This window comes from Falco biarmicus, chromosome 2 (assembly GCF_023638135.1).
Source record: "Falco biarmicus isolate bFalBia1 chromosome 2, bFalBia1.pri, whole genome shotgun sequence".
NCBI classification, from domain to species: domain Eukaryota; kingdom Metazoa; phylum Chordata; class Aves; order Falconiformes; family Falconidae; genus Falco; species Falco biarmicus.
The window spans coordinates 113,649,861-113,720,874 of NC_079289.1; the positions used below are offsets into that span (position 1 = coordinate 113,649,861).

The following is a 71,014-nucleotide window of genomic DNA, read 5'->3' on the forward strand; positions in this document are numbered from 1 at the left end:
GCAAACAGCCTGTAGCATGGATGGCCACAGAGGTGGTTCTGCTCTGCTGTAGGTTGCTATCATGGAAGGATTTAACTGCCAGCTACTTCTAAAAAAAAAGGAAAAGAGAAAAAGGCCAGTTCCCACATATATGAGTCACACAGGTGGTATAAAAAGCAGAAAAAACACAGAGTTGCAGAGACATCTACGTGCAAACAGATGAATTTTCTTAGTATTTATTAGGCTGTGAGTAGCGGCTAATTTCTGCAACACAACTTTGGCCTTTTGACAGGCTTCTGTCAGTAGAGACGGGCAGAAAGAGAATCTTTCCAGTAAAATACAAATCGATTTGCTAATTACCTGGACTTTCCAACTGGAGGAAGTTGTCTTCATTTGTCTTGTTCCTCTATCACCATGGATCTCTGGCACGAGTTCCTAAGACATCTTTGGAGTTGTTCCCTGGTAACAACTATTGCTTACTCCTAGTATGTAGCATTCCTGCTAATGGTATGCATCACCCAAACCGGTTTCATTACATCATCAAAGCACAGAAGAGTTTAGGTTGGAAGGGACTTCTGGAGGTCATCTGGTCCAGTGCCCCATACAAAACCAGCCCAACTTAGATCAGGTTGCTCAGGGCTCCATCCAGGTAAGTAACTTCAGGGACAGATATTGCACAGCCTCTCTGGGCGCCTGTTCTAGTATCTGACAGCCCCCAAGATGAAAAGCCGTCCTTATTCCTGTCTAATTGGAATTTCACTTGCTGCAGCCTGCGTCTGTTGCCTCTCAAACTATCACTGTTATCTTCCAAGAAGAGTCTGGCTCTCTGTTCTCCACACAATCCAGTTAGGCAGTTGAAGACATCAAGATGATCTTCCCTCTACTTTCTCTTCCCAAGACTGAGCAAACCCAGCTCTCTCAGCCTCCTCAAATGTTACGTGCTGCAAAACCTAAACCACCTCAGTGGAACAGCTCCAACGTGACAAGTACTTGGGGAGCTCAAAACTGGAGACAGTATGCACATGTGGTCGCACAAGTTCCAAAGAGAGGGGAGCAATCCCTTCCACTGACCTGCAGGCAACACTCTGATATCACCTACTTTCAGTTGACCCTGTTGACCTTCTTCACCGCAAAGGGACACCACTGATGGGTCCAACTGGGGCACTGAGCACTGTCTGGTAACACTGCCCTCCCGTCAGCCTGTCTAGATACATGTCTAGATACATTGTGCATGGTCTAGATACAGATATTATTTTTTTTTTCCCCCAACTTTTCTTTGTCAAACTTTATGAGGTTCCTGTCAGCCTATTTCTCCAGCCTGCTGAGGTCCCTCTAACTAGCAACCCTAACCACTAGCCTGTTGACTGTGCCCCCTTGATTTGGTATCATCTTGTTGAGGATGTACTCTGTCACAGCATCTGTATCATAAAGACATTAAACAGTATCAACCAATTTTCTGCATCATCTAGCGGTCTGCTTATCCAGTATATATGTCACCAAATGGGCTACACTGACCGTACTATGCGCACAAAGTCATCGCAAAAGTTAAGGTGAACAGCACCCACTGCTCTGCTTTTCAGAGAGCCAGTCCACTCACCGCGTAAAGTTACCAGGTTCACCAGGTATCATAAAAATCGGTAAATCCATACTGCCTGACCCCAAACACTTTCCTGTCCTTGGCAGATGTACCTTGACACAGCTTCTAGGAGGATCTGCTCCAAAACCTCCAGAGGACAAAGGTCAGCAATCTGGTACCAGTCCCCAGCATCAAGTACACTCTTTAAGCAGCTGGCCTCAAATTCTCTGGGGAAGTAACACAGCACCCTGGAGACACGGACGGGAAATTCTGCTCCAGTTGTCACAAATTCATTGAGAAATCATTTGAATCAAACTACTGCAGTTACTTCCACAGCCTGTCATTTCTACACCAAACTTAATTTATTTCCTTTCTCACACAATGCCACATTTTTATACTGATAACATCTCATGTCATTGTTAAAGCCATCAGAGTGGGAGACAAAGTTTTAGTCAGGCAGCAAATTGAGGCTTTATGGTCATTTCAGGATTCCTGTAAGAATCACAAGCATGCTGTCTCCACTCCTCTGTTTTGTTCCACACAGACTAGGCGGTATTAAATTAGCTCACCTGCAAGCGATTACCTGATGGCACATTTGCATTGTCAGCAGATGTATGCCTGAATATTCCATGCTTTTGTTAGACCTCATAACATGCAAGCGTCTCTTACCCAAGTCCCACATATAACGATATACCGAACTGGAATAGCTCTGTTAGCTCCCCTTCATAACAGAACCAGAGTGTTTAATTAGGAGTCAGAGGCAAACACGGAGAGGTCCAAGAACTTCACCGGTAACTTTGAAAGGACACAGAAATAAAGCAAGTGCACCGTTTTGTATGAAAATGGAGACACAGAGATACTGACCCCAGCAAGAGGAAAAAAAAAAGTTTGTAAGTGCAGACAAGGAAGGGTCTTCCTAGTTCCTTTACAGTCCTTGCTATCCACCCTCCAGTGCAAATCCTGCGCTCGTTAACAGTGACACACCAGGTACAATGTCTTTCCCCAAAACTTATTTTTGTTTAGCTAAAGGAATCAAGAACAGGAAAGCCTGGTTAGGACAATGAGGTCCTTCCTTGATCCCACCTGCTCAGCCATCTGCACAGGCTGCCCAGAGAAGCTCTAGTCTCCATCCTTGGAGGTATTCAGAAGGCTGAGAGAGCTGGGACTGTTCAGCCTGGAGAAACAGAAACTCAGGGAGAACTTAAAAGTGTATAAAAATATCTAAAGGGAGGGTGCAAAGGAGGAGCCAGGCTCTTCTCAGCGGTGCCCAGCGACAGGGCACGGACAAACACAGGAGGCTCCATCTGAACATAAGGACACTTTTTTGCTATGACAGTGACTGAGCATTGCGCAGAGGTAAGGGAGCCTCCCTCCTTGGAGATACTCAAAAGCTGTCTGGGCTTGGTCCTGGGAACTGGCTCTAGGTGGCCCTGCTTGAGCTAGGATGTTGGACTACTTGATCTCCATAGGCCCCTTCCAACCTCGACCATTCCGCAATTCTGCGAAATCCCATTTTGTCACTTAACTTTCCTACAGTGTTCCAGTATTTTTGTGCTGCCATTATTCTTCCTCTGTAAGACTTAACTCTGGTCTTAAACCCTCACCTCAATTTTCACTATATTATCACAGGCTGACAACTTCTTTCTTCCAGTTCTGCGTCTCGCTTAACTTCATTTGAGATAGGGAGACAAGAAAAGCAAGGAAGGAGAGAGAAAAGGGATTGGTTCCTTCTCCCTAGTCTTGACAACTACCTTCAGCTTCACACAGCTGGATTTCCTGGGAATCAAGACCCCCAAGAATCCTGAAGCAAACTGTCTCACTATGTATTTAGAGGGAATATATCTAGGTAAGCTTACTGGGTTTATTCACACACAGCCTTTCCATCCGGTCTGGCAGAGATGACTTCTATTCTCCAGCCCCGAGAATGTAAAGTGACCAAAAAGCCCCAAAAGACCTACGGATTCTACCTGCGCATTGAGAAAGACACAGCAGGGCATCTCATCCGGAACGTGGAGAAGAACAGTCCAGCTGAAAAGGCTGGTTTGAAGGATGGAGACAGAGTCCTCAGGGTTAACGGTGTGTTTGTAGACAAGGAGGAACATGCACAGGTATGTCTGTCTAATCTGGGGCCCACACCACTCCCTCACCACTATGTGAAGTTTTCTCTTCCAGTTTTTATGGCATCTTCAGCTAGGAAATCCAAGAGCTGAGTCAACTGCTCTGAGTAACTCCCTGCATCATTCATTACCCACCATGGGCACAAAATGTCTTTGAGGTGCCTCCACCCACAATACATACATAAGTGGAGGGATGAGACAACAGAAACAGCAGCCAGTGCAACCCTTGCTGGGGCGAGCTCTTAGTTCAATCACTCCAGCCTCTGCTTGCCATTTTCCTTTGTCCACTACAGGTGGTGGAGATTGTCAAAAATAGCGGGAATTCTGTTGTACTGCTTGTTCTGGATGATGTATCCTATCACAAGGCAGAAAAGGAGGGAGTGAACCTGGAAGAGCTGGGTCAAAAGGTGTCAACAGGACAGCAGCAGGAGCAGCAGTCCCCCCTGCCCACGGCCAACGGAGCAATCGCTGCAGTTCCACAGCCCCGGCTCTGCTACCTCGTGAAGGAGGAGAAAGGCTACGGCTTCTCTCTGAAAAGTACAGGAGGTGAGAGCCTGGGGAAGAGCCGTGGTGCGTAGACACACACGTGCCTGCACACACACACACGGCAGCAGGGACAGAGGCAACCACGGTTAACACACGGGGGCCAGTGGAGACACACAAACTGCTCTTACTGATGGAAAGAAAACCAAGAAGCAGAAAGAGGAATTCAGATGCATCTCTAGTCCATTTCTGTTCAGCGTACACAGTGCATGGTTCTCTGAGGACAATTCCTATGAGGACAATTCCTATAGGGTAGAGAAAAGCTGAAAAAAATATCTAAAAAGAATAAGCTATTTTCTGCTTGTTATTTAAGCCTCCTTACCAAAACCAAATTCATAGTCCCTGCTGAAATACCAGATACACCCTCACGATGCCACATTAAGTCCTGTTCCATTCCTCCAAATCACCTCAGGAATCAGCACACAAGGTTCTAGACAGCTGTAATAAACACTTTCCCTGATTTGTAAGTTATTTTATTTAGAAAGTAAGGGATTTTGAACCTCTTTCCACATACGCCTGTCTTCCAAGGCCAGTCAACAGAATAGGGAAGTCTTCTGGAAAGCATCACCTCTAAAGAGGGTATTTTGGAACGCAATATAATTGAACGACCAAACATGGAAGCCTTCCAAACCAGGAAACTATGAAATTTATAAAACAATAAAAGCGGCTCCTCACTTCAAACTGCGGTGGGGGTACACGTGTGTCAGAAACCAAAGCCCTTTCAGCCATCTTAACCAGCCCCTTTGGCACTCCTGGTAAAGAAATACACGATTGCTTGAGTTGCACATGGTGAACAAATTCCTCCCACCCCCACAGAAGTGATTCTTCCAGGAGAGAATTAAGTGAGAGCGGTGTGTCTGTGTGGAAGGTTTGTAATGCCACTGTAATATCACATCAGCAGAGTCCAAGAATCTTTAAGGACGTCAGTGCTGAGTTTCCTTAACCATGAAATCCAGGTCTAATTCAGTGACTTACCCCGTGTAATAAGTTTTCATTCATTTTAGGACAGAAAGGGTTGTTCATAGTAGACCTTGCACCACAAGGAGCAGCCGCAAAGGCCGGTGTCCAAAACAACGATCGCCTGATTGAAATCAATGGAAAAAATGTGGAAAATGACACCCATAAGGAAGCGGTGGAAAAGGTATTTGTTTGTATACTGATTCATCTTCTGTCCTGGCCCACTTTCACAGCAACCCACCAGGGTTACTGAGGAGGCAGGTCTGGCTGATTTGAATGCTTCACAGTAAATCTTGGAAGCTACTGTCCGTGTATCCTCACCACGGCAGAGCACCCCTCTGCTTTGTCAAGCAGCCTCTTGAACTGACTCTGAATGAGTACTACCATCAAGACAGGCCAAAGAATTTTAAATAACAGAAGTATACTGCTGCCAGGAACCCTATTAAATAAATCATGCTCTGTTCCTAGAAGACCTGGAAATACTCCTAATGGTAAGAGGACAAGTGATCAAATGTGGTTTTCAGGGTAGGAAGAGGGGTAACTCTCTGATGACACAGCACAGAAGAGGGGAAAAATCATGATTTTAGACAGTAGTTCCTTTCTCCCGTTAAGAAGCCCAAAACTAATGAAAATTGCTGTGCAAGTGATTTACCTGGCCTCAGCTGCAAAGAACGTTGCTAATGAGGCTTCCAGCTTTCCACTATTGGCACTGCTAAAATGCAGCTGGAGCAGAAGAGACTTTAGAGAGCCAAGAGACAGGCACTACATGCTCTGCAGTCCAGCATCACAATTCAGTGCACACTAACTACAGAGCCACGCAACACCTGTGTTTTGTTAAGCTACTAGAACAGCAGCAGCAGCGTGATGCTGGTTAAGATGAGTAAAAAAGCGCATCCATTAGACAAGAAATGAATAAGAGAAGGGTGGACTTAGAGAGGCTGAACAGGAAAACAAACCCCAACCCTCAGAATCAGCAATAGCGATGGAAGAGCACCAAGGGAGACAGAAACTTGACTCTTGTCACTGAAATCTAAAATAGTGGTACTGATGGCACGGTATGTCTATACTGTAGAGGTTCACATCCAGATAAGCCAAGCGCTATCTACTGAGGCTCACTGGATTCTACTGGAACTCTATGCCACCCTCATGGCACCCTACAGCTAATGAAATCTAGAAAACTTCCTCATACGTATGCTGCATCTTACATGCCTGAGATCTTGTCATGGTCCAAATTTCTGACAGGAGAGGGGGAAAAAAAAAAGAAAAAAAAAATCAACTTACAGTAGCATGGCCTACACCTTATGACTCATTCCTCAACAGCACCCACACACCACTATCAAAGTATCTACAATTCCCACATGTTGTTGAAGGGGTGACATCTGAGACTAATGTACTATCACAGGTGAGGAAGTCTGAAAATCATGTTATGTTTCTACTTTCAAATGAAGAAACGGACCACTATTACACAAGCCAGAAGATGGTACTGAGCAAAGAGAGTGCCAGCCTACGATTGCTTCCCCTCAAACCACGACTTATTGAGATCCAGAAAGGAAAAAACGGTTATGGCTTTTATCTACGGATGGAACAAAATACTGGTGGTAAGAACCAAGTTCACACACAGACCATGACATTTGCAATAGTTTCTTCCTGTATAAGGTCTGCAGACCTCATTCTCTTTGGCTTCTTACTGGTCATCTAGGAGACGTCCTCTATAGACGTGTTGCAAACAGGGAAATGGTCTCAATCTGAAGTGCAGTTCTGACAATTAGCCTTTCCCGTGCATTCTAATGTCTTTAAACTAGCAAGCGTATGCCTTCACATCAGTCTTTTTCCCCTTCTGATCTCAGATCATGTCATCAAGGATGTTGATTCTGGAAGCCCAGCAGCCAAGGCGGGTCTCAAAGACAATGATATCTTGATAGCTGTCAATGGCGAGCAAGTGGATGGTGTGGACCATGAAAGCGTGGTGAGAAAAATTAAGCAGCCTGAGGCAATCACCACACTGTTGGTAGTGGATAAGGAGACTGATGCCATGTATAAACTGGTAAGAAAATGCAAACTACTGCTAATTGGTAATTTGTCATTACGAAGAGACATACGCAGCAATGGAACAGCCAGTCTGCTCTGATGGACACTGCTTCAACTTGCAGGAAATGTCCAAGATACAGCCACATTTCAGCAGCTCTCCTTGCACTTGTACAACAAGTCACTGAACACCCAAATTTTTGGCCTTTTCCAGATTTTTATAGGCACTAGTGGAACAATTCTAAATTTAAACATGCCACAACAAATGTTCTAAGTTTAAGACAGCAAATTCAGAGCTACACAGCTGTGTAACCATTTATGAACATTTCAAAGTTCCCTTCTCACATAGATCAACGCTGCGCTTTTCTACTCGGCCAGAAATTAATAGCAAATAGTTGTTCACTGCAGCTCAAGTCTGAGCCATTAAAAAGATTTCAGACTATGCTGAGCATGAAAGCCTAATACAGATTTCACAACCGAAGCGTTTCTGTTAAAGTTCTATTTGTCACTCTTTTCAGGCTCAAATTTCCCCCTTCTCATACTACTACAAAGTACAAGATCCAACGCCAGCTAAAACGGAGGACAGAGCGGAGCTGCGCACAGAGCAGAGTGTGAACCACAAGCCAAGGATCTGCAAGATGGTGAAAGGGCCTTGTGGGTTTGGCTTCAGTTTAAACATGATCAAGAACAAACCTGGACTGTTCATCAGTGAGGTACTAACGTAGAATGAGGCACAAGGAAAAGCTCAAGCAGTCTGTTGGCCAGTTTCCTCCCTTCTGCCCTGCGAATACATTCCAGAAAAGCCACAAAAGCCAAGTTTCCTCTCCAGTGCTCTCAGATAAGACCTGTGCTTGATAAAGTCAGACTGACGTTGTAGGACCAAGATAAAAAATAAGCACCAGAAAACATTCCTTATTCTGTTAAGATACCTAGAGGGAAGGGGAATCCAGCTTTTGCATCATTATTTTATTCGTAAGGCTGGCATGCTAACATTTGTAATTTTCTTTTTCCCCCCCATTTACTGCAGAACATCCTAAATCTAAGAGACACCTTCACCCCCCTCTACCCACCTCCTCCGAATTCTACAGCTGGCAGAAGTCAAACCTTGACTGTCTCAAATTCTGTCTGTATCTTCAGCTTTCTCAAGCGGAGGGGTTCCACTCATTACTAAGAAATCCAGGAAATGTAGTAGTTAACTTTATGGGCAGGGACCTGCAAATAATAAGGAAATCTGTTTTCTACCCGTCTTCACGATTCTGCCGTGCCACATTTCTACAGTGAAAGCCTACCAAAGCCAAGACGCATTTTAGATCTCAAACTGATGGGTTCCATGTTTATTACGTCTAGGCCTATTGCCTCTCCCAATTCATTTCTGTCCCAGAAATCTCCCCCTCCCCATGCTTATCTGGCTGCCTTGTAAGGAAAGCAGTCCCACACTAGTCTGGCTAACCATCAGCTGCTAACGCATCTTTCCAAGTTTTATGCTAATATCCCAGTTCAAACTTCCCTTTGCAGGTACAGAACCGCGGGCCAGCTGACACAGCAGGTGTAGAAAATAGTGACTTTCTGGTGGAAGTGAACGGGGTGAATGTGATCAGTGAATCCTACGACAAAGTGGTGGCAAGAATCCAAGACAGCGGTGACAGACTAACACTACTGGTGTGCAGCAAAGACGCTTACAATTACTTCCAGGGCCAGAACATTCCCATCACAGCCTCCATGGCGGATCCCATCCACGACACTGCTTATACAGAAAACCGTCTGTCAGAGCCAGAGGCAAACTCACCTGAACAGAGGGAAAGGGTGAGTAATACTGCATTAAATAGGCGTTGAGGGATCACCTAGGCGATAGGCACGTAACTTTTTGCAGCTAGTACATATTCCTGAGCTAGGATTTTTAACTTGAGCCCGGTTTTTACAAGTCAGTCTATGTTATTAAAAGGGAAGTTGCAGTCTGATTATCATAAACAACTCTTCCTTTCCCCACATGTAATACAGGTATCTTTAATGCGAGATTAAATCACAGAAAGGATGCACATACAAGAGATTTTACGGAACAAGAGAATCCAAATATGGTAATCCTTAATGCAGACGGGAAACAGGCAATACAATCCTGAAAGTACAGGGCAAAGTGCTTAAATACACCGAAAAGCGTAAACCACTTTGGGGAAATCGGGTGAAATATTTCAAAACAGATCGTTTTGTAGAACAATGAACAACTGACAGGTTATGATGACATTTTCTAGGAAATGTGCAGACTTGAAATTATTTTACTTCATGCCACCAGAAAGAACCCGAAGCGTGACAGAAGTCAGAAAAGCGGGAAGGTGTTTCTTCTTGAAACAGTAGTCATTTTGAATCCTCTGTGTAGTCAGCCTTAAAATATTTAAATGTTTCTGTTCTGATCATGCAAGAGACAGACAAGGAAGAATAAGACCAATCCTGTCTCCTATTCGTCACTAGCCTTGTCTGCAAATGTGCTGCTGCAAGTTTTTTCAAAAGTTTCTTAGTCACCAAGCTGCATTTTGCAGATCTGAAGTTAGCACCACTTTTGTGTGCAAATTCAGCTGGTATGGGAATTAAACAACAGGAAACATCTATTGAACAAATTTCTCTCTAAATGTATTTAACCAAAAAGCGCTTCAACAACAAAAATCACATTGGTTGGCTCATTCTGCCATCCAAACAAGTACATTAGTGCAGATGAAAACAGGAGTCCTTCATAACACTGCAGACTACCAAGCATGTTTACGAACTGAAAATAACCAGGATGTATTTGCTACTCTTCTGCAGGCAAGCTCATCCTCCTCTTCACAATCAGCTGCCTCTACAAAGGCAGACAGTGACAACAACGATGACACAAAGTTGTGAGGAGACAAACTGCGCCAAGAAAAGAAAAAGAAACCTTCCAAATCCTCTTTCTTCAATCATTCTTTGCTACTACGCCTCCCAGAACGTGACTATTCCTAGGAGTGCCATACCTGTAAAAGGACTGCAATCTCTTGCTGAAATGCAGCTGCATGAAATAACACCGCAGTGTAACTTGCATCCATTTAATACACTGCAATTGTACTTCACTGGCTTTCTGCCTCGTAAAGTGGGTAGTTAGTCACTTCTCTGAAGGCTTAAATAACTAGAAGTATATAACTCAGTATAGTGCAGCAGAAGGTGGAAACACTTTATAGATTTGTAAGCATCTTAAGACTTTTAAGGATAAACTCTTAATGAAGAGCAACTGATTTCTCCCATCCCCCAGAAGTCAGTTCTCCCCCTAATCCAGGTCCATCAATCTCTGCGGCGACTCTTCCATGCTACACACACAGCAGTACAACCGCTGTGAAACGGCACAAGCCAATGTATTCCGCATTACGCTCCTTTCTCCTGCTAACACTGCAGAAATTTCTTTCAAACATTAAGTTAACTTCATAATTCATAACTCAAGACATTTAAGCACTGTTCTCTCTTCTCTTCATACAGTTGAGGATGATGGTAGCTAGAATAGCACACATAATTCAGTCATGCAGGTTTGTCTAAATGCAAGTTAACACCACATCGTCTTGAATGCAACATAAATGGCTCTTGTAATACTGCTGCTGTATACTTTGCCTCCTTGCTGTACACTGAAGACAACGCAGAAATAAATTGTTTAGAGTGGCTACTTTGCCCCTGCCCAGGTCTTACTCTTACCACCTATGATTTATGTTCCAGAACAATTTTGAAAACAAAGCCTAGAAGAGTGGCTATGGAAAGCTACAAGTTTAAGTCATATGAATAAAATTTACTTTTATGCCTTGAATGACATCAAGAAGGGGAAATGGGCTACTGTAGAAGAATACACATGGTGTAGGGAACACCAAATTTACAGCATATAAGGTAAACAAATTTATAACATATAACGTAAACAAGGCATGTCTGTGATCTTTGACTTCCCACTGAACTCTAGCAAAGAGGAATCCAAAACCTCGGTTCCATTCATGCAGGGAGAGAAAACAAAGCTGAGACTCAGCAACAGAAAGCCGATCTCCCAGCTCTTAATGACACTAGGTACTAGTGAAACACACCAGCATACACTCCAATACAGAAATGGAGTGAAATTCTCTTCACTTCTGCCAGGCAGCAAATCTTTGCCACTTCCTAGCTCACTTCCAACCAAATCTTTGGGGCTGACAAAAAAAACCAAACCTGTGATGCTTGCATGAGGTATTATGAAAGCTTATTTAATTCCAGATTCAAACATACAGCTCCAGAATTGCCATCCTCTGAATCCCAATTATGAGTTGATTTTCAGAAGAAAAAATCACATTTCCTTGGTGCCTTCCCTGAAGATGATGTTCTAACAGTAAGAGGTCTCACCTCAGACAACCCTGTATGCAAGTCCTGATGCCCCTAGATACCGGTGTACCAGGAGTGTCCTTATTCCTTGGCAATGAGCCATCTCATGTGCATCCCCTTCCCTTCAAGCTGTGGCACCTTAACAAAATGAGCCACAGAGCTTGATGATGACATGTGGAAGTTCAAAGAGTCAGTTACACTGCTAAAACACACAGAGTAGTCCTGGCTCTCCAGGTTTTGCAGTACACAGGAGTTGCAGCAGTGCAGTTGAAAGGGCAGAGAGCAGTGTACGACTGCAGTTCTCACTTAGAGGGCCATATGCTTTTCTGGGGCTTGTTTGTGTGCTAAATAGAGAAAGAGGATACTGGACAGTGCACTAACTAGGAATATCACATCAAACCAACGATGATAAAAATTGAACTGGAGCTCTCCCAGGACTTCCGTAATAATAGTGCGATACTCTAGAGGCATGCTCATCCGGATCAGGAGCACTGATGACACAAAGTACATACCCTGTAAATTAAAAAAGAGAAAGTAGTTATTGTTTCCCAATGGGCTGTGTGGCTAACATGGGTCAGCATACAAGGATTGTGTTACATGTGTATGTACACACACACAAATATGTATGCATGCGTAAAGGTATATAAAGGTATAAAGGTGTGCCCATGGTTTCACATACCATTATCTGTGCTAAAAGCAGAACAATAACATTGGAGGACTTGCTGCTGGAAATGGCATAGAAGAACTAGACACAAAAAAAAAAAAAAAAGTAATGAAAATAAGCAGGCAGGTAAGTGTGCCTTAGGACAGCATGAAAGGTATATATGATTCAATACTTTTTCATTTTAAGAAAAAACAATTAAAAGCATACTTTCTGGAGGGGTGCCTGTACCCTACGTTCAGAAACCTGCAGTCTTAAACATGAATATCCCCAAGCCAGTGGTGTCCTGTGGTAGAAGTCATGGAACAATATGTATTGAAGTTTAAGCTTAGATACCAAAAGCCAGGTCAAGACAGTGAGTCACACGTCTTTCCAGTCCTACCAGCAGCTCAAATTAAACAATCTAAATTCTTTTAATCACCAACTCATCAACCTTACTAATAAGCTGTGCTACAGCATCATTTTGAACCCTTGCTTACATTTAACATCTCCTTTAACATCTGCATCTCTTCCCAACAGTAATAGTAACAGAGACTGAGTGGGGAAATACATTGCAGAAAGCATTTTTCCTCCCTTCTTCCCTCTGGAAGTATTTATATTGAGATATTTAAAATATAAACTTTCAATACGTATTTATACAGCACCTACAAATAAGGATCTGATAACAGCCTTCCTAGTCCAGAGTCATGGCTCTTACCTTTGTAAGTGTGATTAACAATCCTCTGATAGAGGTAACAATGATTATTCCAACAAGAATAAAGGAAATGTGCTGAGACCAGAATTTTACCTGTATCAACAAGAAGAATACACTTAAATCTCTAACGCCAACCCTGTTTACACCACATTGTATAGCTGCCAGTTCTTCAGGGTCTTTGTATTTCCTAATTGCACAGATATCCGTTGTAGACAGGTTTGTATAACAGACATTTTCACAAATATACGAGCAATTGTTTACTCCAAACACACAAGAAAAACCCTGTATTCACAGGGATATATTTAAAAACCTGTAAATGACAGAACACCTACGTGCAAAAGCAGCCATAATTACTTTGTAGTTAAATTATTAATCTAAGAAAGTTGACTAACATGTTTCCATTTGCCCCAAACAAACAAGCAAATCACTGCCTCTCTGGCAAAAAGACCACATTACCATCCCAGCATAAAATCAGCATGAAAGCAAAGTTCATGGTACATTTTCCCTTCCTCCTCAATAAGTCAGAAGTCAAAGACAAATTGTCAGGGCTCTATCACCCTCTCCCTATTTTATTTAGATAAGATAGGAACTGCTGAAAAGGCTATACAAACTAATGAAGTCTCACATCAAATTGGATTCCCAGGTAATTTACAGTGATCTCAATTCCTCTTGTGACTGGATCAGTCTTCCCCACACGGTCAAATACAATATTGATGGTTGCCTGCAAGAGAGAGTTTGGTTTACATTAAAAGAAGAAAACAAAAGCATACCTCACTGTTACACATGAGATGCACGCATGACTCTTACTTTGTGTCACCAAGGAAAGGGGCAGGGGGCAGTCGGATCATCTAAGAAGGTGCAAAATGCACACATGTAAGAATTGCTTGTCTCATGTTCTATACAAAATGATAGATCCAGAGCTTTACTTCAACCAAAGGCCAGTTTCTTTCAGAATTTCCAGAGGCAAGATTTTAAGGAAACTGGAGGATTACTTGATGAACTGCATGTATAGCATAATCTATGCAGGGTGCAACATTTCCATATGTCCACATAAACCACAACAAAATATTTACATACCATGAAGATTTTCCAGACACAATAGATGGAGAAAAAATAACCCAAAAAATTGAAGTATTTTCCCTGAAAAGTTTTGGAGTATTCTATTCTCTCCTGGAAATACAAAAGGAGGGAGGGGGAACAGAACACAAAAAAAATAGTAATTTATCACTTCCATAATCACCCACAACACAAAATTTTAACGGAGCATCCATAGTAGCAAACACAGCTTTATCCTTCTATACCTCTTAACTCAGATGTTCCTAAAACATCTTTTTCTAATTTGAAAGTTTCAGAATGGATTTAGGGACATGGGGCATACTCCAGTATGTGTCTGAACTGGAAGGAAACTGCCATCTAGACCCCAAATTAAAGAAAGAGGACCTCACTCCACTGCATCACAACATTTCAACATTTACCTACTGAACACTTTTCAACTTCTTGTAAAATACGTTCTCTTTCAAACTACTCTGGCCTCCCAACACCCATCTGGGTATGTATGTACCTTTGTTGCATGCAAGTCAGCAGTTTCCAGAAAAAGCTGCCGACTCAGCTCTTCTAGGGCATCCACTTCTTGCTGGATAAGGGACAGATCTAGCAAACCAGCACAGTCAAGGCTAGAATACGTCACAAATTCTTAACTAAAACCAAAACACTCCCTACCTTCAGCCCAAGGGCCACATCTAAGGATTTAACCACTTTTTTGATCTACATCAGGTTTTTGATTCAGTCTTGATGGTCCTTGTTGATACCGCACCCAAAGAAATCTCAAGGATACCTATATTGCACACTACTCCTTTTCAAGAAGGTAGGAAGTATACACAGTGTTTAAACAGTCATGCAACAAGCTCTTTATTCCTCTGCCTGGGGAACACATCGTAGAATAGAATCAGAGCTCTCCTCTCCAAGATTGCTGCTCTACCTTGATCAGTGGCCCTTGTCACTGAAGTGCATCTCACAAAACTGCTGAGTAACCGCTCCAAGAGATTTGCGATTATTACAAAAAGCCTTTTCAAACAGCCAAATTCTGATTTTAACAGCTAGTGGGAAAGGAGAGGAAGAAGGGTCCTCAGTCTTAAATATGCAAACTGCACACTTTAGGTAGTCTGGCAGAAATTATTGGTAGGCAACCGTAGTTAGAGAAATACAGATCCTTGCAATTCCCAACAGGTTCCCTCTACCGCTTTCACACAGGCAGAACAACTTCTGCTCACGTTTCTGCTGCTATAGCACCAGTGGCCAACCTGTATCATGAGAACAATTTATTTGGTCCACAAGTTGCTTCCTGCCCTTCTTTTTCTCACAGCTGTCCAACATGGCCAGAAAGCCAACTACAGGCTAGGTAAATTGTTCCAGCACGTCAGCAAACCCCAGTGTTTTGCTCAAGTACGTCACAGGTTCTCCATCCTGGAAGAGCATACGTCAAGTTATGAGAAGACATGAAGGTCAATCACATGAGCAGAGGATACATCAGATCAGAAATTTGCCTCCCACATCAGTGCCTCTGCAATGTGACACCACAAAGACGATCAGAGGGCTGGAGCACCTCCCCTAGAAAGACAGGCTGAGAGAGTTGGGTTGTTCAGTCTGGAGAAGAGAAGGCACCAGGGAGATATCAGAGCAGCCTTCCAGTATTTAAAGGAGGCCTACAAGAAATCTGGAGAGGGATCTTTTACAAGGGCAGGTAGTGACAGGACAAGAGATAACAGCTTTGAATTTAAAGAGGATAGATTTAGATTAGATATAAGGAAGAAGCTCTTCACAGTGAGGTCGGTGAGGCACTGGAACACACTGCCCCGAAAGGCTGTGGACACCCCATCCCTGGAAATGTTCAAAGTGAGGTTGGATGGAGCTTTGAGCAACCCGGTCTAGTGGAAGGTGTCCCTGCCCATGGCAGGGGAGTTGGAACTAGATGATCTTTAAGGTCCCTTCCAACCCAAACCATAAGCGTGCCCATCTGTCTTGCAATCTGCTGTACACCTCACCCATGGTGATGCAGCAGCACGTTTACAGGGCAGGACAGCAGGAGCACACAACTCCCGACTGTGTCACAGTAAAACTATGCGTCCAACCCCTGGGAAAAAGGTCAGACAGGACAGTGCTAGAAAGCAAACTTCCCAGGAGGCATTAAGCCTTTTGTTCTGACTGCCGAAACACGTTGAAACATGAATGCTTTGTAACTGGCCCAACTAACACTCTTCTCTTCAAAACAGAAGAAAGCTGGAGCCACCTCCTGATGCAGGTGCCAGCATGCAGATGAAGGATACTTTCACTGCCTGCAACAGATGTTGTAACACTTTTTATCATTCCCCAGAAGCCAGTGGGTTTGTTATGCACTTCTCCTCTCTGGAACATTGTCCTATGAGCCACTGCTATCCTGAAAGAACAGAAAACACAAGTCCTTAGGAATAAAGTATTTTTATAAAAAATCCAAACAAAAATCCTCAAAAAAAACCCAAAGCCCAGTTCCTTAGAAGACACCATTAAACTAAATTAACTGCAAACAGATGCCCCCCCTTGTTTTTTTCCTCTAAGCACCAATCTTGCTTCCTAACATTATCTTGATTAGCTCTGGAGTAGAGCCCAGACCTAATCAAGTGAGATTCAGTAAGACACTTCCCAAGACTTCCATTCAGGATCCTGCTTCAACCCTTAAAGGGATTTAAACCCAATTAAAAATAAAAATTTAAATGGATTTTTCAGGCATACAATTAGTCGCTTTCCTTTCCTCAAACATGTGACTGTTCATGTGCTATCTCAAGTTCAGGACTCGGAAGATTTCTCATGCTCCCCTTCTCCCCTTGAACACCTTCTTCCTTATCACTGCACATCCGCCTCCTCCACAGAACTGTGAGTGCTGGATGGTATGCAGCAGCACTCTCTGATATGCTGTCACTCACTACTGGGCTGCATGACAAGCTGTTATGAAGCTGAAACACATAAATCCATTATTGGACTGAACTACTGGATGCTTCAGGCAATCTGAACGTGACTCCTAAAGCTAATTCCAACACTACAGCAGCAGCTGCATATTGTCGCTCACACTCCCACGTGCACCACAATATAATCCCCATGAGCAGTGCTGGCTTCTGGCCTCATTCCCTCACATTTCTCCCCATTGAAATTTGCAAGCCAGTTATCCACTCCTAAGCTGAAAACTATTCATAAGATTGTCAAGGTGATCCATGATTTGACAGTGTTTAGGCCCTTTCTTGGGGGGCTGCAGCCAGCATTGCTACATGTGGCACGGAGCTCTCTTCGAGGTTGTTGATAAGCAGTGTAACGGCGGGGGGGAGAAGAAAATAAAAAATCACTCCTTTGTATCCAGCAAATGAAATACCCTCGGGGCACCCCACATAACATATAAAACTACATATGGTCACAAACTACAAATAACAGGTATCTTGGAATGATTCAATTCATCCTGATAGCTGTCAATACAAGAACTGCATTTCTAATCCTTGCTTTCTTCCCAGTACCTGATTCACATGTTCCATCCCAAACGATCCAGAGCACTGCAGCAAAAATGCAGCTATATCAAGGTGAAGTGCAAAGCTATAAGTATGCAAAGGCAAATCTTTTTTGAGAGGTGACAGGGATCTCTGTACCCACTGAGTAGTCAGGAGCAATGGAGACCTCACAGAAAGGATCCACAGGCAAAACCCACACACTCTGCCTGTGTAGATATGTGATACATCTACATCAAGATAAGCTACTTTGACTCTAACATGAAGCAAAATGAAGCAACGGTGCAACAGAATCTAGGCATTTCAGATCTGAGGATTAGTCAACGTCATACCTGCAAGGATGAGTATAAAGAACCTGCCAACTTTAGAGGCAAGTTGCCACAAGGCTTCAACTGATTACACTCAGTAATTCCTGTGCAAAAAGCATCAGGGAAAACAACTTGCAACAACTCTCTCCTACTGACAAGGAAGGCAGTATGATAAGGGTTGGTATGAGAAGATATGTCAAGATCAGCGAAGAAAACAAAAAACCTTTATGTTCTATTGCCTTATAACCCTTGTATGCATTGGTAAGTTCTGAGATATCAGCAGTACGTACGGAAAAGGTAGCCAGCAAGTAACTGACAATTTATGGACTACATTTACCATACACTGTAAAACACTGCTATTCCCGCTTGTTCTGCCAAATAGTTTGGATTGATTTGTATCCATCTAAATGCAAACTTTTTAAGCTCTGCTTTATACGAGCAAATAGTCCAATTATGCAAGCCACTACTCCCTGTCAAAGCAAAAAAAGAATAAAAACTCCAGAATGCAAGCTCCTGCTATTTCTTGCACATTTCTGAGACTACATAGTTTTGGAGTGGTTTTGGTTTGTTGGGGTTTTTTTGTTGTTGTTGTTTTTTAAACACCAATACAGGAACTTCAGTATAATTCCCCAGGGATTAACACACTTTACCTGGCACTTCATAATGCTTAGAAAGTTGCCATATTCAGAAGATCTCCTGGTTATAGGAAGGTAAGAAAGTGCTTCTCAGTTGCAAGTCCCAGAAATTATTAATTTTACCTCAACATCACTCTCCCTGGACCAGAGGTCCAAAAACGTACAAAAAGAACACAGATGCAGAACTACACAGTATCTTTTAGCTTCCAAAGTACTGGCTCCTTAATTGACTGCTCCTAGTCGATTAAATCAATTAAAACTGAGTAATTAAATTCTCTCACTACTAGCCATCTCACACAAACACAAAGACTGAGTTAAAATTTGTTCACCACTTAACATTTAAAAAGCGGAAGAAAAAAGTTATGCTTTAACTACTCTTTCATATGCTAATACTGATCAGCAGATACACACACTGGTGACTAATTCAGCAAGGTTAGACTACCTAAAAGCTCCCTTGTCATACATTAAAAGCTTCCATTAAAACATCAGTGCACCAAAAGTAAAGTCTGTGGGCCTCTTGTGATAATTCAGTGTCAGACAGTCAAACCTTGAAGTGACTATAGTAATTGTATTTATTCCGCTCAATTAGTAAGGCATGCAATATGTAATTTCTAAGAGCAGACAAAAATCTGTTCGGTGTAAATGAAATTACATTGTTTCCAAAAGTAGCTTTTTTCACTTGTGGTACATGGAATAAGTTAAACCAACAAAAGCTGAGTTTTGACAGCAAGCTTGTGCACTAAACTATAAGTCACATTAGCGAGGTTTTGCAATTTTGCAAAACTAATGTCAACCTTGTCATTTGCAAGAACAGAGCTGTGTCCACACCAACTCACTAGCCCGCTTCAGCTTTGACCAGGAAACACCAGATCCACAAAGCAGGAGCACGCTCAGTATGTACGAACCAATTTCTGTACTGAAACTGCCAGAAAGAGAGCCAGCTGCAGTGGCTGAAGGATCACTTATCAGGAGGGCAAGGTGACCATCTTACAGACTAGTCAAGCTCCCATCAGAGAGTTACAACTTGTCTTGGAAGCCTAACCTGTGCCGCTGCAGCAAGAAAGGGTACTATTTAGTGCATGTCTGGGAAAAATACCAAAGTTGTGTATCAGGCCAGAATGAAACACCACAAAGCTCAACACAATTCAGGCACCTGTTTCACAATCACATAGCCCTGAAAGGACTAATAATTTTGGTAATTTCAAGAACCATCTTAAACCATAATCATCAAAAATCCTTGAAATAAATCATTCCATGCCACTGCTGCCTTCTTACCTTTTTTTCTTGCTAACAATCATGTCCATAGTCTGAAGGAGTCGTCGCTCCAAAGCCAGAATATCTGCATCTGTCACATTCCTACAAAATGAAGGTACGCAGTTAGGCCTACTATACCATTTCAGAGGAAATATGCACATGCTCATAAAACAAAGAAGAGAGAAGCCTGTGTAAGGAGAATATGCTTCAGCAATGGAAATGGTTCTACCATGTAGTCATGGCAATAGCTAGATTCAGAAAAGTTACAAAAAACCTTGAATCAATGCTGCAGGAAAAGCAGAAGAATAATCTCAAAAAGGTGGACAAAATATTTCACAAGGCTGCAGTTACCTGAGAAAGTAGGACATGTAAGTGTATGGACAGTTGACAGCCCCAAATCCTGACAGCAACGCCATCAGTGTCACCCCAATCACACCCACACGGCTGATGAGCTGTTCTATAGACAGGATTCCTGAGAGAGAAAAACCACAGCATTAGTAACCTCGGTCTCTTCACTCTGCTCTGCACTTGGTGCCTTCAAAATATAACACACATACAGAGCTGCTTAATGAATCTGACTGCCTTCCCACCGTTAATGGCCAGAGATCATATGAAATACAGACAGGGAAAATGAAGAGAGGGGTAAAAAGTCTCCCTCAGAAAGCACGTTACCATGCTTAGAAACAGAGATGGGAAACTCTAGCTGTGAAAAAGCTCAAGACAGATCTGCAGAGGACAAACAGTCAATATTTTGGTTCTAAATACATAAAACATTAGTGATTGCACTTTGCTGAGGTGGGAACACAGATCATCCACCAGACACTGTAACGGAGGCATCTTCCACAAAGCCAATTCTGCAATAACCAGGATCAGTTACCCAACCAGTTAGTCCTGGCAAACTGTCCAAAAAATGTCTGACCCACAAACAGGAAGCCCTGTCCTGTCAACTGGCATTAGAAGGGACCCCTCCAGATCAGACACAATTTGTGCTGGTAGGACAGTGGAGTTATGACACTATGGGAAGCTTATGCTGCTCCTTGCTCTTCAGTATTCACCTTGTGGACACCAACACATTGCTGAGGTGACCACCAACAAGGCATTCCACCTGAGCACCAAACGGACTCCAAAACATACTACATAATACAGCATGAGCATCAAGTCTGTGCTGTAACCAACACCAAGCACCGAAGTTGCATTTATTCTTCGCAGCCATTAAACACAGATCTCAACCTGTCTTCTCAGAGTAGAGTGCCATGTGCTACTAAACACTTTTTAGGGAGCTAGTTATAGAGCAGCTGCCACACACAGCACATTTGGAGCTTACATGATTGCAAAGCTGAGATGGCCAAGCGCCAAGCCACATTTCATGCTTCAGAGAAGGGGAATAAATGTTGAAAACAAGGCAAAAAGACTTCACAAAGGGAGACTGAGACACCCAGTCATGTGCAGCTGCACAGAGATTTACACGAGCTACAGAACGTGCTACAATACACTGGCCTTTTGCCCCACACACTGTCAGACAGCAGCAGTTAAAACGGATCTGCCTTCAAAATGACATGACATTCCACCGGTTAAAGCAGTGCTTCGCCGTAACACTCAGAGCAACCCTACTCTTGTGATCAGGTCAGATAAAACGAATGTTTTATCAACTCAGACAAAGGTAAGACTTTTATTAGAATACAAGTGTGTGACTGAGTAAGGCTTCCTTCTACTATGAGCTCCTAAATTCAGGTCTATAAAAGAAGCTGCAGACTAAGCAGGGCTCCTGACTCGGAGCCCTTGACGGAATGGCGCATTTCCCAGCTGCAGCACACTGCCATCACCATCCCCAGGCGAGGCACTCCCTGGCACAGGATGCCAGCGCAGGTACTGGAAAGGGCCACACTGGTCAGCACAATTCCCCAGCTGCAGCACAGCACCGTGCAGGCAGGTGAGCAGGGTGGGGGCACACTGACAAAGACACTAAAGGTAATGTACTGCAGTATGAGGGGCTCATTAAGTATGGCCTCCTGTCACATCTCCCTCCACAATATGATCCCTCCTGTTTGAATTGGGCCACCGCCACATGATAAAGCCCTGCAGCAGCCTTGTCCATATATGCAGGGCAGTAGCACCGCAGCAGTACAGCAGGGAAAAAAAAACCTTAGAATCCTTTGCTCTAACCTTACACCTACACCTGGTAGGATAAGGCACTGTACAAATGTTAAGTGGAGTATCATCCTGTTAAAAATCAGGAGTTAAAAATAGAAAACACCCCATTACCAGTTCTGGAAATCTGCAGTTGTTACACAGCTTCACAGAACCTTTCCAGTGATCTGAAGAGGATTAATTAAACCCCATGGCCAAGTTCCCATTAAGTTATTATATTCTGCCAACTCGAGCACATTCTGCAACCCGAAGTGGATACCTGGTTTTCTTGGCAATAAAACACTGAGCAGAGGGATCTGCGGTGTATATTAGCTGCTGTATTTCAGTGGCAAAAGACACAGTTACAAAACACAGATACACACTTTCTCTTAGGAAGGTTTCAGGCTCAGATGAAAGCATAAGCAGACCCTACAGCAGCTGGTATCTGTCAATTTTTCTCTTACAGATTAGTACAGAGTAAAATAGCTCCCTGGCGAACAGAAAGATTAAGCCGACCATTATCTATGCAGACAGACATATTCACCACTTTGAGTGAAACTGACTGAATTTCATCTGTTTGAGAACAAGATACAAACAGTTTTCCAGTGCAGGGGATAAGGGCAACACAAGTTACACAGGAAACCCAGGTCACAAAGAGTCTGGTTCTACAGTGTTAGAATCCTTTGGCTCAGTAGTTAGGCACACGCTAACCAGCTCTCTTGGACCCAAACTAGCCCAACTGCACCCAGTATCTTCACACTATAAATACTCTTGGTTTCATGACTGCAACGCAGAGATACCCAAGCTAATTCTGCACAGAAATAGCTCTGGCATCCAGCAGGACTTACCAACTCACACTCTGGTACCACGCAACTGTACTGCCTCTGGGCTCAGCTGTGTACAAAGCTGTACCGAAGCTAGCATGCGCTGCCAGACATGTTGCTGGCTACAGTCTATACAGGTCTGGTGTTCAGGCATCCTGCCATGTTTTGTCAACTGGACAGCCACTTATGCTAAACTGGTCTGATTTCAGTGACAAGAAACAATATTCTGACTGAAAAAGGTCAGATTAAGGCTTGGTTGTCAATTCTTTTCCTAAATAAATTAGCTTTAGCTGCCACAAAAAACATAAACAAATGAACAAAAAATTGTGATCAGCTTTTTGTGGAGATGCAGTTTTTGTGTTCTCAGAAAGAATACTGTGTTCTTACATAGTCTAGGTTCAGTTAGCACTCATTCACTTTGGTAAAATTTTCCTGTGATACTGGAAGAAAACTAATACAAGTAATTCAGATGTATCCACCCATTTCTGTTAGTCTGACAACCCTCAGATGGCAAATTTCAAAGCTGAGCAGACCCTCAGTTGCAAGAACTGCTTTCTACAGTCCCAAACGTATAGCTGAGATATTAATAGCTCCAAGACAGAAGTGAGATAATAAAGCCTATTTTCAGGAGGGAAGGAATCAGCAAAAATATGAAACTCACCATGTTTTGGGCTGAGGATAGGAAATGGATCCCCCAACTTCCAGAAGAAATACATGAATGTCAACCACAGAACACACGCAAAAAGCAGTTTCTGTCTGTGCACTAGTGGAGAGGAAAAAAACCCAGTATTTTAAAGACATTCTTTCTTTAGGGCTTCTTCTAGCTTGCATGATCGCTATATTGGTCCAAAGGTTGTTCTGAGCACAGGTGGCCAAGAGATGCTACAGCTAGCCGTACGCACCACTTCACTTCTTACCAGCCGTTTGAGACAACCATTGGCAAGAGCTAATGCCGCAACGCACCACTTTGGCTTTTCCCCATGGATGGATGAAGAGGGCTGCACTATGAACAGGGGATCACTTAGCTGTGGTCTCTCTCACGTGACTCTGAACATGAAACTGGAAAACTTCATCTTTGTGCCAAAACTACATGTTTAATACTCCCAGCCTACATGCCTAAGCCTAATACAAAAGAGCGATGAATGTCAACAGCTCAAGGGTAAGTGTCCATTAGTGCATGGAAGAGCCCTCATCCAGCCAATGGTAAGCAAAAAAAAGCAGAAGTAACTTATTGAGCTTTCATGCCTCAAGAGTGACGTATTGAGCTTCTCTGCCTCATTTTGTTTACCCTCTAGCAGAACAACACAGCCTTGCCAAGGGTTCCAGGGTTGGGCTGCAAGCTTAAAATTGTAAAGGCACTAATTTCAGTAACATTACTCTAAAGTGCTCAACTTTGTCGAAACCCATAAAGAAAAGCTACATTTACTGGGGTCAGGTAAAGTATCTCCTAACTGCTCAATAAAGAGTTCCTGCTAAAGCATTAAGTTCCAAACAGAAGTTATCTAGCCAGGACAAAGCCAGAGGAAGGAGGGAGCTACAGCGATAGTGTCCAACACATCTGTCTCTCAGAAAAGTTATTTCTCATTTGTATGCATAGTCTCAAGTTAGCAGCCCCACTGCCATAAACCAAGTACTCACATAATCTGATATTGCTCACAACAAAGTAACCGATGTAGAAGGGTACCATGAAGACTAGGATGAGCAAAATGACACACAGGTTCAGCTTCCAGTGAAAATATCGAGAGCTAAAATAAAGCCAAAATACTGTTAGCACACTATCACAATACAACAAATTTCTCAAAGACAATCGCACTTCAGTGTAATCCTTTCAACCACATCAAGCATTAGATAATATTGGCTTAGCACATAGAATATTCTGGATTTTGTTTGTTGTTTGGGTTGGGGAGGGGGTTGGTTTGTTTGGGGGGGGGGGGGGTGGGGGGGGGTGTGTTTTGTTTTTTAATACAGAGCTCAAGAATGTGTATTTCAAAATTAACAACTACCCAGAAAAACACACTGGGCTATTTTATCAAATCCTGCATTTTCTATGGTGACTAATGCCGGTTGCAGCATGATTCATTTGATTACTGCTCATCCAGTTGAACAGTAAATCAAAACTAAGTATAAGCAGTAATTAATTTTGTAATGAGTGGCTGAGTCAAGAAAGAGTTAATTCCAATTGAAAAGATTAAAACCATTTAATGGTCATAATTCAACATGTATTACCTCAAAGTCAGTTGTCTCATCTGCAAGACACTGCAAAGCAAGAATTTAGAAATACACATATATCTCAAAATGATCAATACTCCTCTGACCAAAGGAGATTAGTCAAATGCAGATGAGAGTCATCTTGGCTGAACTGATTTTTCACTTAGCTTGAATAGAAAAGTATATGTCCTGTTCCCAATATTAACTCATATCCTCTTTATGACTTGGGGAAGGAGAAATTTGAGGATCCTTGTCACTTTTTCCTAGCTAATTCAGAGGTCAACATTTTGATCTATATGGACATCCAGCCCTTTACTGAAGCTTATCAAAGCTTTCCCCTCAGTGATCTCTCTGGCTGCAAGCTCTACAGATTAATAACATACACTCAGAACTAACGTTACCTTTCATCAGTTTTGTACTTCTTGCCTTTCAACTCCTTCGGCTGGTCTCTTATACTAGTATGATGAGAGAGACTAAATATGAAACTCAGCTAACCTCTACATGCTACTGTTCTGTCTTCTCTTTCCTACTGACTTCTGAACTAGATGGTTTTTAACATCCCCTTTATGCAGAAGTCCCCATCCTATGTCAAAGGAGGACGCACCTTTGATTCACAAATACCGTATTGTTACAAAAATAGTTTTCACTTCACATCTTATTCACTGCCCTGACCACCACAGAAAACCTAGTGCTTCTATTTTCCATAGTTCTTAACATCTGAAAAGCGCTCTTCAGCATGATCCGAAACTTTAAAATACTCCCATTATAAAAAAAGGTTTCTTTTAACTTCACAAATGGAGAAAGTCAAAGATAAGCCCTTGCCCTAAGGACCTAGGCCACACTAATAGCAATTACATGGCAAGTCAGAAGCTTATGGCTTCTACTCTCATGTTCTCTCAAATAAACAAATGTTGCTGCTCAAACATCTTCATTGAGTTCTTGATTATTTTCTCACAAGATTTCCCCAGTCCGAGACTAATCCATAAATTTAGAAGTCAGACTCAAGATGCAACAGAACACAAGGCAAGGCTGGTCCTCCAGTGAGCTCCCACACTTACCTGCTGTTCAGCACTCCCAAAATCTCAAAGATGATGAGTTCAAACATGGTACAAGAGAAGGCAAAAGTCACAGAGAAGATCACCTGGACCACATACTGTCGTACCTGCAATGGAGAAAGCAAGCCAGACATCAGGCATTTACATTCCTAGAATGGTATCCTGATACCCCTCCACTAAGAAAAACAAATTATAAACTATGATGGCTGGGTCTCTTGCTTCAGGGCACTTTGCCCTTTATCTAAACAGGAAGAAATCAACAGCCGGTTAGAAACCACAGGGAAAACTCCTAAGTTCTCAGCATTACACCGATTGCAGCTATCGGCATATTTAATGCAGATGCCTTGCACAGAAGGGATGTCAAGCATGCAGTGTTCTATGTCAACTTGACTAACGATAGACCCTTGCTAACAGAGCTCTTGGATCTTAACCTTAGCTTTAAAACTAAGACCTACTCAGAAAAACTTCTGGGGTCTGAATTTGGCTCGCACTTAAGCCACCTCTGACCTAGACTATATTCTCTCATACCCCTCTAAGTATAAGAGAATGCGGCAGTTTTACCCCATGCAATCCTCACAAACAACTCAGCCACAATGAACACACCTCACTGCGTCTGAAGTTAACCGCTGAATTTTGTCTCAAAAATTACATAAGGCAGGCTTGCTCAAGTGAAGGGGAAAACTATTACCACTGCACCTCCTCCCTATTTTTTTATTATTATATAACAATAGCCAATTTGGAAACTTTCACTGGTCCCAGAAGAACCCATTTCCTCAGATATCTAGGATACTTTCAAATAGAAGCACAAGAGGAAATTAAAAAGAAAGTAACTGTAGAGGTAATTTAAAATAAGGTGCGAGGGCTTAAAGAGAAGAAAAAGGCCAACTGCAGTTTTAAAAACATTTCTATAACTGGGAGTAATTTTTAACATACAGACTCGTAGTGAAAGGTCCCTTCTCACCTCATAATCCTTGAAGAGCTTACGCATGAAGAACAGCCACCCAAATCCAAAGAACAGCACCTGCAAAAGAGATGAAGCACTTAACATTTGTATCCAGCAGCTTGCAAAATATGAAGCTGCTTCACTACTGACTGTAGATGAAACAAATGGAAGCAAAAGAGCTAGGCCAAAGCACCTAAGATCCACAGAAGGTTAAAACTTGCCATGGTACCATGGAGAGAAGACTATTTTAAATATTCAAGTGTAGCAGCCACAGAAGGCTATGACCTTACAGAAGATCCAGTCAAGACAGCCCAGTTCTGTGTTCCCAAGTTCTCAAAATTCCTCAGTTCCTGGCCTGCCCGAATCCTTTGCACTGTTGTTTCTTGTTTCACTCTCCTAACCTACAGGTTTAAAGCTTATCCTTTTTACAGGAATCATAGTAACGAAGGCAAAGTAAACACCTGAATGTCCACAACATATACATCTTCTAGGGATGAGTAAATTTTATAAAAATATCTGCCGTTTCTTTAAGACTAGAAGGGCATTTGATTTTTATGGAGAGGTCTTTACACTAAATCTGGTTACACACAGACACAATGTGGGTGAAAGGTGTTAAAAACACCTCTAAGGTAGGGAAAAGGTAGTGTTGAATGCCTCAAGCCACAAGCTGGAGTTGTAGAAAGCCACACGGACAAGGTAGGTGAAGCAGGACGAGTCAAAAATGCTTTGCATTTCAATAGTTCTCAAGAGCACTGTACAAAATTTAGTTAAGTTTCAACACAAATCTGAAGAGACAAACTTAGTATCACACCTATTTTGCTGGTGACTTAAATGAAATAAATACAAATTAAGCAATGTAGTCAAAACTGTAATTACCCATCTTCAGACAGTAAAAGGAGGCTGTGTTGTCAGGCCTTCCACGGGTAGCCCTCTCTATTCCTCAGAAGACTGAAAATGAATACAATGATTTAAAAGAACCCAAGCAAAAAAAGAGCTCAGAGGATATTAAATACATTTTATAACGTTAGCTTTGACCAATGCAAAGACAAAAATCAGTATATGCCAGAATGCATAGGACAAAGACAGTATTTCTTCTCATTGCACATGGAAAAAGTCAGAGCATTCTGTCCCTCTGTGGAGAGAGGAAACTTTCAAAGACAAAAATGCAGGAACCATTGTGGAAGATTCCACTGTGCATCAGGAGTAACTGGATCCCAACAGTGGCAAAGGTAACAGACTAACATGATTTACAGATGAGGAATACCTGGAATGCTGGGCAAGGAAGATCAAACATACTTGTCTTGAAAGAAGAACTGAAATAAGAATGAGGTCTAGTGATCGGTAACAACCGGCAAAACTTGTTTGAGAAGGACTTCAGACTTTAAAGTAACTGACAGCAAAAAGAAAAAGGTAAGATATTCCATAAGCCTCCTATCTACAGGTCGTAAGTTAAAATAGTATGATAAGCAAGTGGTATTTACATAAAGTAACTCCACATTTAACAGCAGGAAGGATGAAAATGGTACCAAGACAAATGTTTCAAAAAAAATAAGAAAGTAAGAGAGAAGGACATAAGCAAACCCGATAATAACAGAGGAAATTATATATGAAGATTAGATTTCCCTTGTGTTAGGGACTATACAAAAGCACAGAAAGACATTATCTTAACAGTTGACACTCTAAAATACTGCAGGTGAATGTGACATGTTAAGTCAGAAGGTTCTTGAGCCTTTGACAATTACATGCTGCAATTTAAATAGCTAACAATGCTTTTGAAGATGATGAGAAGACGAAAAGCTGCCAGCAGCCAAAGAAAAGCAATTAAGACAAGTTAGATCTTAGAATGCAAAGCAAATAATGGGAAAGTTTTTGTTCTGGGTGAATTGTTAACAGTATCAAAGCTACAGTCAAGCAGCTGACAGTGAAAAAGCAAGTTAGACACAAAAATCAAAGCATTATCAAGTAGGAGGAGATCATACTTCTGAGAAACAGCCAAAAGCTGTCCTGAAAACTCTCAGGAAAACTACAGTTGTGCATTAAAGTCTATGTAAGAGAAGCAACTGCTGTTGAATGGGGAAAGGTTCCCTTTCCTCAGCTCATTTTCCTTCACTGCAGAACAAAAAGTTCACACCAGCTCAGAAGCTTATCGGATCCCTCTGTGATCTACTCAAACTCATTTAAGGAAATATTGGAAGGAGCACAAATAAGAGAGCATGCCTGTGCAGCAGTGTGAAAGTGAAGAGGGAGCAGAACCCTCCCCTTTTGGCAGAAGCAAATAGTTGGACCATCTCAGTTGCCAGAGGGGCAGACAGGAAGAAAAAAAGATTTACATTCTTACCGAGGAGGAAGCAGGCTAGCAAGCAGGAGAGGAAGGTCAAAGACAACACAATAGATAAATTATTAACAAAGGAGGCTAACGGAGGCAGCATTTCCTCCCATAAAACAAGAGGACAGTTTCAACTGTGTCAAAACCACAACCTACTTCATAATGATAAAGACAGCATGCCAGGAAAAGGGTTAAAGGCCTCCTAGGTGAATTCTGCTGGCATAAAACAAAGACTAACTGAAAGATGACTTCGACAGCCAGCAGAAAGCAGAAGCTGAAGAAGTTTCTGAATCACAGGCGGATCAACAGAGAAGGAGGTATTTAAAATAAAATAGTGGCGTGTCTTTAAATTCCTTAAAGCAGATCATGAAACATCTTCCAAAGCTGTTAAAGAAGCAAACTCCTCTGGGGCAAAGCAAGGGTAGAAGACACAAATAGGGCATAAGGGACTATTTCAGTTGGGAGGGACTTAGAACGATCAGCTGGCCCAACTGCCCACGATTAGCCTTCCAGGGGAATATCAGAAATAAATTAATAGAAAACAGCAAGATGAACTTCCCTGTCTGTCCCGACTAAGAAAATTTAGATTTACAAAAGCGATGCCGTATTACAAGAAAAGTTCCGTTCCCTACAGCCTTATTTACTGAACCTTTTCAGTACGCGTCACTGACTCGCCAACGTCCGTGAGCAGCAGCCACGGCCACACGCCGGGCAGCGGCCCGGGGCCGCGCACCGGCACCGCGCACCCCTCCCGCAGCGGCCGCCGGGCGACACCAAGGGCGGGCACGACGTGCCGGCCCCGCACCCCCAGGCTGGCAGCCGCCAGGGCTTTTTCCACCCCCGCTGCCGAGCAGCGGCCGCCGAACGCATTCAGGCGCGGGGGCCGGGCCGGCGGGGCGAGCGCCTCAGGGAGCCGGCGGACCCTTCCCGCCGCCGCCGCGCCCCGCCGTTCCCTCAGCCCGGCAGCTGCGCACGCGCGCCCGCAGGCCCCGCCCCGACGCCCTCGCAGCGGCCGCTTCCGGAGGGACGGCGGGTGGCCCAAGCGGCGGAGAGACCCCACCTGGCCCCCGCCTCCCCTCTCCGGGCCCGGGGGTTGGGGGGGGGACACGCCGCGCGGCGCAGCAGCGGGGTACCTGCGAGGTGACCATGATGCTGGAGTCGATGAGGAAGCTCATGGCGGCGCCCACCCGCCACGGCCGCCGCCCGCCCCGCTTCCGGCCCCGCGCCGGCGGCCGCAGTGCGCAGGCGTGTGGGCGCGCGCCACAGCTAGGGGGCGGGTCGGGGCGGGAATGGGGCGGAGCATAGGGGCGGGGGCGGGCAGGGAGCCCCACCCACAGCCCTGCAGCGCCGGGAGGGGCACGGCCGGGGGTCTCTGCCGGCGCGGGGCGAGCGGCGGGGGCGGGGTGCCGCTGAGCCTGATGCCGTTCCCCGGCGGCGCTCGGGGGGAGCCCGGCGGAGGGGCGGGATGGCCGCGCCGAGGCCGTGCTGCCGCTGCGCCCCGCGGGCCCCTGCGCAGGGGTGGCGCGGGCGTGGGGCCTGGCGGCCTTCCCTCCGCCCTCGGCGCCATCCCTGTGCCATCCGCCCTCCCGAGGCGTGTGCCCGCAGCGCAAGGGCCAGAGGCCGGAGGCCAGCAGGGAAGTGCAAGTTCAAACAGGGACCTCCGTGATGCCCGTGGGTGTGAGGCGCCACCGTCCTGTCCCCGCCTGACCCCCGCCGCGGCGCCTGGGCCTTCTTTTCCTCTCAACAGCACGGCCAACCTTTGCCGCTCAAAGCTGGCTGCGCTTGGCATAATAAATCCTAGAGGAAGGATCGAGTGGGGCCAGTCGAGAGTTGAACAAAACAGGGAGCTCCCGCTGAGTGAAAATCAGGCACCTTTATTCATTACAAGTGGTTGCACTAGGAAAACAGGGCTCGGTTTGGTTGTGCCCAGCCGCTGGATGAGTCCCGCAGTCTCTGGCAGGCTGCTGGCAGTCATCTTGGTGTGAAATTCGTCTCCTTGTCTACAGCATTGCAAAGAGAAAAAAGCACCCAGCTCCCACAGGGAAATACACTGAGGGAGCACATTATCATATATCATACTAGGCCTTTTTTTTTCGCTTTTTTTTTTTTTTTTTTTTTTTTTACAGCTTCTGATATCGCTGCCAATTAACACAGAGCTGAGATCGGGACTTCCCTGTTTTTCCTTTTCAAATCTGCTGCTTAGAAACTGATCTTTCCTAAAGTGATGAGATTCCAGAGTTTGGAGGGATCTGTGGTTGTTTTGTTCTGCGCGGGTAGGCTGTGCGGCAAGGTTAGTCCTCGGTTGCTTTTTAAAGACAGACGTTAACAGGAAATCCTTTAAAAAAAAACACCTACACAAAGCCAAATTCTGCTCTTGTTTACACCTTGGCATCTCTGCTCACTTCAACACAAGGTTAAAAAACAAGACAGAGTTTGGTCATCGCTCTTTAAACTTTCTTCTTTGCATGTTTTATAAATAGGCTTGAAACATTCCTCAGCTTAGCTGTAAATTACTGATCCCTGAGCCCTGGGGTCAACACACAGGGAAGAAGATTGTTCCTACTGGAAAAACTCAGCCACCTCCACCCCCCAGCCCCAGGACTTCTCCTTCAGGGAAGACAAAAAAGTGTAAAAAGAAAATGGGAAGTTTATTCCATGTTGTTCCTCCTTAGACAGCCGCTGATGGGCGTGTGTGGGGAGAAGGGTCCATGGTACTCCACAGGTACAAAGGCGAGTTTCAATTGGGACAGGCTGGTAGTTTCATTAAACGGAATATAGATGGAGGTGGCCAGAGAGGGGAAGCAGTGTACGAGGAAGAAGGGCTGGTCAGTATATTGGCAGGTTTCTGCACCATTCTGTATTTTATTCTTCCACATATTAAAGTGCGAATGCGGCTATGTTACATTCAGTTTGTGGAGACAACTGCAGTTAAGTAAAGCGGAAAGGTGGAGCGTGGTGAATTCAAGCCATTTGTTGGCCAAGAGTATATTTAGACATAGCACAGGTTTCCAGAAGGTGCTACAGGGCACATTCATGACAAATAGGCTTAGCTGGCAGCCGGCCATCCATTTTCTTCTCTCTTCTTTCCAGAGGTTTTCATAAACAGGAGTTCTGAAGCTGGGAGTAAGCCAGCATCATTCTCATGCCTTGAACTTATTTGTGGTGGGTTCAGGTGATGGTGTTCACCGGCAATAGATGAATTTCTTTATGGGATTGTCTGTGACTTTCCTTTGAACTAACATGTATGTGTTGAGAAACTTACCTGAAAATTTTTGCCCCAGTAATTCTTCATACACTTAGGTAGAAGGACTGGGGGGAAAAAAGCTTTGTCCACACTAGTTCTGGTTCTCAATTCTACCAGGTAAATAGAGGAACCAGCGCATACAAGTTCAATTGTAAAGTTGCTGGCTGTTTTAAAATCCAGAAATACCAGATGTGGTAACAGGTTGAGTTTAATTCATATCTCACGTTGGCTTGCCTTATCCTTACCATGAGGTACTCAGCTGATGAGCTCACTGGTTTCTTTACTTTGGCCTTTGCCTGCAGCCTGCCGGTCAGCTGGCATGCTGTGCCAGTACCTGGGATTCCTCGCTGCCCCCCCGCACAGCCTCTGCCCCACAACCCCCAGGATTTTTTGGTATGCTCATTTGTAACTGGGTTTTCTCACCCCGATCATCCTTCAACCCAACTCTCCCCTGAGCTTCAGGGAAGCACCACAGGAGCCAACTTTTCTGTTTACTGTTTCACTATACATTCTTTGCTGTGTTGACTTAAAATTTTTTTGGTAGGCTACTCCATGACTTTCCAAGCAACATAGCCTTCCCTCCTTGGAAACCAATAAATGGCTTGTTTTGCTTTCACTATGCCAGGCTGGATCTAGCAAGGCAAAGGCCAACAGTCTTTGTGTTTTTCAAAATGTTCTGTCAGTAGCTCTGTAATCACCGTTTCTATTCAGTTCTGCTTCATCCCAGATCAGCAAGCTTTAAAATACACAGGATTTTGTTGACAGAACGTTAAAATGCAGTCCTCTGCACTTTCAGATGGATTTAAAGGCACACTTGACACCAAAATTAAAGGCAACTGGAAAGACCTAAGCCCCCTGTATTTCCATGATTTTGTCTATTGACAAGCATAGTCCTTTTTTTTTTATTTATTATTTTTTTATTTATTTGTAATGCTTTTTCCAAACCAGTTACACAACACGATTCTGGCCTCAAGCAGCTTCTGTGGCTACCAAACATCAGTTGACTGTGTTTGTGCATCAGCCTCTGCTGTGGTGCCCGGTCGGTTGGTGTTGCCTGCTGGGACAGTCTAAGCGAGCTCTACCAGAACACCCTGGAGAGGCAGAAAGTGCCCTACACCTGTTGTTCCACCACGCAGTGGCTGCACTGAGCTTTCAGCCTCCCGTGGGATAGGTAGTTCAGGCTGGAAGGGACCAGCTGGTCCAACCTTCAGCTCAATGCAGAGTCAGACCAGGGTGTGCAGTGCTTTTCCCAGTCAGGCTTCATCCTCCAAGGATGGAGATCCCACTGTGTCTCTGGGTACCCGCTTTAGTGCTGAACCACTCTCCATTTGAACATTTTTTTTTCCTTGTCAGGATGTTTTTAGCCAAAGTTTTCCTTGCTGCTCCTTGTGATCGTTGCCTCTGACCTTGTACTGTGCACCTCTGTCAAGAGTCTGTCTCCATCTTCCCTGTAACTCCCCATTATGTACCTGAAGACAGCAGTAAGGGCTCCCCATACCCTTAGACCCCTCCTCTCTAGGCTGAACAAATGTTTAATGTCTTTTTATACAATGACCTGCTGAGAGAAATACTCAAACTGTTGACAGAGACACAAGCCTTGCCTGTTCTGCTGAAATAGGTGCATGCCAAGCTAGTTGCAAGGAAAGGATTGTGTGCCAGGCTATGTCTTGGCAAGTCAAGACACATTCATTTGCCATGGTTACTACTCAACTGTATAAGCACATTTGGTGTTGGCAAAAAGCCTTTCCTGAGCCATGTGAAAAGGTGTAGCACACACAGAGCCTAAGAAATGGTAGTGTCATTATGTTGGGGGGGGGGGGGGGGGAATCAAATTATTCCAATACTTAGAAAAGTCCCCTGATTTTGGTACACTTATCCAGCCCTGGCCCTCAGGAAATCTGGCACCGTATACCATTTTATCACAACTGCCTCAGGCTTATAGGAAGGCTTTAGTCTAGTTCTCATGGATGTTCCTGTCTTTACTAAACAAAACTATGCCTAGGCTAGGATTACTTTCACTTGTCAGCCTGAAAAGCCATTTTCTATACAAAATAGCAAACTGCCACTTTTTTTTTTCAGCATTGTGTGACACAACCGCTCTTTAAATGTAGAACTGCACAGTCAGTGAGTTACTGAGTGGCAGGGGAGACTGGACTTTCCTCCCTCAGTAAGTAGATTTCATGCCCACACAGGCCTAGAGAGCAGAGATCCCCCCAGATCCCTCCTACAGGAGGAGGAATCTGTACCCCGTGTTTCGGCACTAATAGATTGTTGGTATCTATCTCACTTAGAGGAAAGAATCAGTATAATATAATTTGTGGGTTTGCATTAATGAAGGATGGCTTTTTTTCTGTTTGCCGTAAGCAATTGTAAATTCTTCCATGGAGACTCTGGAAAATTCACTCAGAGTTTGCACTGAGTGGTTTAAAACAGAAGCCCAGCGACATCATGCATGATACAACCCTCTCCCACATGCCTTGCAAGGACCTTAAAACCATTAGAGCTTTACCAGCCTGCACCCCCCGCTCCAGAAACTGTCCTATTTAAGCATAAATGCTGCCCCAGGCTGGGTGCTGGGGATGGAGGAGAAGTCCATGGAACCACACTGTCACCGCTGCTTCATATGGCAAGGCCAAGGCGAAGGTGGGAGAGAGGGGTGAGGGATCAATAAAGTCTCTTTTACTCATGGCAAATCCACATCTGTGTTGATGTTGTCAGTGCAGTGAAGTGTTCACATTTTCAAACTACTGCCCTTCTGGTCGAGGAATCATATATGAACCAAGTTAGCAGTTCTGCCAGGAAATAACAAGGATACCCATGCATTTCAGCAGTGCTTTTCATCAGATCATTCCTACTTTACAAACAGAATTAATGAAGCCTCACAACATCCCTGTGAGGTAGGTGGAAATTCTTACACCCATTTTACAGGTGGAGAAAACAGGCACTGAGAAGTAAAGTGATTATCACAGCAAGTCAGAAGCAGAGCTGGAAATAAATCTAAGATTATTATCCTAGGTCCACTGCTCTAGACACTAGAGAACACCAACTCCCACATGCTATTGTAAGCTAAGACACTACCTTTCTCTTCTACTTTCACCTCCTTTGGTGATTTTGACACTTGTACCTTATGCTCCTTGCAGAGAGCCATGCTACCAGTTAGCAATGTAGTTGCACAGGGAGCCAAGGGCGAACACAGCCCTTTAAATGATCCAGGCATGGCTCTAATTGTCCAGTGACTTCCCCCTTCCCAAAAGATAATTTTCCCTGTTCTTCACATATATATAAATATATATATATATATATATATATGTTTTGCGTAATCATTTTTCAAGTAGAATCATACACTGAATCCACAGCTCTGAGGCTGTTATGCAACTTCACTAGGAATTTCTTGAATAAATGATTCTATTTGTCTCATTGAGAGGGAATAAACCACATTTATATGCTATCACATCCAGAAATAGCAATAATCCTTTGCTCATCTGTATGGCCTTCCACCAAGGACCTCCCATTTTATTACTAACACAATATATCGAGCCTCACATCACCTTCGTGAGGTAGAAAATGATTCCCAATTGTACAAGAAGGAAGAATGACTTGCTGACAGTCCCACAGTGATTTCATTGCAGAGTTGAGGCTGAATGCCAGAAGACCGGACTGTTAGTTCCCTGCCCAGTTTGCTGAGAAGCACTGTCTTAGATGCCATGGCTCGTACTTGGTGTCTACAGATTCACCAGCAGCCTGGCAGGGTACTTGAGAACTGGCTCGAAAAAAAATAATAAACCACAAGCAGTTGAGTGGATGCAGGAGGAAAGTGCTGGCTTGTTTCATTGTGCTGTCGTGACCTGGAGGAAGAAACGAGCTTTCCTGCAGCAGCTGCGAAAAAACTACAGTGTCCGTTGAGTCCATTGAGTCCACTGCATACAGCGCATTTTACTGAGGCACTCCAGTGAAAAAGAACGACATACTCAACATCTGATGATTAAAGACTGGACTGCCTGATGGCTGTACTGTAAACCATATACCTCCGATGAATAAGCACTCATCTTTAAGAAGTCCAGTGATCTAATGAAGGTATGCATGTCAGAGGTCAGGAACAGGGATGGTTATTAAAATACTTTGCATATAAAAGGATTTTTCAAGTAATTAGAAGTCAACAAGGGTAAGGGTGATACATCTAGTCCAATACACTGGTACCTGGAAGGGTCAGATGCTCTGAAGAAGGTAGAAGATACCTTATACTGAAGGGTTACAGGTTTTGGGTTTTTACCTAAGGGAACCTGTGTTTCCAGCCCCCTTCAACTGGGCTGGCTGATGCTTAGAACCATTAAAACTCCATTATATCTTTCTAGTTTACGCTTTATAACTTTCTGTGAAGAAAACAAAAAATAACAGATCCCATCTAATCTAAGTGTGGTGATTTTGCTGTTCATCTAAATCTTTGCCCTTTCTCAAATTCTAGTATCTTGAATTGGGCACAGTGGACTCTTTTCCTGCTGAAAAATATTCTCTGTCCTCAGTTGCCTTCCATTTGTGTTAACTCTTCTCCTGTTTCTGTATTAAAAGAGCAGATAAGCAGTAGCCTCCAATTCTCTGCGTGTTCCTTCACATGTGTTGTTTTGCCACATTCCTTCCCAAAACTGAGGAGGTACCTTCCAGTCTTCCTTCACAAGGAAGGACGATCTAACAGCCTTTGTCCAGGAGCAAAGATTTTGACCTCAGGCTGCAAACCTTAGGAAAATACACAGGCCCAAGAGGAGCAAAAGGATTAATAGTGTTAAAAAAAAAAAAAAAAAAAAAGTGGCATCGCTATGGCGCTGAAGAATTCCAATGCACCCTACAAACTTTCTACATATGTACAGCTTACATCACTCGGCAGTGAAGTCCAGCCACCTCTGCACTCTACAGGGCAGCTGCGTAACAAGGCAGGGGCACTGCACTGTGGTTAGACCCGCGAGTGACAGAACTGACTGTACTGGTGGCTGCCTGGACTGGGACGTGGGGCAGCAGGGCTGGAGGTGTCAGCCCAAGCCTATCCAGAGCTCTCAGACACCCATTTGACCTCCGTGGGCTTTGAGTCAGCCCTGCTACAATGGGAGACCACAAGGGGTCTTTTCTAGCTGGTGGCGGGATGAGTTTTATGCATTATGCCAAAGACCTTTTTTTCCCTGACCTGGATTAGAGCCTGCTCAGGGAACAATGGGATGGGCTGCAGCCCAGCAGAAAGAATTCGCTGAGCTGGCAGGGGCTGAGGTTTGCAGAGCAGAGCAGATGAGAGTGCATACCTGCACTTTCCTGGCATGAGGCTCAGTTTTGGGGGGACATAGCTGTTAACCTGAAGCTTTTGAACGCATTGCTGCACTGTCCCAGCCGAAAGGTGCTGCTGTAGTCCTAAAATTGGAAATGCACAGACATTTAAACATTCTGCCTTTTGTAAAAAAGATTTTTGCTGAGGCTCCGAGAGTTCTGTACAGATCTGTTGGCACGAAAGGTCTAAATAATCTTTTGCAAGGCCTTGTTTTACTCGAGGCTTTGGCATTTAATAGAGAAGTAGACCACTGGCTGGCTCCCGTCTGTCAAATTTAAAACAAAGGTTGTCAAAAGACTATTATATCAGACTTTTCAAACTTGAACAACCCGTTTTGTATTTAGAGGTTTAAATAGTCACATAGTTCCCCAGAGCCCTGGTTTAAGTTCATGGGTGCCTTCAGGACTCTCTACCTGAGATTTGCTGAGTGCCTGTAAGTCTGGGAGCTCCAGGAACTGAGCACATGTCAGGATCATGCCATGAAGGCTTATACTTGGTTTCATGCTCTGGGGGCTGTGGCTGTTTCCTCCTTTCACAGAAGTCTCCCCACGCTTGCTTTGCTAAATTGAGTTTCAGATCTTTAAGTCACAAGACTACAAGTAAAAAATATCACTTGAATTATTCTTTCTGGTGCTCGGAAATAGGCTCAGGGCTGGATGACCCTCTTGGGAACAAATAACCCATCTGTGGTCATCTGCTAAATCCGAGTAGAGAGCTACTGTTAACCTTGCCTACTGTCAATGTCACTTGAAGAGCAGAAATATTTTTGGCAAAGGGAAAATATGTTTTACCTAACTCAGATTTGCATTCGCAGAGAAACTGGGGATGTTTGGGCTTTTATTTTCTGAATAGGGAGGGGGAATAGTGCTTGCTATTTCAGCACGTTGATGCGAAGCACAGAATTAATTTTGTGAATTAAATAACTGCAATTCCGTGCCAACAGTTAAGGGGAGATCTGCTCAGCATGCCATAGGTGGAAACAGGAAAAGAAATACTAGATACAGTTGTTAATCAGTCTTCCCCCTCGCTGGCTGAAGAGACAGATCCTCCCCGCGTTCCTAGAGAAATGTGGAACACAAAGCTTCCAGTAAATACGTTCACAGTGGTGACATTTGGGTTTCACTGCCATGTTAGGTTTTAAAAGACATCAGTTATGTGTACAGTGTAGATATTACTGTAAGAAGTGATCTGGCATGTGGAAACAGGGAAAAATGTTCCTTTTCAAATGGAACATACAGGGCAAATAAGGCACAGTTACCGTGATAGGACCTTTCCAGCTGAGAATGTCAAGAGGAAACACTATTCAAATGGCCATTTTAGCACTTTGCCTAAAAATATCTTTTGATTCTTTCTCTATCTCTCCTTTTCTCTTCAACCTTTTCCTTTCCATGTGCTCCCTGTATCCTGCACCTTCATACAGTCAAATCATCCGACCTGGCCCGGCTGCTGGCTTTACTTAGCCTGCTGAGGGGTCTCATATCAGTGGCAAGTTCAGCAGGTGCTGAAGGCCCTTCAATTTCATCGCTCACCGCCTCCTCTTCTTTCTTCACCCCTGGCTCTTCCTGAGGTCTTGGCTGCTCTTCTCGTTCCTCCTTCTCCCCTGCTCTTACCTTCTCCTCTTCTGGTTCCTTCGCTTGTGCATACGATGGTAACCTCTCATCGAATGCTCTGGAGAGATCTTCCAATGGTCCCATCCCAATCTTCTCCTCAAACTCGTTGAAGGCTGATGGAAGGGGACTGGGCTCAACTCCTACTTCTGTGAGAGGGAAATAGTGCGACACCGGCTTCTCTTCTTCCAGCAGCTTGTAGCCTTTGGCCTTCGGGATGGAGGTGACTGCGATGGCATGGAGGGGCTTCTCTGGGACCTCCCCCAGCTGTTCCTCTGCTGGTCTTCTCAGGGCCCTCCGGATCCTTTTCATGATCAAGTGACTGATCTCCACCAGGTTGAGGAAGAGGGACACGGAAGCCACCACCAGCATGAACATGATAAAGATGGTCTTCTCTGTGGGCCTGGAGACAAAACAGTCCACAAGATTGGGACAGGGCCACCGCCCGCAGCGGTACAGGGGGAGAATTCGGAAGCCATAGAGGAAGTACTGACCGACTATGAATCCCACCTCAAAGAGGGTTTTGAAAATGATGTGGAAGATGTACGTTCTCAGGAGGGTACCCTCCAGGCGAAACTTCTTGGACCCGTCAGGGTTGTTGCCTTTGTTTTGATTTGGAGCCAGGGGCAGCTTCTCTTCATCCACCTCAGCTTGCTGACGCCTCTCGGCTTCCTCCCTCTCTCTCCTCTTCTCCTCCATGCGGACATGGTGCACCGCATGCCCAAAGTACATTAGCGAAGGCGTGGACACAAAGATGATCTGCAGGACCCAGAGGCGGATGTGGGAGATGGGGAAGGCCTCATCGTAGCAGACATTCTCGCAACCAGGTTGCTGGGTGTTGCACACAAAGTCTGACTGTTCGTCTCCCCACACTAGCTCAGCAGCTGTTCCCAGGATCAGGATGCGGAAAATGAAGAGCACTGTGAGCCAGACTCTCCCGATGACAGTGGATTGCTCGTTCACCTGCTCTAAAATGTTCCCCAAGAAACTCCAGTCACCCATTTCTTACTGTCTAAGGAAAGAAAACAGAAACAGAATGACCACAAATTACGCTAAATTTAAAAGACTTCAGGTTTTCCCACTGATGCCTTTTGTTGCTTTCAACCAGTATTTCCCTAATACAGTTTGAGAACAGAAAGAAGGTTGCTCGCTTATTTGCCTGATCACAATGATTTATTAGCAGGAGGAGAGCTGGGAAGCCAGAGCAAACTGCTTGCTAAATTCTTTCTTCCCTGGCTCTAAATGGGCAATTACTTTTCAGCCGGGGGAGTATATTTATCTCCTTTTCCAGGTGAGAGTCTTCTGTAGTGCCTTGTAGGCTCAGTTGCTTGAGCCTGCTTAGATTTTGTACACGTACAAACACTCACCAGCAGTACAGTGGAACAGATTTATCAGCATGCGGCTGCAGCGGTTAGAAAACAGAGGGAAGCTTTCAAGCACCCAAACTCTGCTGCACCAAAACCACACACGGGTCAAACAGATCTTGAATTGGTGCCCATCCTACACCTACACCAACCTGAATTCTCTCTAGGTTGCATATATTAATTCTGCATTAGAAATCATTCTGTTGGGCAGGAATAGCAATTACAACACCATTACGATGTTAGCAATAATGTATAAGCTTCATAACTACCATATATACTAGTTTTGCTATATAGCATGCATTATATACAATATAATTATTAGGTGGTGTTGGGGCTATTCTTTTATCCTCTTCTGAAGTCAGTTGCCACACTGACATTGGAACCAACCTGGAGAAAAACACAAAGGTCTATAACCGGGACCTGAAATACTATTTTCTCTCTCTAAAATGTCAGTGCTGCTACCTCCGGCTCACACAGAGCTGGATGCCAGCTGCAGATACCCTACTGGAAAGCTACGAAAGTAATCCATTTTCAAGTAATGCACATCAAACATTAGATCTGTCATTATTTTTGCATGACAAGTTATTATGGTGAGGCCAGGACTTCATCCCACGTATCCTAAACTTCCCACTATGTAATTTTAGGCAAGGGAAGATATACAAATGAGGGAAATAAAGGGGAAACTTGTTTGGGATGGGCTTATTTAACATATTACAGCAGTCTGAAGCCTCTGAGGAATATGACAGTGATCCAGAAAGACTGACTTGTGGACCACGAAAGGTGAAACAGTGAAACATTATTCATAAAATAGCTCTTCACAGGGACCTGGAAGTTCATCTCTTAGATACTACCTCCATCTATAGTTTCTTAAATGCAGGCACACATACACAAGTGGTGGGAAAAAGAAGGTACAGTCAACAGCGTGGAAATCTGAGTATCTAATTTCCCTCCTCCTTCGGATACCACTGGGATATGTTTGTAATGCCATATGTTGCAACACACCAACGCATACCAGTCTGTTTCAACTACTGTGTGTGCATATTCACACATAGACAAACACACAAAATATTGAGAGTTCTATGGCTCTGGAGAATTTCAGGAATTTTCAACCAAAAAAATTCCTTCTGATGTCATTTTTCTAAAACTCATTTTCCCTGCCTTTCAACCTTGTAAAATTTTAACCCCAGACACTCATGTTAGAAAACGAAGAACAGAACGCAGTCCTTCAGCTTGCACAAACACCTTGCATGCGTAAGTGGCAAACATGTAATTAAATCACCGAAGAAAATTGCTACTTTCTCAGTCATTAAAGTTGTGTAAAAGAGTGTGTTAATGTCAGCACTTACATTAACAAGTCTAGCAGAAGATTACGCTGTTTACATACATTATCTAAACTGATTTAAACATTCTCTTTCTGCAAATTCACAGAGCAAAGTACACCCGACAGTTACCAATCATGTGCAACTCTGTAAAAAACATGACTACACACAATATAAACTCCATCGTCCCCCAGGCACCGCAGTTAACTCAATCCCTTTCTTTCTTTGTGAGTCACGCTGATATCCACAGTTACCGTTTGCACATTTCCACTGCAGCACGCAAGAGCGCCGTTCTAGATGTGATAAACCTTATCATACGGAAAACTCACTGTACAAGAGAAGGAAAAATGTCTCCTAGCTCCAACAAATGTCTCGCTTGCAGCTCGCTATGTTTGGCTAAACTCCTCCTGAGATCACTTCCGAACTAGTCACGTTTCTCAAAACTCTGCCATGACCATCCTCTCTATTTTCTGCAAGAGAAGTGGTTCAAGGTTGCTCAGTCAGTTCAACTGCAGGGAACGATTTTGGGCAGACTGAAGATGAGTGGTACAACCAGTTCAAATGCCTAGGATTCCACCTGTAAGCAATCAGCCCCTCAAGTCTCAAAAAAAGGTGCAAGCAATGAATTTAGGCGGCCACCCTTTCCCCTAAATTGCCTGTCGGGAGGAAAGAGCTGGAGACTGCCTAAGCCCACTCAGAGTCAACAGACTCGTGTTCTTAACTCACATGGGCTCGTGGCAAACCCCCCCAGATGTTGCAACCTGAGCACACTACCAGCGAAAAAGACTGTATAGGTTAAGGACGTTGAGCAAGCAACTTGCCGCTGTGAAAGGCTCCACCGAAGAAATGTGTCCCCCTCCTCTCTTGGCACTCTGCAGGGAAGAGTGAACTTTTGTCTCTCTTCTTCCCTACCCTAAAAGTCCCGATCTTGTCGCACGACTGAGCAGATATGACTGAATTGGCTCTGATGGTGGGTTTTAGTTGCCCTGCAATATTTAAGCTCCGAGCCAGACGGCTTTATGAAGTGAGTGACAGTTAGTGACGTGGGGAACAATAGGGAGAAAAAAATAGAGAAAGAGAGGCAGAGGCACAGAGAGGAGAATCCACTGAACATGAAAAAGCAGAGGGGGGAGAGGAACAGGCGACAGGCAGTGAAAACCTAATACAGGCATAAATGGGAGTTTGCACAGTTAAGCAGGGACCGAAGCATCTCTGCACTTCTGCTGTGGCTCAGCACAGCTCTGTGTGTGCCCCCACTCGCTGGTCTCTAGGTGTTGAGGTGTGACAGGTGAGAAGGGAGTGCCAACATCCCTGATAGTGGCAGAACTAATTGAACTGATTTGTTACTCTGCACCCAGCTCTGACAGCCAAGTCACATCGCTGACTTCCAGCACAGGCAGGCACTGAGGTACCCGGTCTGTATGTGGCATCGTCAGATACTTTGGACTGCCGTTTACCTTCTTTTACCCAGAAAAAGAAGCTGTATGGGAAAACTAGATCATCAGTTGATATTAATCAAAGCTGAGAAATACCATTTTTACAACCTTGCCTTTCAGTGTGTTTAGTTCTGCTTAGTTTTTCCTCCAAATGCGTCTTGTGCACGGACATGCATCAAAAATGGCTAAACCAAATTGTTTTGTTAAGGAGCACAGCTGAATTCCAGCAGCCCAGCAAACAGGAATGTTACCCCAGGCGCACTCGCCTACCCCCAGCCAGCTGCAAAAATGCTGGAGAGCCTGCAGAAGAGAAAAATCACAGGCTCAGTAACCGCATCTACAAGTACAGCTAACAGCCCTCTGAGTTTTGATTATAAGCCAAGGGATATAACTTTATTCTGAGGTGTTATTTTTGTAGCCTTTCTGTACGAATTGCCCAGAATGTGCTCCTGGTGTTCAGCTCTGAAGAAAAAGAGGATTACTGAAAGCAAGATCTGCTAAGCAACGGTACAGATACCAGGCTCATAAAGTGATGAAGCAGCAAGTAGCTCTCCTCTCTCTTTATGCAGACTCAACACTGAATTTAATTCCCCAGAATGGCATTGGGAGACACTCTGTCTCTAGAAAAGCTGCTATCTGAATGAGATATTATAATATGAGGGCCACAAAATTTTGTATCTCCAAACCAGTGGTTTCAGGCCTCTCTTCAGTGTTTCTGACCATTTGTGCCTATGTAAACTCAGCGCCTTATTTCAGCAGTTGTCTTCCCAAACAGCTTTTAAGCTAAGTTGCATAGCCCCAAAGTCCAAAGCACAACTGGAGGCAGAGATGATGTTATTTCAGACTGGATTTCAAAAGAGCTAAAGAATAAGTGAGAGATGGAAAAGAATCATATTTTGCAAGAGGGACCAGTTTGGAGACACCAAAGAAAAATCAACCTCTATGCATGCAGTTGGAATGAAGGTCATCTTCTGAACACCTTAATAAATCACGCTCTTATTAGAGATATAGTAGAGCTCTATACATGACACTTTTCAGCCTCTGCTATGTAAAGCATGGGAGTAGTCTTCCTGGAGAGAAGACACACAGAGGAGAAGACACAAGTCCAAAGAACTTGAAGTGAATAAGAAAAGGCACAGTTTGATCAACAAGAGGAATAAGGACAGTGAGGAAGAGTAAGGAATACTTTTGTTGCTTTGCTTCACTATATGCTACTCAGATAAACTATGATTAATACAGGAGTAACTGGTCATCACTGCCACCCTCATTCTCTCTCTGAGGAGCAGTAAGAGAGAGAGGACTAAATGATGCCACCAGCAGCTAACACCTTTAAAGAATGCCTGCAAGCTGGTGCATCACAGAGGCCAGATGGTTCAGATGTTAAACTGTCCATCCCTTTTCAGACTGAAACTGTCTTTTTTGAAAACTCGGCTCTGGCTGAATGTGCGTATCCCTTTCTGGGCCTTATCTCTCTAATATAACGAGCCAAAACCCAAATCTGGTATGTAACTACATGGCTGTAGTCCATCTCTAAATTACATCCAGCTACTGTCAGAGACATTTCCCATTAACCTTCTATCTGCCATTTGCAAACACTATCTAAATATCAAACCCTGTCTGGCAAGTTGCAGAACAGCTTGCAAGATGCAGCTGATACAGAAACTGTGTTCAAGTCCCTGATCGTTCGGTGTATGTTACCTTCATCGGAATGATCAGCGTGCCTTTCTTTGCTGTCACTAGGGTGCAGAGCCTTTAACACAGGGCACACTGAGTTTGCTGGACATTTCTAGTTTAGGGAAAACCTTTTCAAAAGGCACCACTGAGCTCTGGGGCACCAGCTCACTAGGGGCCCCTTCCCCTGAAGAAAATAGGCACAGAAAATGGCCTAAATGAAGGTGAAGATGGCCAGTGAGGGATTCCTCTTGTGCTGGGGCTACACAGGAAAGTAAGTGGTTGGTTTAGATGAGGATGAAGAGGAGAGGGCAGAGCAGGAGAAGAGCAGGAAGGGGACCTGATTCCCTCAAGCATGAGGGTAATGCTGGAAGTCAGGGCTGCCTTTGTGATATGGAAGCCATGGCTGTGAAAGAAAGGAGACCGTAACACCAAAGGTCTAGAAGACTGGACCTCACACGCAGCATGCTAGATTTGCTGAGTCTGCAAAAGAACAGCCACACTGACAGTGCCGGACTGATAACGGCCAGCACTTAGAAACTGTGCACCCGGCCCAGGATTTACGCTTTCATTAGGCAACCTGTAGAAGCGCCAAGTAGTTCCACCACCAAAAACTGGTGCTAGAGAGAGTAGCAGCTAATGAGAGTAACACTGTTACAGTGACTTTTTTTGCCTTTGGGACTTCTCTTGCTTTCAAAGAACCATGGACATCTCCTGCACTTTTAAAATGTTATTTTGTTTGGAAAGAAGGTTACTTCATTGCTGACTTCTCGTCCTTTAGCTGCTTTGAGGCTGGTGACTGAGCTCTCATCTCTGGCACCACTGAGACTGTGAAGTCTCCACTGCAACTCAGCCTTTTGCTCAGAGAACTACGAGGTCACTTGGGGAATGAGGGATTTTTCATTCCAAACGGATTTCCAACACAGACATGATGTCAGGACAAGGCAGGGCCATGCTATTGAACAGCTCTGTTCATGCATGATAGCAGATTGTGCAATTATATAGCGCACAACCCTGGATAACGATACCTCTCCCTCAAACAAAGTTATCTTCTCCTGATCTGCTTAGCTAGAAAGTGGCACATGCTTCCTGTTCTTCTGCTGAGCACACAGACCTTTCGCTCATGGCTGAAGCTGAACACCAGATGTATTTGGGCTCCCTACAAGAAGCCGAGAGCTTTACCCAGCACTCTTGCTTGCTAGGCACTACCCAGCTCAGCAGGCCCCTGCTCTCCAGCAACATGTGTCTTTGTCCACCCCAGAGCCAAAGCCATCTATCTGCCTGATCGCCAGGACCACAGTCTCCCAGATTTCATTTTCTCTCTGCCACCTACTGGTCTCAGACATCACGGAAATGTAGCTAGCCCTGGGCAAATCTTTGGACAGAACTTGCCAGGTCCCTGCAAGGCTGGTAAATGTCACTGTCCACATTTTAAGGGCAGAACACTGAGATTTTTCCAGGACTCTCTCAGAGCCCTCCAGGCACTGGGGGATATAAATTGCTGAGGAATAGATTTTGCTAGGGAATTGCAAACAAACCATATATAAAAAAGAGAGGGAGGAAGATACAAAGCAGCAAGAAGGAGGGAAATTGGGTAAGTATGTAAGTAACGGGAAGGTTTGGGCAAGAACACGTGAGACGAGGTGCAGGCAGGCTCGGATTGTGCTGGGGATAAATACTCATGGGAAAGGTGTTTTTAATTTAAGGGGTGGAACAAAACTAGACAATGAATAAAGATAAGCAGGGCAAAAGTGGAATGCCTTTCAATATCTGTTTAACTTAAATGTAGTTCTTCTCTGAAAATTACTATTATAAGAGGACCTGGGGAATTGCAGGCCAGCCAGCCTAGCAGTGATACCCAGAGAGATACTGGAACCAATTATGAAACAATCGATTTATAAGTAGCTAAAGGACAATAAGGTGATAAGAAACAACCAGCAGGGAATTTTGAAGAACAAACCCTGTCAAACCAGGCTAATTTCCTTCTTTGACTAACAGGCCTGGTAGATGAGAAGGAAACAGTAGATATAAAATACCTTGACTTTAGTGAGCATTTAGAAAATATCTATATGCAGGCTCCCAAAGCGGCAAGCAAAGGCACCATGCAGAGGGTACACAGGCTGAAGTATCATAATCAGGGGTAATTATCAGGGCTTCACTTTCCCGGCTGGGAAGATGGTGTCCCTGAAGTTCTGCCTCCAGGGCTGCCCAGTATTTCCTCGCATGTTTTGGACAACAGACTAGAGGACAAAACCAAAACGCTGGCAGCTGGGCTGGGGGGACGGCAGGTCCTCCTGAAGGCAGGGGGGCTGGGGTGTTCAGAATTCAAGAGGAACGTGAGGCACTGGAGAGCTGGGCTGCCCTCTGCAGAGGTGACTGCACCAAGATACGGTTCAGGAAAGGCAACCGCATCGATACCAATCGCAGACTAGATTGTAACCATTTCAGCAGCAGTGCAGCAAAGAAAGAGCTGGGATTGCACCGAAGATGAGTCTGTTAAGTGAGCTTCCCACAGAAAAAGACAAACCTAATTCTGAGATGCTTTAAGGGGAGTTTTGTGTATAAGGCAAAAGGAAGCAATTATTTTGTGCATTTACTCGAGACTGCTGAGCTCTCAGCAGGAACAGTGTGTCCGGTTCCAGGCACTACATTTTACAGGAGATGTAGACAAATTGGAGAGACTCCAAAAAAGAACAACAAATGATAAGAGATGCGAAAAAACATGACTTATAAGGAATGGATAAAATAACTGAGTTTGTTTTCTCTAGGAAAAGAACAACAGGAGGGGAGGCATGATAACAGTCTTCCAGCACATAAACATTTGTTATAATGGGTGGAGAGACTAAGCAGTTGTCCTCTACATTCACCAGAAGTAGAAGAAGAAATAATCAGCTTAATTTGCAATAAAAATGATATAGCTAAACATTAGAAAAACACTTTGCAATGGTAAGAATAGCAAAGCACTGCAACACACTGCTTGGGGAGGCTGTAGAATCACAGGAGGTTTTTATGAAGAGGTAAACAAACATCTGTTAAGGATGATCTTACCTCATAAGCAGGAAAACAACTGGGGGGAAAGGGAGGCTTGCTGAGGTCTTTGGTTCTACGGTTTTATGTAGGGCCAAAGACCTAGAAGAACCTGGGAAATATATTCAGTTAAAAAAAAAAAAAAAAAAAAAAAAAAGTATCTTGTCACCAAACTTGAAAACTCAGCCTGGACATCCTGGGTTGTCTACACCACCTGGTGCAATGCTAAACTGGGGAGATACCAGCTTAGGTCTGTGAGCAGGTTGGCTGCATCAGCAAAGCACTCCACTTGAGTTAATTATCTCCTCTGGAGTAGGGCTAATTATCGGGGCAACGTGAAGCACAGTGGTGCTCTGCTGCTCCCCATGCTGGTGCTAGCTCAGTCCAGGCTACCAGAAGTATCTCCACACTGCCCTGCAAGGAGGGCTGTCCTCGGGGAAGCTTCAGGAGGGTCACTGCTTTGTTCTTTGACTTCAGTGATGGCTCTGAACACGCATTTAGAGGTGTTTGCTCACTGTAACCACATCTCAACCCATTTATTTGCTCACTGTAGTAACTGTAAGATTAAATGCCATGGCTTATTTAGAGCGTTTCATCTGTGCATTGACACTAAACTTGAAAAACAGGGTGTGAGCGAACCATGGCACTTCCAGCAAGAACCTCTTTCTGCCTTCAGTTCAGTGCTGACCTTTCCAGAGACCCTAATTTTATCGGAGGGCAGGAGGAACAGGAGCCACCCACCTCATCCCAGTGCAATTGCGGGAGCAGGACCAGCACCGCAGAGCCGGGGAGCAGCCTCAGCCGCGCGGGCTCCCGCAGCCGCAGCCGCTAGCGGGCGGTGTGTTCTCATTCATGCGCTGTACAGCGCCGGAGGAGACCGAGGGATGCTATGGATGAAGAAGGCGGCACAGTGTGTCCGTACGCTGTATCTGAACCCTGCTTTTCTCTTCCCTCACCCCTCATTTCTTACGGTTTTTTTTTCCCGCAGACACAAAAATAAGGCAAAGCAAACACAGGAAAGTCGCTGTGATCCAGTAATACCTATTGTGACTACGATTTTCATAGTACTTTTACAACGGTTAAATAGATGGAGTTAATCTGATGTGAAGATCACTTGTATGTCAATGATTTTACCTATAGAATCAGTGTAAAATTTGTTGACAATGCACTCTTTTTGCTAGTATAATCTGTATTTTCACTTGAATCTGCATCCCTTGTCCAGCAAATATTTCTCATGTGTACCAGCTGACCTGCATGATTCTCCCTTTAATAACAGCATGGTTAATAATAAAAACTGCATCGAGCTTACAAAGAATGTGTAAGGCAAAGGAGGTGAACTCTTACGTGTCAAAGGTAGGTGCTATGGTACAGGAGCAGCAGCGCAGCCAGGGCTAAGAAGACAAGAACAGTCTTTTAGACATGTGATTTCATGGATCGGCATGATTTCACTTAAAACTTGACCAAACTATTTCTAGAAATACAGACCTTTGCAACAGTGTCTTGGTTAGAAATTGTAAGTTCTCATGCCAGTGCAGATGCTATTTCTGAAGAGGTGCACCAGGGAAGGGCCCAGAGCTTGCAGGCAAGGTGTAGCACATCCATCATGGAGCCATCATACACAAAATGCCTTTCCTCGGTCCCCATATACCCTCCTCTTACCTGCCACTTTCTCTGGCCCCTGCCTAGAACCTACCACCTGGTTGGACATGGAGATGGAGCATATCAGCTGGAGGACATCACTGAGAAGATCTGAGAATAAAGGCACGCTGCGTACTGAGGTGGTCCATAGACTCCAGTTTCTCTCTGCATATAGTCTAGACTATGGCCCTTCCACCACTACTGAGATCCTCCTCAGAGAAACGGATTAACTGCTATCAGGAGTTGCAAGGTATCGGACCAGCTAGGGAACATGTTGCTTACAGCAAATCTGGACTATGTAAAGTGGATCCAGGGAAAGCAGTGACAAGCACCTGATAATACTTCTGGTAATAATTAATTGCTCCAGGCCTGCCAGTAAAAGAGGGGCTAATAATATCCCCCAGCCTCTTGAGGGGATGTCTCAATGTTTGTTTTATCAAGACTTCTTGTACAATCTCTTAACATCCTCAGGCACAAGGAGCTGGAAAGGACAAAGCTTCTGAAAGATCGGAGTAAGTGGGTATGTCTGGAAATGTCTCGTGTTGCCTCACTGTCCATGAGGTTTGTTGCCTTCCAGCCTCTGATGGGGGCTCCTGCCCTACTCCTTTCCCCCTTCTTCTGGGCTCTTCTAATGCCACCGAGGCCTGCCGTGCTGAGTGGTGGGCTCAGGGCTCTCAGGAACCTTGTCACCACCCACTCTCCACCTTTATCTCCCTGCCGTGATTTCCACACTGCAGAATGATGTGGCAGAGGTGCGCTGTGCGTACGAGGTGTGGAGGTGGCCCGGGAGAGTCCACAAGCAGGACAGGGGAGCGGTGGGGATGGCAAAGCAGGCTGTTATCTGTTCCTCCAGTCCTGAGAGATGTGCATACCTGCCCTGTACTTTGGCTGACCTCAGCTTCCCATTTCCCACAGCAGAGCATGTTCCCAGCCTCTCTGGGGAGGACATCCGTGGGGACAGTTCCTGTTTCCCTGCCCTTTCAGTCATTTGCCTTCCTGAGCCTGATACGATTGTTTCTTTGGGCACAGTGTAAAAGATGCCAGCAAGGAACGGAAGCCTCTCATGCCTCAGCAATTTATTAAGAAGAAAAGGAGGTTATTGAACTTGGAAGCTGTTGAGCAAGTGGTTCTCTTTTCCTGATCAAGAAGATAACCTGTCCATAGATAAATCATCCATCCAAAAGGTCTTCAGCACTCTCTGGGACAACCTAGCCTCAAAGTAATAAACAGCCGAGTGGAGGGGGGCAGGGATTATCTAGGTACAGACCTGCCAGAGCATATAGATGATAGGGCTGAAGGGCTTCCCATTTGGAGACACCTATTGGGCGGGTTTTTTCTTCATCACTTTCAGCAGACTTCAACCTCTTGAAGTCCTGTGACTGCTCAGTGAATATGTTATTCGTAAGAGCAATATGGTTTAAAGCATTATCAGGATCCTTGTAAGAGAAGCATTAAGACTCTTGCGGGGGGGCCTGTCCTGTGTCAGACCTGGAAAAACTTTCGGCAGCTTTTCTGTGGCCAGTCCCACCTTGGCACAGCAGCAGTCCATCACCCTTCCCCAGGCCCTGCGCTACCAGGCCCCGTTGATTGATAAAGACTGTAATAATGAACGCAGCTATTCCTGCACGTAGTTCCTCAGCAAAACACAGGCATGTATTTCAATGGCCTGTGTCTCCCCAGTCCCTGAAGCTCTGAAGGGAGGGCACGAACCCTAACATTGCTGTCGGCCACCCTGCTTTGGCCCAGGGTGCAGCAGCTTTGGTGGGTGTCTGACCCCTCTGCTGCAGACCAGCTCCGCTGACCAGTGCTGGGAGTATTCAGCTGCAGCCCTGGCTCTTCCTTTCCAACGTCTGCCGTCCTTTACAGAAGCACAATATAGAAGTCAAGTCCATTCTAATACATCCTTCTTAGCTGCACGCAGTTGTGGCATCCCCTTCCATTTTATATTCACCAAGGCTCTGCCTGCCCAGGGAACTACAGCTCTAAGACACTGAAAAAGATGCTGGGATGGTTGGTACGACTGAATGTTAAAATCAATGGCTAGAGCCCTGAGAAAGGCTGAGCGGGCAGAAGTGGGGTAAAAAGAAAAAGTATTACCTGCTCGCTTGTTTGTGATTGTGAATCATAATTTCCTGCTTAACAATATTCAGTGTTTGTGACTCGGTGGTCTAGTAACTAGATTGATGATTTGGGGCTGCAACAGATAACCAGACAACCCTGGAATATAGGAGCACTGGTTATCTGAGCGCTAACCAAAGAAAAAAATAAACATAAGTTATTGCTTAGTTTAACACACGCTGATGTTGCTAACTCAAAAATGGCCTTGAGGCTTTTAAAATGTTCTAAACAGCTTCCTCATTTTGCAAATCTAAAAAAAAAAAAAAAAGAACAAAACCTGCATTTCACTTCATCCTGATGGGTAAAGTGATGGCAGAAATGAGAGGCTGGTAGCACACTGACTGATCCCCAGTTAACTGCAGTTATATGAAAGGAGAAGATCCAAAGTGGTGATGCAATGGTTTGAAAGACATGATGCTTTAAAAATCCTGTTTCCCAGCTCCAATTAGCATTCTGGGCTAAATCAACAAAAAGAAAGGATTTAAATAATAAAATATAAATAATCATTGAGAACTGCTTAAAAAAAATTTACTAGACATCAAAAATGCACAACTCTCCAGTAAAGAAAGCATAGTGTAATTGAAAAAACACAACCAGATTTAAAATGGAAATGGGGGTGGCTTTAAGTAGGTAAAACACATATAACAAACAGTAAGAGGGCAGAAGCTGTACGTAAATTAGAAGACAGGAATTATTAAAAAATTATGATGGAAGTGAAAGGGAAGAAAAAAGACTGACAAAGCTATTTTTTTAAAAAGTAAATTAAGAACAAAATGAGTCCTAATCATGGTATTGATCTGTTATCAGATGGAAATGTTAGATTATTCAATAATAATGCAGACAAGAAAAATGAAATCAATAAATATTTATATCCTACTGCTGGGAAAAAAGAAAGTAGATGATGAAGACATTGTTGATGACATTTCCATTCTTTCTCCTCAGAGGAATTAAATACCACCTACTACAATCAGGCATTTTAAATCAGCAGGACTGGATACCTTGCACTGAAACTTCTTTTTTTTTTCGTGTTTTGTTTTTTGTTGTTTTTTTTTTTAATAAGCTGCATAGCATGTCTCTGCACTATTCATGTTGATTTTCTGTACTTCTTGGTGCAATGGATAAGTCCTGAAGGAGAAGAAAACCCATAGTCTGGCATTTTGTAAAGACTATGTGGAAGGGCATAATTATTTTATAATTATCTCATAACTGTAATTACTCACAGGTAACTACAGACCTGTGATAGGATCTCAGACCTGAACTAAAATAAAGTGGCTAACAGGGAACACGGACTAAAAGGAGGGAAATATAACCAAAGGCAATCAACACGAGTTTATAGAAAACTCACCTCATCAAAGTGTGTTAATACTTTTCTCTGAGGAAGTTGCATGCTAAATGTAACAAAGCTGGTACAATATACTGAAGATCCTGGAAGGCAGTTTCCCTTCTATCACACAGCAATTTGATTAAAGAACTTGCTTGACATACATATAAGATAGCAGTCATTAAAGAGATTATAAATGACCTATCAGGCTGGTTCCAAAACACAACTGAGAACTAGAAGGGACTGTTTTGTTTATAGCATGTTTGTGCATGATCCTGGAAGCTGCTTGGCATCGCAATATTTTTAGTGAATAACCTGGAAGAAAACATCAAATATTTTGCAAATGTCACCAAGTCCAGGAGAGGGATGAATCACGAGAGGGGACTGCTGATCTAGAGCAGCCCTGATGGCACAGTGAGTTGGGCAAACACAGAAAGGGTTTGCTTTAGCACAAGGAAGGGCAGCCTTGCACGCCCACGAGGAGATTGGCTGTAGCTCTGCTGTTGGGAACTTTGTCCCGGGAAGCAGTGACTCCGCAGAGGACTCTGAGCTCAGGGTAGCTCAGGAGCTGCATATGAGCTCACAGGGCCACACGGTGCTCAATAGGGCTAACGTGACCCTTGGGTGTACACGTAGAGGCAAAGTGTGTACATGTATCACCGCAGTCCTGCCTGGTTTATTCTCCAGTTTTCATGAAAGTCCTCTGCTGTCAAAATCTCCCCATTATGTGTTCTCCATTATCCCTAATTCAGCAAATTAGGAAGAGCTTTTGTTTTCTGGTTCAAAAGTCAGCTTACTTTAATGACTAGCTTGCCAGCTAGAATGGCAAAGGTACCCGCCAGGACTGTCTTCTCCCCTCGTACTGATCATATGAGATCTTAGATCTACACGTGGGCTGCTAGTGTGTAATCTTAAAGGCTGAAATCTGCTCATCTCTAGTCCAGCTCCCAAAAATAATTTATGATCTGAAAGTGGTGTCATGAGTGGCGATGTACAGCATCATCCTGAGGATTCTGGCTCATACATTTGATAAGATGGTCCCATCTATGAGCAATGTCTCATCTCATTCCTGGGAAGATAGCACCTATCTTTGCTGCCCATATAAGGGAAGCAGTTTGAAGGACACAGGCAAGACCATGTGAGAAGCAAACGTCAAGCAAGAAAACTAGAATTACCACAAAGCAGAACGAGAATAGCAAAAACCACTCAGCAGAACACAAAGCAACAAAGACACTGGCAGAGCACCATCCACACGTGCCAAAGGACAGCTCACAGATGACTTGAACGTAGATCCTGCCTCTTTCAAACTTAATACAGACGATGCTCCACAAAGCACCTAAGTGCATTTGTATCAAAGGGTACCACGATCAGCACTTGAGCTGTCTATAGCAGACCCATATCTGTCTCGCATGAGGGTGCCAGCACGTTTGCTGTAACAAACATGTAAACATCATCTGTAACTGTAAACAGCATCTCCTGCTTGTTACTGTACTGTTTCAGCTCCATTTACTGGACTACAAATGCCAATCCTGGCGAGCTGTCAATGAACCTACAAAGACTTATGAACAACCGGCCACCAACCACGTACCCAGACTAGACCCGAAAATACAGACACTCCAGCAAATTCTCTGGAATGCTATTTGCCGCATACACTGTCATGCCTGTCGAAAGCCATGTGACTCCTACAAGTAGATTTTAATTTAGCTGGAAATTGACACTTGCATTAACAGGTCTCCCTGATGCCAAAGACTTTAATCGCTGGTGACTAAAAGGTCAAAGGCTGGAACCACTTCATTTCCTGCAAACTAGTCCAGTGATGTTATACTCCGTGAATGTATTGCCTAATCTGCCAAAGCATGGCAAACATGGAAATGTCCTAGAAAACATCTGTCCTGGGAAAGGCAAAGGCTGCCAAGGAATTAAGGAAAGGGTATTGATTTCTTCTTTTCAAGAAAGGATGCCTGGGCTTGCTTGGGCAAAAAGGCAAGCAAGGGGCAATGAAAGTCTTCTTCATGGAACAACAAAACAAAATAAATAATGTAGGCTTTCTGTTAGTGCAGGGAAGAGGGCAGGCTCAGGCTGGGACTTCTAGAGGCAGCATTTAATCTAGCTTGCGTCCCTCAGAGAGAAGATAAAACTGCCATGGAAGGAAATCTGTGAAGATGCCAAGTGCTTCTGATGATCCAGGCCCAGCTCTCTGTTTTAGGGAAGACATTGAACAGTGACAAAAGTTTACTTGGGTTTGGTTGTACGTAGACCACACATCCCTGACCTGTGGAAACCACTGCCAGCGACTGGGTCTGAGCCCCGGAGGACTGTGTTTATCCGAGAGCACTCGGGGTTTCAGCAGCTGTGTGTTTGATACAGTAAGGGGAACGGGCTTCTCGGGAAGGATTTCTACCCAGGCAGCAAAGTCTTCTTGCAGCAGGGACTGGGAGTTCTTTTTGAGTCATTAACTCAGCTGTTTCGCACAGCAATAAACCCTAGATAAGGAAACAGCCAAGAGCAGTTACCAGAGAGGGGTGGGGTAGAACAGAAGTCCCTGCCTCAGTTCCTGACAAAACCCTTCACTTTTACTCCCCACAATTAGATATCCACCGCAGTGGCACAAGTCATCCGTGAGCAGAGGCAGCCCTGGTACCATTGGATACCAACCCAGGCAGTGGGGTCATGGCATGTTTCTGGCAAGAGCCATCAAAGCCAAAAGCTCTAAGGACTGGAGAAAATCTCCTGGGGCCTGACTGTGCAAGCACAGCCGTCCCGACCGTGTGCTGGCTTGCAGTGATAACATTGTGTGCTGAGGTTGGCATGCAATCCAGGTGAAGTCACAAGAGGAAAAGCTTCCCACCCGTGTGGCCTCAGCAGTCACATCCACAGCTCCTCGCCCGCTTACCGCCCCTCACCACACTCCACCCAGCTAGCCCTCCAGCACCACAGGGATCACACTGCCCTGCCTGGCTTTCTTCTGCTGTGTTGGGGTAGGGCTGGCTCTCAAGTGGCCATTGTGTTTCCTAGGAAGTTGATTACAGCAAGTACCTGCTCATACCAGCTGTGCACAAAGGCTTAGAGCCTCTGCTGGTGCCTATTAATATCGCCCCAACCTCCATCTGCATCAGTGCTCATCTTTCCAGCACTGTTCTTGGCAGTTTCTAATGGTATATTGCACCATCAACTCTTCCACATGCACACTCTTGGCTTCCAATAAAGTTTAAGTCTGTGGGGAATAAGGTAAGAAATGAAGCAAAACTCTGGCATCATGGCAATATAGGTTTTCCACAAAAAAATTTAAACGTCTACTGCAGAGGAAGGAAAGTACTCATCTTGTTTGGCTCAGAAATACCTAAGAATACTATATGTAGGAAACCCACAGAAGTATAGCCAATATACACAGAAGAAATATAGGATACTAATACAAGGAAAATAGTGACCTGCCTAGTGGCTGAGGGAAAGGCTGTGGATGTTGTCTACCTGGGTCTTAGTAAAGCCTCTGACACTGTTGCTCACAGCATTCTCCTGGAGAACCTGGCTGCCCTTAGCTTGAACGGCTGTGCTCCACGCTGGGTTAAAAGCTGGCTGGACAGCTGAGCCCAAAGAGTGGTGGAGAATGGAGTTACATCCAGCTGGCAGCCGGTCACAAGTGGTGTCCCCAGGGCTCGGTGCTGGGGCCAGTTCTGTATATCAATGATCTGAACAAGGAGGGGATCAAGTGCACCCTCAGTCAGTCTGCAGATGACACCAAGCTGGGGGGGAGTGCTGATCTCCTTGATGGCAGGAGGCTCTGCAGGGGGATCTGGACAGGCTGGACCGATGGGCCAAGGCCAATTGGATGAGGTTGAACAAGGCTCAGTGCCGGGTCCCACACTTGGGTCACAACCACCCCACCAGCGCTGCAGGCTGGGGCAGAGCGGCTGGGAAGCTGCCTGGTGGGAAAGGGCCTGGGGGTGCTGGCTGGCGGCCGGCTGGGCAGGAGCCAGCATGTGCCCAGGTGGCCCAGGCGGCCGACAGCATCCTGGCTGGTATCAGAAACAGTGTGGCCAGCAGGACCAGGGCAGGGACCGTCCCCCTGTGCTGGGCACTGGTGAGGCCGCACCTGGGATCCTGTGTTCAGCTTTGGGCCCCTCACTGCAGGAGGCACGTTGAGGCGCTGGAGCGTGTCCAGAGACGGGCAACGGAGCTGGGGAGGGGTCTGGAGCACAAGGCTGATGAGGAGCGGCTGAGGGAGCTGGGGGTGCTCAGCCTGGAGAGGAGCAGGCTCAGGGGGGACCTTATCGCTCTCTGCAGCTGCCTGACAGGGGCTGTAGGCGGGGGGGGTCGGTCTCTTCTCCCAGGTAACAAGGGACAGGACAAGAGGAAACAGCCTCAGGTTATGCCAGGGGAGGTCAAGCTGGATGTTGGGGAAATTTCTTCATGGAAAGGGTGGTCAAGCATTGGAAGAGGCTGCCCAGGGAGGTAGTGGAATCGCCATCCCTGGAGGTGTTTAAAAAACATGCAGATGTGGTGCCTAGGGGCATGGTTTAGTCCAGGGCGGTCCTGCGTTAATGGCTGGACTTGATGATCTCAGAGGTCTTTTCCAACCTAAATGATTCTATGGTTTTGTTTTATAGTGTTCAAGGCTTAAGGTTTGAAATATATGACAAAGCCATAGATGATAGTATGCAAAGGAATGGCTTGGCTTGGCCAGAGCAGAATTAAAGCAACACTGATAAGTGACAATCAATACCTCTTATCACCAAGTACCTCAGCGGGCACTAATGAAGCCTCATTTACTCTGGGATATCACTGCAGCATAATCCAATAAAAAGGTGAACCAAACAGTCCTGAGTTCAGGTGAGAGGCCCGCATCCAGCCCATGCCCTCTTCTCCCACTGAAGATGGTGGCTGGTCGCTCCTGCTGGGCACTCTGACTTCTCCCACCCTGCACGAGCAGAGAGCCAGGCCCACGGGTGCCACCGCAGGCAGTGGAACAGGGCTCTGGGATGAGGGGCTGGTGGCAGGGTGCAGGTAGTGGCAACTCCTGTTTGAAATGTTGGTGCTCACCTCCACCATCCTCAGTGGTCTTTGAGTGGCGGAGGTGGCTGTCGATATCACGGAGTGGGAACAGGGTACACGGTTGTATGAGACACAGAAATGAAGGGGGAGCAATGCTGCTTGCTGGAGCAATAGCATTCAAAACTTAAAGAAGGAGAGTGATGCAGTTTGGCTGCGTGCACAGGGCAGGGTGAAAAGGCGTGATGCCTCGGGTTGAGAGGGGATGCCTCCTGCTCTTGCCCTGAGGCCCCAGCTCTCAGCCCCACAGCTGCTAACAGCGAGCCAGCTTCCAACTGCAACGCCAGAAAGAGCGGCTGTGATCATCTAGACCCACACCTTCAAAAACTGGAGGGCGAAGACTTGGAAGAAATCCTTCCCATCTCTGCAAGGGTCCACTTTCTGACAAGAATCCAGGCACAATTTAAAAGCTACCTGTGGAGGAGCCCCCAACAACCCTCGGGGAGTTTTTCTAGTGGTTAATTACAGACAGTGTTAAAAAACTGTGCTTTTTCTCATATGACATTTTTTCCCCCCCAGTTTCAAATTCCAGTCTTTGGATCTTACTAACCTTCACTCTGCTAGGCCATAAAAAGTTTGTTCCTCATGTAAACATATAGAGAGAGACACTGAAAAAAGTTAGCCTTCAGCTTTCCCTTTCCCCTTCAACTCTTTGACCTCTTTCACTGGAAGGCACACTTCCCACTCCCAGCACCCTTGGACATTGTCCCTGAAACCTCTCCCGTCCAGGAACCACCAACAAAAGCACCAAACAGAGTACATGGGAAGTGACTGTGCTAGCGCGAAATGACACATGCACTCAACTTCTAGAGCTATTCATCTTGAAGTCACTTACCGAAAGCTGCGTGAGTTCCCCCAGATACAGCATCATCCTGGAATTTTGTCGTCAGCCAGTGAGCTGCACCACCCCCACTTCTTCTCTGTCACTGCTTCCCAAGACAAACTTGCCAGCCGATAAGCATAGCCTGTATTCCTTATTCTTCGACATGTGACTTACAGCAGCTAATGTTATGCTTGGCCCCATCTTTCTGAGCAATCCCGACTATTACAGTAATGGGGTTTTTTTGCTAGCTTACTGATTTTTGAGTCATTCCTACTGATCAATGACTATTTTGCTGTCTTTCAGATCATTGATAGGAGAGCTCAATAGCATACAGCCACAAATGACCAACTTTGCGATGCTTATTCCCCCTTACAATTACACGTCTCCATCCATTTGGAGGACCAACACATTTCCTGTAAGGTTCTAATGTCTGCGTTGCAAGAAACAGCAACAAAAATCTCTAAAAGCGCTATACCAGCACTATTTATTCCTGGCTGAATCTACCTCGTGTAATTTCATTGTAAGTGCTTTAAGGTAAAGTTACTGTTTGATACATGTTTCCGTAGGACCTATTACAAGTGGGGGCCTAATAAAGCAGCAGCAGTCTTCCTCTCCGGCTGGGATGAAAGCAAGCTTACACACATGCTTAACCTCACCGTGTCAGAGGAGCTAGGCTCAATGCATACTGAAATGCAGACTTTGTTTTTGCAGGACTGGGCACCAGGAAGATGCATAGCATGCAACAGGGAAGGAGAAACAGGAGATTAGACAGTCAGAGCTTTTCTTTATACTGTTGTAAATACAAGCCTCTTCTCACATCTTCTTTTCAGTTTTTTAAATACACAAATATGGGACTGCATTCCCATGGCTGGTTGCCTCAGGAGCAGTACACAAATTACAAATAAGCAAATATACAGATTCCTTGACTTCCAAGGGAGTTTTGAAGATTAGCTGCTTAACCCCTAATTACACCAACACTGGCTGGCTAATGAATGATGTGAGACAACACCCTTGGCTCGTGAGATTCGTGATTAAAAAAAAGATGCGTTATTCCATTCCAGGCAGGAGAAGGGCTCGTGGGTCTGGCGTCTTACTGTGCAGATTTCCCATCTGCAACAGAGTCCCAGTAGTCTGCATCTCCAGGAACGTCTGACCTTTCATGTTTTATTGTAGGATCACTGTACGAGAAGGTATGAAATCCAATGGCTTTGCTCAGTGTAAACAAAGGGTCCAAGTGATGCATGCTTCCTGGAGAGGCACTTTGCCCCACTGTCATAGCTGACTAACGTGAGAAAAACCTACCTCCAAGACAATTTCACTAGAAACCTTCCTAGAAGGTTTCCTGCATCATCCAAACGGTTTGCTCGCCTGTGTCAGCCCAAGGAGGAAGCTAGCATGCTCCTGCCTGCTCAGGTCTGGGGTTTCTGACTGGGAGCAGAGGTGTGGTTACAGGGTGAAACAGAAGACATTGCTGTCAGGAAACAGCTCTTGCAACATGCTACTGGGTATCAAACATCTAGTAACCTTTGCTTTAGTCTCTCAACTAGGACCAGGAAATACTGAGCAGTGTCTTACAAGCACTTCCAAGCATCAACACACTGCATGCTCTGCACCCCAGGGTACAGCTGCGGCCTGTGGTGACAGACCCATGAAGATTTTTAACTTTATTTTTAAGAGCCTGCATGCCAGGAGTGGCTTCAGAGACCCAAGCTGCAGTACCATTGCAGTTCAAGCTTGCAAGAAAGGTGGGGATAAACAGAACATCCACGACTACTGCATACAGCACTTGCCTTGTGATCCACAAAGTAAATTAGCAAACACATCCTTTGGTCATATCTTCCTTCACATTACATTTGGGAATACGGAGTTACTCAGAGATCTGATACAGAGGATCTGACCACGCTAGAGCCACAGCCCCCTGCCCCCCAGATGAATTCAGGATAGTTATCTAGGGGATAAATTCTGATCTCATTGAGTTGGGAGAGTGCAGCAGAACGTGGGGACCCATCATTTGTGTACTTGCCCCCACAGAGGCCCTTAGCCTAACTAGCTGAAAAAATACAGTATTTATGGAGTGTATTCAATGGTTGGTATATTTTTCAATTGTACAAAACACTGCCAATACTTCTCCCACCTTTGTCTAGTAATTTTCTTCCTCTTTCCATCTTCCTTTTTGGTTTTGAGTCCTTCCCCTTTCTGCCTCCCTCAGCTTCAGCTTGACTGGGCTTTCATTTCTTCTTTACCCCATGACTCTGTCTTCAATACCATCTTCTTGGACGATCCACACCAGTAGCACTGGGCACTCCTGCCCCCCCGACTGACGGGCTTCACGCCCCTCACAAAACCATATCCCAGTAGTATTAGGCCTGTGTATGGGAAAGCAGATATCTCCTGATTACTGTTAGATCCTTATAACGTCGTACGGGAAAAACCTGTTTATAGCCTGGAGCCTGCAAAGACTTCTGGAATTTGAAACACTTTCTCCTTCCATTTTGAGGGCAAGCAGCTGAAGAGACCAGGAATCCTGCCTCCCCTCACAAATGTCTTGCCATTCCAAATATCGACCTTACCTTTAGATCTTGTAGCTCAGCAAATGTACTATCATATATCTCAGTGTTTACCCAGCCTATGCAACCTGATCGGCCACCTATATTGAAGGGGGTGATTAATGTCTAAGACCGGATGGGAGGTGACCTTCCACGCAGCCATGATATATTTTTGGAAGGGCAAGGCAAGGTCGGAAGGGCTTACTAAACTCTTTGATCATGTAAGCTTCTGGTTACCAAATAACCACCAGTATCCTTTCCATACACCCATTTATTCTTAGCTACATGAATCCCCATCCCCATCGCTGCAACGTTAGCATCTACTCCTAAGCTACATCTTTCCTCTCAGCTACACCATCATCCCTCAGCAGTTCTGCTAACCCATTCCCCAAGTGTTCTCTTCTTCCCAATTGAAGATAAATCATGCATCTTGCTTACTGCACCCTTCTCTCACCGTCCACAGCATCCCAATCACTCGACATGAACAACCAGGAGGCCACAGTTTGAAAATTGCTACTTCTAAGCCCTCCGCAAAAAAGTTGCAAGAGAATCTACTAAACTCATGGATTTCTCATAGCTTCTCTCATTCCCCTGTCAGGTGTTACTTTCACATCTGCTGCTGCTAACTAGCCTCATTTTTAGCAAAGCACAGCAGGAGCTAAAGAAATCTAAATCTGGTAGAGTTATAATATCAGAAATACTCCCCCACTTTCATTATCTCCATGTCCCGCTTTTTATTTTCTCTATTCCCTTTTTCTTCTCCTCCTTTCTTTTTTGCTGGCACGGTGAACTGTCACACTGGGTCCACAGCAGACGTGAGCTGCTCAGCGCTGGGTGCAGGAGCACCTCAGCTAGCAGCTCATATCCCCTCACTGCCCCACTCTGGACAAAGAGTGGGGCTGGCTGGTGCTGGGTGCCTCAGAAAGGCACCACCAGATACCAGCACCCTTAAGGGACATCACATAGGATGTCCATGGGAAAACACTGACCGAAGGCATGGTTTCAGGAAGGCATGGATATCTCACACCCATCTGTAGCAGGGTACCCATCTCAAACCGGGACACACTACCTTGCTGTCTTTCCTGATCTAAGTACATAATGCAGGGGGCAGGTGTCAAAGAGTGCTCCAGGGGAAAAAAAAAAAAAAAAAAAGAAAAAAAAAAAAGAAAATAAGCCAGACTAGTGGTGACATGGCCCAGCAGGCCACTAGTCAGGACATTTTACTAGAGTGTTGGGGAGGGGGGAGAAAGAAGTAATGTTCAACACTCTCCATTTGACCTCAAGTGCCTTGGGCAAATGGCTCTGCCCTTCAGGCTGGAGCACATTTTAGGATGAAATTCACTTTAATCTGACAAGGAAGTTCCTTAAAATTTCAAAAAATGATAGCGAGACAGCTAGATAAAGTGTGAATATAAGTCAGACGTGAGGAAGCACCATTCCACTTTTTGCCACCCTGACAGCTTGGCCTAACAATACGTACACTTCATTTCATACGCTCTGCTGATCCACTGAGCAAACTTCAATGTCATAGCTGCCTCCACCCCTGCAAACAGCGGATTTCAGCATGAGGAGGCTAGGTGCTACTTCCCATCCTCCAAGAAAAGATGTTAAATCTGGTTATTTACCTTCTGGTCTTTGACACTGGCCACAACACTTACCTTCTCCACCCACCCTGCGTCGTGCCCACTGGATCTGGCATGCCCTCCCTGAAAACCTGTATGAGATCAGGTCCTGCCAGAGAGACAGACAGAGGGACAGCTTCCTTACAGACCCCGGTGGACTGAAGCGAGGACTAGATACGAAGTTCCTTAGGCTATTACCAAATGCAGACTGGGGGGACATTACTGACAGATACCACAGACTTCTAAGGTGAGGTGGCATCAGCAGTGTAGGGAACACAGATACTGGTCTCAAGAGCTAACAGCGGGTGCCAGGTGGCATACTGGTACACAAATACCTTAATAATATTCAGCTGCCTAACTCCTAGGTGGGCAGATAATCAGTGTTCATTTCAAGGGGAATTAGGTGTTTAGTGTCTTCAAGGTGGCGTGCTCCTGATCCTGCCTAGCATAAAGATTTCCTAGCAAGAAAAAAAAAAAAAAGTTGAAACACAGGAAAAGAACTTCTGAAGGCTTCAAAGAGGTATAAAGGTGAGCAAGCTCTGCAGAAAGAGTCAGTGAGTGGTTAAACACCACTCAGGAAAACGGCAAGTGTGAGGAGATAGCAGACAGCCATGAAATGGGGACAGAGTCCAGGTGGAGAGGCTGAAACCTGGTGGAGAAGCCACAGAAGGAATATGAAGCTGAAGGATGACAAGAGTAAAGCAGCAGCACCTGGGAGGCAGGAGGCTGGGGACTGCAAGCAGTACTGTGTAACTGAGGACAGCCGAGCTTTTCACACAGTGCAGGCAAAAAGTCAGGTTTTACAGGAAAGACTGGTGAGATTTGACAGGTCCATATGCAAGACAGAGCTTGGACACAGCAAAACGTGCAGTAATACGGATGTCACTGTCAGGGAGAACAGTGGAAGTGCTGGGGGTGATGAAGAGAGGTGGTCCTGGGAAAAGGCCCAGACTTCCCACACAGAGTTCCAGATGTTGGTAGGGGATGATGGAAGACTGGAGAAATGGGAAGATGCTGGAACAAAGAGGTGCTAGTACAAGATGTTGGACAGAAACAAGAGAAAAAGAGCAGAGGGGAAGAACAGTTCAAAAGCGCAGGGAAGATCAAAGCTGGTGGGAAAAAAATAAAACACTTCTAAAGGTGATTGGGGCACCACTAGATATTCCTGTGATAACAACCTTTGGATTATGATATTGAAAATAAACTTCAAGGTATCCAAGCAAGTATTGGAGATGAAGAACTTGGCAAAGACCATGTGAATACAGGAATGCAGAAGGAGTTTGCTCCATTCTGCAAGTTCGCAGCATGTGGAAGCGATTACAGGGATGGTTACAAGTGCTATATAAGGGATACAGGATAGTAACATCCAATGGATAACATTGCACAGAGTACAGCTGTAGCCAAAGAACTAAAAATTATGCTGAGAGCTTCATAAGCCTATTTTCTGAATAAGGTGGAAGAGGAAAACAGCAAGTCAAATTGAAACTTTTCATTGATTTCACTGGAAGTTTCTGTTGTTAATGACAATTACTTCCTCTAAAGAAGTCCATTGTTTCACCTTTTGTCATTTAAAATAGTTGGACCCATGAAGCTGAAATCAAACCTCCAGCCACAAAAAAAGTGGAGGATCTTGATCGTAAGGTCTTTGATAAAATCTTCAGAAGCTTTTCCTCCAGCAAGGAATTTTAGCGTCATGACTTTTCTCTCCAATTCAGGAAGAAGGACACTAAGTCTAGGATCCATTTGAAAAAAGAAAAAAATTAAAAGAAAGGGGGGGGAAAAGCAATCTTAAACATCCAAATTTCTCACTCAGAAGGAAAATTCTTCTTTCCAGACAGTTCCTTGCGAGTTTTCATTGATCTCCTGTAGTGGCAAGATACTGTACAGCAGTTTGGCACCAGTTACAGGTTCCAAAAGTGACATACCTGCTCAGTTGTTGCTTATCGTTTTATAGTAAGGGGTCCTTAATTCAAAACCATAAAAAGGGCTCTCCCAAGTGTACCACTTTAAGTTGCTCACCTGTAAAAAAAATAATAAATTAAAAAGAGCTTTAAAAATTGCTGTAGGCCTACAGGTAGCAGTTACATGTTGAAAAATAATATCCTCTTTTAGCGATGATTAAGATTTGTAGAAGAACTACTTAGGTGCTTAATACCCCAAGAGAGAGAAATAAGTTATTTCTGGGAAAAAAAGAAAGACAACAACACACCCCCCCGGGCATTCCTTCCCATTATCACACTCCGTTGTTTATAGCCCTGGGTACTAACACGCTACAATCACGTCAGATGGCTTACATTTCCAACTCCGCTAGGTACTGAAAAGTAACAGCTGTCCCAACTTCTGCAAACCCCTATTCTAACACAAAATTCATGTGCTGCCACGCGAGTCGTACCGGCACACCTGGTGCTCCATAAGCCTAGGAGATTATCGTGCCCTCGCCTTGTCTCAGGTTAGGGCCATTTCTTTGTTACCTTGCTCCGGACCGCAGTCCCACGCTGGCTGCTGGCTGCAGGCGATCCAGCCTCCCATGCTCTGCAAGGTTTTCCGCAGAGCTGCTCAGGAGATTACACCAGCGATGGCATTTTATCAGCGCTGCTACGAGGTGAGGGCAGACACGATAAGGAAGCGTTAAAAGTCAACGAGGTGCCATTGACAAGGATTGAAGCTGGGCTCGCGCTTCCCCACCGACCATGTGTGCGCTGACGCTGTGCAGTCCAGTCGCCTTCTCCCAGCTGCTGCTTTGGCAGGCAGCACCTTTTGCCCTCTCTTTTTGGTGCGCAGCCTCCTGTCTAGCCAGCCAGCTCATCTCTGCTGGAAGCTGTCACCACATCAGCCTGCGGAGCACAAATATTTTCTTATGAAACCCTGGTGGGTTCCCTAGCGAGCATTCAAAGAGATTTTTCATTGCTCAAACACACTGATGGAGAGGTAGCCTGGTTGCTTCAGTTCCTCCCCACCGTTCCCTCCCAGAAAGGAAAGATCTGCCCCCTGAAGCGCCTGCTTTCCCAGGCAAGCCTTCACATGTGCTGCCTGGAGCAGAGCAGAGCCCCCAGCAGCACGCCTGGCTTACACTCCGCAGAGATTAGCCCCCGGCACAGGCAAGCCCCAAGGCTTGGGAAACCTGCTATGACTAACAGCTCGATTAGGACCTAAGCCTTTTTGCACCAAGGTTTGAGGGGCAGTTGAAGAAGCACATAAGAAGTTTATTTCTTTTGTGCAACCACAGCAGTTCCTGAGCTGGAACCACACAAGCAGCCAGGAAGCCGTAGGCTTAACCACATCACAGGGCAACACATGCTGTTAGAGCCCAAACATCCTGGCTCCATCCTTGCCATGGTGACCATTAACTCCACATAGCAACAGCAGAAATAGCCCAAGCAGCCACAGTGATCAGAGTGTTCCAAAACAACCTGAAACTCCCAAGTCTCCTCCACAACCTACATAACAAGGATTCACACATGTACCAAGGATGCCTCCGCTGCCCACGCTACCACAGCTGAGGCTCAATGTCTCAAGCAACACTGCTCTGGAGAGCAACCAACTCACCAGTGCACCACTAACAGGCCCTGACACAGAGCAAACCTCCCCAACCACTGCAATGAGCTAAAGGACTCCATTATATTCCCATGGGACAGGTGTAGTCATCACAGCTGCCCCCTTTCCCAGCTGGTGCGAATGAACTCCTCACCAGCAGCCTCCCCACAGAAGCCCAGGTCTGAAAGAAATTCTCGGTCCACCTCCAGAGAGGTCCTGCCTGTGTGAGGGTGAGATGCACTGAGCATTTAACCAGGCAAGCTGCATCTTGCCAGTCCTCTGGCACCCTGGATTTACATTCAGAGAAGTGAGAGCGGCTTCTTCTTGGTGTGTGCTTGCTGGAAAACACCTTCTAAGATACCCACGCTTTCTGTTTCCTAGTCTTCATAAAGATACCGGGGCGAGAAGATTCTCTCCCAATTCCTTGAGATTCAATACCGAACCACATCCCACCCGTGCACCTTGCAGGCAGCACAGCAGAGCAGGCGCGCAGGGTTCAGTGCTGCGAGCGTGGTGGGGTCAGGCCAGCCCTCCCACACCGTGCCATGCTTGCATTGGCAGGCACCGCTTCCCCTGCTGTGCAAAACGGATCCGAGGCTCCCAGGAGACTTAAAGACCCAGGCATATCATTCAAAGGAGATGTTTCTTTCCCAGAAGAAAGGTTCCCAGTGCAGGAGCTCCACCTAAGCCCACTTAGCTGTGGGTATCACTCTGTTTATATTTGCAGAGGGGGAAGAGGCTGTGACAGTACATGTAACGCATGTTGCTGTGGGGATATCTGAAAGCAACAGTTAGATGCCGTTTCAGCTTAATCTGAAATGATTTCTCCATTGTCTGTAATTCCTATTTCTCCCTCCACTCCTCAGGACGAAGGCTTTGTCCAAAGACAGGATGGTGCCTCTGCCAAGTACCACGCTGGGAGCCTCAGGGGTTTGTCCTGCTTTGGATTCTTCTCTTTTACATTATTTTTTAAACACACCCCTGCCCCCAACAAGGGACAAAATGCAATCCCTGAACTAAAAGGTGCCAGAGAACAGTGAGCAGGAGCGTCCCACAGAGGTGGGCAGCCATACTGGTATATGTGGGGAGGGACAGAGGGGTATCAGGGGGCCCTTTGTGCCAGCACCTCCTCAGTGGCTCTGAGCAGCCACGGCTGCTGTAACCTACAAGTGTGGGCAACACGGGGGGCTCCGTGTTCCCCCAGTGCCCTGGCTCCTGATGGGCACCCTCAGCTCCCAATTCCTATGTGCCACCAGTCCTCAAGCAGTTTAGTCAGGGATGTAGCAAGCTCCTCACAGATGGTCATGGTCGTTCAGTGTCTGCTCTCAGCCCCAGGCAGTCTGGCAGGCTTCCCCCCAGCATTTTCACAAGCCTTACCTTGTTTGAGCTGCAGGGAGTTCAGTTTGGGGTGAAGGGTAGGTCAGCTCTTATCTCATATCTACACATGCAAATGTAACCCTTACCAGTTCCCTTTCCAGCTCCCAGAGTTCCTGCCCAGCCACACAGTGAGGACCACGCTTTCCCCCTCTGCTGAGGCCTTTCAGCAGGAGGCAAGCAGTGCTAAAGAGCCACAAAGATCTCCTAGGGACCCCCCAGCCTTCAGTAAAATCCTGGGGGTCATCTCTGACCTTTCTCCTCTGCAGCCTTTGACACAGGGCTCATGGCTAAGGAAAAGGGCAGAACCACAGACCACCCTGGTCCAGGCTGGAGAGAGCAGCCCTGGCCAGGGTAATGCTCAGGGATGACAGGAGCTGAACGAAACCCACACACAGGATCCTGCAAGCTCTGTGAGATTCAGATTACAGAAAACCACCCGGCCCCTTCGTCGTTGTGGAAAACATTTCTTAGCGCAGCTGAGGTGGATTCAGGAGCCTGAGCTACAGGATCTTGCAGTTTGTTTCAGCAAATATTGCTTTCGACAATTTTCCAAATGTCTGTTTGCACACAGACTGTCGTAGCATCCTGCCAGGGCTCCAAAAATTAATCTATGGAGAAATTTCCTGGGCACCTGTGCCTGCATCTTTGCCTTGTCTTCTGACCATTTTAAGACCAAGCACATAAATATGAGAGCCCATGTGGAAATGCAGGTGTGAAAGACTGCCTTCTCCAGAGCCTTTGCAGATGTGTGTGACTCAGGGAGCCCTGCTCAGACCGCTGCTGCCTTGTCCTAACCGCAGCACACCACACTCCGCTCCGAGTCCAAACTAGCAAATCGTATCTATATCCCTCACTGCTGGAGACTGCCACAGGACAAAGACACCAAAACTGAGTGGGGGTGGGTGGGAAGGGAACACTGGAGCAGGCAGAGACAGTTGGTCCCCTGTGTTTTCTTTCTTTAAAGATAAAAATTTACCCCAGTCAAATGAAAAATCAGGAACAATGCAGGAATTTTAAAGAGGCCCAAGCTGCCACCTGACTCAGCGTCTAGGCAGGATATCGATTAGCGAGGCTATTCTTTATTCCTCTGCTATTGTTTAAGACTGGCCTCCCTCATGACAGCAACAGGCGTGGGAACACAGCAGCTTTGGTGTTAAAAAGTGCTTTTATCACTGGGCTGAGTAGAGGGGTCTCTGGGAACCAGAGATGGTGTGTCTGATAGTCAAGGAAATGCACACAGAGCGCCGTATTCCGAGACCTCTCAGGCCCTGCTGACAACTCTGAAGCACACCAATGCGATGGGGCACATCCCCAGCCTAGCATTGCTTCTCAGTTGTGTCCAGGCTCTGGTAAGCACAGAAAGAAAACATCTCTGCCTGCTAAAAAAAATCTTAGTTTTTCCCTTGGGCCCCAGCAGCTGCTGGGATGCTGCTCCTGCACACATACCCACCCTGGGTTTAAACAAGCCAGACTGGGCTCTGTAAACGGTGTGGCACACAGCACAGAGACAGGCTCACCACCTGTGTCCTTATCCCTCTGCCCCAGCAGGTTTTGCTGGCCAGGCTGGGCTCCAGCCTGCAATAGCTACCACAGTAATGGCAGTAGGCAAGAGCATCTCCTCCTCGTTCAACAGAACCAAACGACTGCAGGGTGGCACGTGTCACTGCCACTTGCACTATCCAGGTGCCTGCAGCCCATGACAAGCCAACCCAAGTCCCTACCAAATGAACTGACAGACAGTTATGCGGTTTCCGGGTAGCTCCAGGCAGGAATAAAGCAAAACCTTTGGTTTCCTGGTAATTCTTGATGCATTAAAAAGCAACACACTTCAGTATTTGAACACACCTGATTTGGCTGAGTAGTGGACAAGCAGTGACCACCAAACAGGTTTTCAATCAAAGTATTTCTGCCTCCCCTCAGGGAGGTACAGCTGGCTTCTGATTTTATATTCTCCGTAGGTTTGTTCTTCATCTGCAACAGAATTTCCCATCCAACCACCTTATATATACATGTGAGGATCTTTGTTTTCACCTACCCTTAAGATACAATAAAAAAATGAAACACATTCAGGCACTGACTGGACAAACACTTCAAAGACACCCCAAATGAAAGAGCACAGTGCACTGCAGAGTGGATCTCCAGACACGAGGCACGCTCTCGGTATACACTAGGTATTTATTCCAGCATCTAGAAACACTCTACAATACTGCTTCAGGTGTCTGTGTAAGAATACACAGTTTGGTAGTAGTGTGACTGCACCAGCTTTTTCTGCAGGCTTTCAGGCTTCAGTTTCATTCTTTTCATGCATTTTTCACCTTCTCAAAGTTTAAAATCAGTCAGGAATCAGCCGAGATTCTCCTCCTCCAGCCTGTGACAAACGGACAACCAAGTTACACTTAGACATCTTTAGTGGGTCATACCACCCCTTCCACAAGAACCATGTTAGCACACAAATACTGTTTGCAAAGATGATGGACACGTTTCCTCAGGACTGGTTATTTACACTCACTGAGCAAATACATACGCTTGCACAGGACAAGCCACACACCAGACGGGGAAGCTGAGACTCAGAGCCTGGCTCGCTCTGCCCATAAAGGCACTGCAGGCACAATAGGCTGGAGCCACCTGGCTCTGTGAAAACAAACCCTACCCCAGCACAAACCTGCATGTCAGGCCAGAAATAAACAAAGTAGCTACCGCATGAGCTCAGCAAAGATGTCGATTATGTCCTTATCCTCGTACTTGGGCAGTCAGGAGCTGAGGAATCCATCATCTTACCCATTACTCCAAAAAGCAATCCAATGAACGCAGCAGGCTGCAGTTCAAGGGACAGCTCCTCTCTCCTTGAGCTCAGCGGCATGATCACGTTTTCAATGCTCACTTTCTGACCTTGTTCCTCTTCCAAACCTAGCCTGCTGTCAGACAG

The 71,014-nt window shown here is 45.2% G+C and overlaps 3 protein-coding genes and 1 long non-coding RNA gene across 7 annotated transcripts; 1 reads left to right on the top strand and 3 right to left on the bottom strand.

Moving 5' to 3' along the window:
• The first annotated feature begins 1,220 nt into the window (after nt 1–1,220).
• Nucleotides 1,221–10,068, top strand: PDZK1 (PDZ domain containing 1). Of its 2 annotated transcripts, XM_056328021.1 has the most exons (8): nt 1,221–3,663; nt 3,966–4,218; nt 5,220–5,356; nt 6,575–6,770; nt 7,020–7,216; nt 7,716–7,910; nt 8,713–9,000; nt 9,991–10,068. In XM_056328021.1, the coding sequence occupies exons 1-8, from the start codon at nt 3,454–3,456 to the stop codon at nt 10,066–10,068; spliced, it is 1,554 nt and encodes a 517-aa protein (XP_056183996.1). In that variant the 5' UTR covers nt 1,221–3,453. The 2 variants fall into 2 exon arrangements, with proteins under 2 accessions (XP_056183996.1, XP_056183995.1); XM_056328020.1 differs by lacking the exon at nt 9,991–10,068 and having other exon boundaries at nt 8,713–9,067.
• Nucleotides 10,069–11,393: 1,325 nt separating this feature from the next.
• Nucleotides 11,394–30,367, bottom strand: GPR89B (G protein-coupled receptor 89B). Of its 3 annotated transcripts, none has more exons than XM_056328022.1 (15): nt 30,221–30,367; nt 26,780–26,839; nt 25,822–25,925; nt 24,782–24,811; nt 24,194–24,300; nt 23,217–23,318; nt 19,956–20,076; nt 19,626–19,706; nt 16,208–16,317; nt 14,446–14,534; nt 13,962–14,054; nt 13,510–13,605; nt 12,888–12,977; nt 12,209–12,274; nt 11,394–12,042 (listed from the first exon to the last, which is right to left on the bottom strand). In XM_056328022.1, exons 1-15 carry the CDS (start codon nt 30,260–30,262, stop codon nt 11,836–11,838), a joined length of 1,398 nt encoding a protein of 465 aa, XP_056183997.1. In that variant the 5' UTR covers nt 30,263–30,367; the 3' UTR covers nt 11,394–11,835. The 3 variants fall into 3 exon arrangements, with proteins under 3 accessions (XP_056183997.1, XP_056183999.1, XP_056183998.1); XM_056328024.1 differs by lacking the exon at nt 30,221–30,367 and adding an exon at nt 27,638–28,312; XM_056328023.1 differs by lacking the exon at nt 24,782–24,811.
• A 6,783-nt stretch (nt 30,368–37,150) lies between these two features.
• On the bottom strand, nt 37,151–40,248 carry GJA8 (gap junction protein alpha 8). The gene has a single exon (XM_056329807.1). It carries the CDS (start codon nt 40,246–40,248, stop codon nt 39,052–39,054), a length of 1,197 nt encoding a protein of 398 aa, XP_056185782.1. The 3' UTR covers nt 37,151–39,051.
• Nucleotides 40,249–64,382: 24,134 nt separating this feature from the next.
• LOC130144921 (uncharacterized) lies at nt 64,383–66,333 on the bottom strand. Its single transcript, XR_008820290.1, has 2 exons — nt 65,649–66,333; nt 64,383–65,196 (listed from the first exon to the last, which is right to left on the bottom strand). It is a non-coding gene; the product is annotated as an uncharacterized LOC130144921 (long non-coding RNA).
• Nucleotides 66,334–71,014: the final 4,681 nt, after the last annotated feature.

Coding starts and splice junctions, on each gene's coding strand:
- PDZK1 (XM_056328021.1), top strand. CDS start 3,454: ATGACTTCTATTCTCCAGCCCCGAGAATGTAAAGTGACCAAAAAGCCC. Junction 3,664..3,965: donor ACAAGGAGGAACATGCACAG/GTATGTCTGTCT, acceptor TGTCCACTACAG/GTGGTGGAGATTGTCAAAAA. Junction 4,219..5,219: donor CTCTCTGAAAAGTACAGGAG/GTGAGAGCCTGG, acceptor CATTCATTTTAG/GACAGAAAGGGTTGTTCATA.
- GPR89B (XM_056328022.1), bottom strand. CDS start 30,262: ATGAGCTTCCTCATCGACTCCAGCATCATGGTCACCTCGCAG. Junction 24,812..25,821: donor TTGGGAGTGCTGAACAGCAG/GTAAGTGTGGGA, acceptor CTTGCTTTGCAG/TGTCTTGCAGATGAGACAAC. Junction 16,318..19,625: donor ATTGTTAGCAAGAAAAAAAG/GTAAGAAGGCAG, acceptor CTGTTCTTTCAG/GATAGCAGTGGCTCATAGGA.
- GJA8 (XM_056329807.1), bottom strand. CDS start 40,248: ATGGGTGACTGGAGTTTCTTGGGGAACATTTTAGAGCAGGTGAACGAG.